Source organism: Leucopleurus acutus, assembly GCF_964270905.1.
Source record: "Leucopleurus acutus genome assembly, chromosome: 2".
Classification (NCBI taxonomy): Eukaryota; Metazoa; Chordata; class Mammalia; order Artiodactyla; family Delphinidae; genus Leucopleurus; species Leucopleurus acutus.
In genome coordinates, this window is record NC_139143.1 from 48,756,658 (window position 1) to 48,828,273 (window position 71,616).

Genomic DNA, 71,616 nt, shown 5'->3' on the forward strand with positions numbered 1-71,616 from the left:
CAGCCCACCAAGAGTACCTCATTAAAAGTGACTAATGACACTGCTATCGCTCGGGAAATTCCAAGGGATTTATCAACTCTGTGTTAGGAACTAGAAAGACCAAATATTAAAACAAAAGATGCTCCTAGTGCTCTTATCAACTAGGAAATTACAAGGGTTTTAGGAGATCTGTGCCAGGAATGGGGTGAGGGGCGGTGACAGAGACCGATATATATATATATATTTCTATTATCTCACAGCTGTAAAAGAGTTTCTTTGCAAACAGTATTTCACTGTTTAAGAAAATCTGTTTTAATCAAAAATTTTGGACTTATTAAGTTTGTAAGTAGTGTTTAAAATACTTCGGATGATTTGTTTTGTTAGATTTTTAGCAGTGGTGCATTGGTAGATGTAGCATTTGCCAGTGTCACTGTGTACATATTCCCATTATGGTCAATTTCACGCTACCTACATGATGTCACTGAAGCTGAGATTGAAATTTGAAATTAACAACTTTAATAAATTTTGTATTGATTTAAACACAAGTAACCATGTTTTCTTTTGTTTTCCTGAGCACAAAACGCTCCCTTAACATTAAAAAACAAACAAAATAAGCTCAAATGACTATGGCTGGGGGTAGGGGAGCCATCAGGGGTAAATGTGTGAATGGAAATCTCTTCTTTAAATTTGTTGTTATGAATCTCACCATCTTTTTTTTTTTTTTTTTTTTTTTGTGGTACGCGGGCCTCTCACTGTTGTGGCTTCTCCCGCTGCGGAGCACAGGCTCCGGACGTGCAGGCTCAGCGGCCATGGCTCACGGGCCCAGCCGCTCCGCGGCATGTGGGATCTGCCCGGACAGGGGCACGAACCTGTGTCCCCTGCATCGGCGGGCGGACTCTCAACCACTGCGCCACCAGGGAAGCCCGAATCTCACCATCTTTAAAACCAACATGCCAAATCTGATAAATTCATTCAGGTAAAGGGAATAGGAACAAGATGTAATATGGATAATTTAGTGTGATTTGACATTGGTTATACTTAAATCACTCAATAGGCAAATTTTAAGCCAGATTAAGAGAGGCAGGATCTAATTTAGTAAATCTGTGGAGATGTTTTAGGGCAGAACGCTCTTCCCACTTCAGAATTAAATCCCTAGCACATCTGCACAAAAATGTACACATGGTTTCCACCATCTTTCCGTGCCACTACCATGGTAGGCATGAATGTCCTGGCTGATGCTCTCAGGAGCATCAACAATGCCAAAAAGAGGCCCAAATGTCAAATCCTTACTAGGCATTGCTTCAAAGTCATTGCCTGGCTTCTAACTGATGTTGAAGCATGGTGACATTGGTAAATTCGAAGTCATTGATGATCACAGTGCTGGGAGAATTGTGAACCTCCTGGGCAGTTAAAGTGTGCAGTGATCAGCCCTAGATTAGGTGTGTAACTCAAAGATCTAGAAAAATGGCAGAATAATCTGCTCCTATCCTGTCAGTTTGGTTTCATCGTGCTGATGAACTTAGCTGACATCATGGACCAAGAGGAAGCAAGACAAAAACACACATAAGGGAAAATCCTTAGGATTCTTTTTCTAGGAATGTAACATATAGATACAGATAAATCACTTCAATGGGGGGAAGAATACACCATGGGAGGATTCTGATTTCCAGCTTCCTCCATGCCTCTATTCCAACTTAACCTTTCCACAGCGTAGAACAGCATTGCCTTGGCCACTCAGGTGAACAGACATGGTAATAGTGGTGCCAACTGAAAACAATGTTGCTAAAATTTACCTCTCTCCATGAAACGTGGATTTTACATCTAGGGACCTTGTTCTGGTTTGTATCTTACCCTCTTAGACTTCAGGAAACCTTTGCTCAGGAATAGCCACATCACTGTTAATAGTATCTTGGACCTTGTCTCCTGGGTGTCATTCAGATCTCATATCACTGAACTATTACTCATTCAAATTGGTCTGACTTGGCATTTTCACATCCGTAATGTAGCTCAAACTCATCTTGACTCCCAGCCAAGTGATGTTCTCAGTACTGTCCTCTATGGCAGAGGTTAAGGTTCGTGTTATGTTATATATCCATGATATAAAGTATGATTCATGCCTAAACTGGGACATAAGTATCTACCACTGAAGCCTTAAGAGAGAGGACGCAAGGTTAAGAGATTAAAATGATAATACAAAGAGATACTGCTGAACTTTCCCCTTTCTGTACTCCATTTGTTACTTTATGGAACTTTGTTGAAAGAGGCATACAAATTTTGTCAAATCCTTTCATTGGAAATATCTTACTTTTCATAAATCATAGAAACTTAAAGTCAGAAAAAATCTTAGATCTAACATAGCTCACTTTTCCATGGAGTTTGGGAATCTTATCCACAACATACCTAGTCCAACACAGATATTTCATCTAACTCTTGTCTAGATATGTCACGTGGTGGTCCATTCAACTGTTGGCCACTTCCTTTTATTTATTTATTTATTTATTTATTTTGCAGTACGTGTGCCTCTCACTGCCGTGACCTCTCCCGCTGCGGAGCACAGGATCCGGACGCGCAGGCCCAGCGGCCACGGCCCATGGACCCAGCCGCTCCGTGGCATGCGGGATCCTTCCGGACCAGGGCACGAACCCGCGTCCCCTGCATCGGCAGGCGGACTCTCAACCACTGCGCCACCAGGGAAACCCTGGCCACTTCCGATGACAAGAAATCTCCCTCTTGTGAGGCTAAGAGTAATTAGTATTTGCCATTGTGTACTGCCCTTTAGGGACATCCTCAGAGCATCTTCCGGAGAGGGACTTTGCCACCATAAATTCCATCTAAAAGATCTTGGAGTAGCTCCAGGACAATCCAAGCAGGTTTAAATAGACAAGATGGGATCAAATCTAAGATAACACGAGAATGTGATATGACTTTGAGGAGACATGAGTTGATAATAATGGCTATAGATAATATTTTACTGAGTATTACTGTACATCAGGGATCAAGGAACCATTTAAGTACTTTATATTTATTAGCCATTTATTTCTTACAACCATCTCATGAAGAATATTGTCCTCATTTTCCCTGTTGAAACTGAGGCACAGAGTAACTAGTCCAAAGTCATGCAACTAGTAAGTCAAAGAGCTAGGATTTGAATCCAGGTCATTTGGCTCTGGAGCCTGGATCCTTAACCACTATAGTAGACTATCTCAATAACTGTAACTAAGGATGCGTAAACCGGGCTTCCCTGGTGGCGCAGTGGTTGAGGGTCCGCCTGTCGATGCAGGGGACGCGGGTTCGTGTCCCGGTCCGGGAAGATCCCACATGCCGCGGAGTGGCTGGGCCCGTGAGCCATGGCCGCTGAGCCTGCGCGTCCGGAGCCTGTGCTCCGCAACGGGAGAGGCCACAACAGTGAGAGGCCCCTGTACCGCCAAAAAAAAAAAAAAAAAGAATGCCTAAACCATGTGCGAGGTGTTATTTACTCACTTAATCCTCACAACAACAATCTAACGAGGCATGTACTATTACAGAACAGCTAAGTAAATTGCCCAAGTTCTCACAGCTCGTGAGTACTGAAGTTGGAATTCAACTCCAGGTAGCCTGGCTCTAGATCTGATACTCTTCTCCACTATTCTACATCCTCTTGGTGGTATGCTCCATGTAGATGATGGTGGTGTCAGATACAGAACTTTGTTAAGTGCAGGGAAGACAAATGACAAGGTGGAAAAGAATAAGATAGGCACCAGCTGGTAAAAGCCTGGAGGGAAATTTTTTTTTTTTTTTTTTTTTTTTTTTTTTGGTGGCGCCGAGCAGCATGCAGGGATCTTAGTTCACCCACCAGGGATCGAACCTGTGCCCCCTGCAGTGGAAGCACAGAGTCTTAACCACTGGACCGCCAGGGAAGTCCGCCATGGAGGGAGGTTAGATGCTAACTGGTATCCGGGACACTCAGAGGACTCCCAACACCCAACCCCAATCATTCTTGCTAAGGACATAGAGAAGACAAATTATCTCTAAACAGATGGAGCCTAAAGAATCAGAAAGAATGGCCTCCCTGCAGCAGTACATTCAGGAAGCTGCCTCTGTGCAGAAAGGAAAGTTATCTTTCCAGTCTGGTAGAAGACAATCTCCAATCTTCACTGGATAATGGGGAAATGAAGCCTAATATAATTTGCCACTTTTTGGTTTCAGGAAGGGGGTGAGAAGTTTGCAGATACCTGAATATTTACTGTGAACATGTGGATTGGAGGTACTACTGGGGCAAGTAAAGAAAGGTCCATTTAAAATTCTACTCATTGGTGATGATCATTTTGAGATGTGTAGAAATATCAAATCACTATGTTGTACACCTGGAACTAACATGTGTTGTACGTCAATAATGCATCAAAAAAAAAAAAGAATCAAAAATAAAATAAAATTCTATCCATTGGATTACTTTTTAAAAAAAATTATTTATTTTATTATTTATTTATTTTTGGCTGTGTTAGGTCTTCGTTGTTGCACTCGGGCTTTCTCTAGCTGCAGCGAGTGAGGGCTACTCTTCGCCGATGTGCACGGGCTTCTCATTGCAGTGGCTCCTCTTGTTGTGGAGCATGGGCTCTAGGCGCACAGGCTTCAGTAGTTGTGGCGCGCGGGCTCAGTAGTTGTGGTGCACGGGCTTAGTTGTTCCGTGGCATGTGGGATCTTCCCGGACCAGGACTTGAATCCGTGTCCCCTGCACTGGCAGGTGGATTCTTAACCTCTGCGCCATCAGGGAAGTCCCTGATTCCCTTTCTGAACAGGTTTTTGTTGTGTGTGTGTGAGCTATGTAGAAGGTTTCATGGTTCGTGAAGGTATTAAAAAAAAAAAGCCTCAAAATAATGAATAGTGAGTTGTACTGAATATTAAGCAATGCAATTAGTTCATTTTTCAGAAATCCATATAATAGACATCTTAACTAAGAATGAAGTCCTTTGGATTCCACATTTATTTGTTCATTCAGAGGACATCACTCAGTCATCTAAAATAATATCTAAATCAGTGTTTAGAAAATCATATTTGCAGAGGAACTTTACAATTTTTTTAAAAAAGAAATGGATTCACTTTAAAAATAAGTAATTATTTAAAATATCCAATGCTTGTTAGTTGCAGTCATTCAGTAAATATTTATTGAACACCTACTGCTGAGTACTGTTTCAGGTTCTCAGTATACAGCAACAGCAGCAAAGCAAAACAACTTTCAGCCCTGCCCTCACAGAACTGACGTTTTAGTGGGGAAGGAGGAAATAACCACCACCACCAGCAACAAAATGACATTTTAGAGTGCTAAGCATTAAGAAGAAAAATGAAGGGGATTAGGAGTGGAATGTGCAATTTATATAGGATGACCAAGGAAGACATAAAATGCACATATTTCTTCAGGTTTAGGATTATGTAGTATTTCACCTGCACTGAGACGTATCTGATATATTTTTATATGCTACCAAAATAATGATGTTAAGAGGCAATAAAAAGAAAGTGTACTGGGTTTTAGAGTTCTAGGTAGCAACACTTTTTTTAAAAAATAAACTTATTTATTTATTTTTGGCTGCATTGGGTCTTCATTGCTGCGAGCAGCCTTTCTCTAGTTGTGGAAAGCGGGCGCTACTCTTCGTCGAGGTGCACGGGCATCTCATTACAGTGGCTTCTCTTCCTGTGGCATACCGGCTCTAGGCGCATGGGCTTCAGTAGCTGCGGGGCCCCGCCTCCAGAGCGCAGGCTCAGTATTTGTGGCTCACGGGCTTACTTGCTCTGCGGCATATGGGATTTTCCTGGACCAGGGCTCGAACCTCTGTTCCCTGCATTGGCAGGCGGATTCTTAACCACTGCGCCACCAGGGAAGCCCTACCGTTTAAGATTAAATCCATTGTGAGATACCCCTAGTTTCAATTCCACTTTAATAATGAATACTTGGAGTCTTTTTTTTTTCCTTCAAATTTAGTTTCTCAAGAAGTAGCAGGACTGACTTTTCCTGTAGTCCAGGAACACTTACAAGGCTACCTGTGCTCTTGAGAGTAGGCAATATGTCTCATTTTTATTTTTTATTCCCCAGAGTCCATGACAGTGTGGGGCACATACCTTTCAAAGCAAGTGTGGTGCTTGGAAGCCACTGAATGTGTGTCCAGTAAATACTAACTGCAAGTGTTGGTGCAAGGGAGAATGTTGAGCAACAGGGCCTGCTCAGGCACAGCACGTCCCAGAGATTCCAACTTCACAAGGGCAGATTTCTGAAGAAATCTCTTTATTTAGATCAAAATGCTTTCCGGTGCTCTCCCTCTGCGAGACAGCACGAATTTATGAAACGTGCTCCTGTCTGCTCTAAAGGCAGCGTCCGATGTTGACAGCTGCATTGGGCCGAGAGGCCAAGTTTGTCCTCTGCCAGTATTAGACCTGTCCCTAGAGGAGCCCCCCTAGGTGGAGAGACTCATGTCTGCCTCTTTGTCTCCCCCGTTTCTCCTAGCCCCTCGTTCCCAGTCCCGAGTTACCCAATCCAAAGCTCGCCTCCCGCCCGCCCACGCCCAGGTCGGAGGACTTCTGGCCACAGCATCCATCCAGAAGGAGAACACCTAGCGTAGACCTCCAGCTTGGCCTTCCTCCTCTACCGCCCCGCACACTCACTCCCGCCCCGCCCCTCCGGAAGCTCCCCGATTGGCTCCGGCGGGCGAGGGTGCCGCTGATTGGCCAGCGGGCCTTCACCGCGCAGTGACGCTGCTTTCTCCCGGCCCGGCCTGGCCCTGAGTGACCGCCCGCCGGGCAGCGCACGGGAACGAGTACTTCGCCTGCGGACTCAGGCAGCGCGAGTTGCAGCTCCCGGCTCAGACCGAGGCTCACTCGGCCGGGGAGAGGGTCGCAGGAGCAGTGGGCCGAGGGGTAGGGCTTGGGGTGCAGGGAGGGCCTCGGGTCTTGGGCTGGGGGTGCAGGGCTGGGAGGAGGGCGGGGGCGCCAGGCGGCTCCGGGGAGCCCAGGGACATGGCACTGCCCGACGATGAGGAGGGGACAACGGTGGCGAACGGGCACCCGCCCGCGAACGGATACCTCCCGGTCCCGGGGGACGCGCCCGCTGGAAAGGTGAGCGCGGAGACGCAGAACGGGCCCAAAGCCGGCTGCCTGGCCCTGAATGGGGTCTCTCGGGACAGCCCCAAGGCCGCCTCGGGAGCTCTGGGCAGGCCGAAGACTCCGCTGGCCCCGGAGGAGGAGACCCAGGCCCGGTTGTTGCCCAAGGACCCCGGCGAGCAGACGCCGGCGGTCGAGGGCACCCTGGTGCCCCGGACTGCGCTCTCCGCGCGGCGCTTTTTGGTGCTACTGATCTTCAGCCTGTATTCGATGGTGAACGCGTTTCAGTGGATCCAATACAGCATCATCAGCAACGTTTTCGAGGGCTTCTACAACGTCTCCTCGCTGCACATTGACTGGCTGTCCATGGTATACATGCTGGCCTACGTGCCCCTCATCTTCCCGGCCACCTGGCTGCTGGATACCAGAGGCCTGCGGCTCACCGCCCTGCTGGGTTCCGGCCTCAACTGCCTGGGCGCCTGGATCAAGTGCGGCAGCGTGCAGCAGCATCTCTTCTGGGTCACCATGTTGGGCCAGTGCCTGTGCTCTGTGGCCCAGGTGTTCATCCTCGGCTTGCCCTCCCACATCGCTTCAGTGTGGTTTGGGCCCAAGGAGGTGTCCACAGCTTGCGCCACCGCCGTGCTAGGTAATCAGGTAAGGACTAGGGTAATAGATGAAAATCGGATCCCGAAGGACCAGATAAAACGTCATAGGCCATGTGAGCTAGGTATATGGATGGACCCTTAGGAGGCATTCTATAAATGAAGGGGAGGAGGTGAGCAGTCATAAAATAGGAAGCAGCCTTGGATTAAAGAGGGGTTTTGATTTATTTGTGAAGACAGACCTTTCAAAACCAGTTTAAAATGACTACCTGGTCATCTTTGAGAATTACCTGTAAAGTAATTAACTGTACAGGCCCATATCTAGGCCAAACATCATAGAAAACTTGTCAGTGCAATAATGAATGAGTCTAAAGTAGGTATTATTTTTGTCATCAGTGTATTCTTTGCAAAAGGAAGGTGCTGTGTTCTGGGAAGTTTGTTCTTATTTTGAGTGGTCCATGTAAACAGCTTCTGTTTAATTTTATATATTAGCAGTCAGCAGAGTGCCTAGTACATAACAGACATTTGTAAATGATCGCTAAATAAATCTAGTGATAAAGACTTCACAACATTACTGAGTCCTATTACCAAATTTTAACGGTAAGAAAATGCAAGACAAATCATAGATCATAGAATCCATTGCAAAAGCGTGGCTTATTTTGCCAAGTCTCCATTAAACTGTTTCCTAGACTTGCCAACACCATAGGTTCAAATTCATTAGCGTTCCAGTAGCATTATTAGGTAGAATTTGTGTGTGTGTGTGTGTGTGTTTTAATTGCAGAATGGTCCTTTTACTGTAATTTAAATTTTGCATATGGAGTCCTATGATACTTTATGTAAATTATATCGAGTGTTCATTCAGCTCGAGGAGAATCAAGTTAAAAACCTGTATAACAAGGGACTTTCCTGCCGGTCCCATGGTTAAGACTTCCCCTTCCAATGCAGGGGGTGCAGGTTCGATCCCTGGTCAGGGAGCTAAGATCCCACATGCCTTGGGGCCAAAAAAAGCAAAACTTAAAACAGAAGCAATATTGTAACAAATTCAATAAAGACTTTTTAAAAGAAATTGCTTAAAAAAAAAAAGACCTGTATAACAAAAATGTTACCTCTCTCTATACATATATCATGTAGCTATGTAACAAAAGAATGTTACTCTTTTACTTCTGGTCTAACACTTGTTTCAAGATCACAGTAAGATCTATTTAAATTCCATGTAAAGACTAACTCTACATGTGGGCTTATTGCTTTATATTTATTTCCTTTAAAAGTACAGAAGAAGGAATAGCTTGAAATATAGTTGTATATCCAAAATAATTTGTGACTGATATTTTATTTTATTTATTTATTTTTTTTTTTGCGGTACGCGGCCCTCTCACTGCTGTGGCCTCTCCCTTTGCGGAGCACAGGCTTCGGACGCGCAGGCTCAGCGGCCATGGCTCACGGGCCCAGCTGCTCCGCGGCACGTGGGATCCTCCCGGACCGGGGCACGAACCCGTGTCCCCTGCATCGGCAGGCGGACGCTCAACCACTGCGCCACCAGGGAAGCCCTGTGACTGATATTTTAGTTGGTTGCTTCCGCATGTTTGGATAGGAACTGTTTCCTTCAACTATTTTTTCATTTACGAAATTATATGCAAGATTAATACTTCATTGAGCATGATGGAAATATTATCAACTCCATATCTATGGATTATCTATTTCATGGATAATAAATGGAAATGTTTTCTCATAGGCAGATTTCCCTCTAACACTTGGCACACCTCTGGGCCTTCCTCCCACATTCTCCCTAAGTGTTCGAATCCTTCCTTGACTCTAGTAGCTCTGCACTTGCTCACGACCCCCAAGTATGCATCTTTAGCCTAGATTATGGAGTGGTCATTCATAGTAATATTCAACATTATTGAGCATTCACTAAACCTGGCACCATGCTAAGTACTTTACACACATTGTTTCATTTAATTTCATTATGTAAGGTAGGAACTATTAGTCTCCTCATTTTGTATATACAGAAGCTGAGACTTGAAGGGATAAAATTATTTTCCAAAAGTCACACAGCTAATTAGCAGCAGAATTCACACTTAGGTCTGTCTGATTCCTGAATCCTATCTTTTAACTACCCATCTACTGTGCCAAGTCTCTAACCTGAGAGAACCTTCTAAAAAAAATTTTTTTTTAAATTTTTTAGCCATGCCGCACGGCTTGCAGGATGTTAGTTCCCCAGCCAGGGATTGAACCCAGGCCCCAGCAGTGAAAGCACCAACTCCTAACCACTGGACTGCCAGGGAATTCCTGAGAGAACCTTTTAAAACATAGATCAGATCATGTCATAGCTCTGCTTTGAACTCTCCAATGATTTCCCATAGTAATTAAAATAAAATCTAAATTCCTTACTGTGGATTACAAAACCTTACTAATATGTTTTTGCTTCCTTAAACAACACTAAGCTTGCATTTTTCATAAGGGCCTTTGCAAAAACATTCTCTCTGTCTGGAATGTTCTTCCTCCTAAGATCACATTGTTATCTTATTATCATTCAGCTCTCAGTTTAAATTCATTTTAAATATCATTCAGTGGCATTTCTTGAGGATCCCATTTAGAGTTGCCCAGTCACTGTCTTATTACATCATTGTACTTTAATCCTCTATGTAGTGCTTATCACTGTCTGATATATTTATGTTTATATATTAATTGTTAATTATGACTCTTCTCCGATCCCCACCATTAGGTTGTAAGTTTCATGAAATAGGCACATCGTCTGAATGTACAGCATTCATTAGAGTGCCTGGCACGTTGTAGATTCTCCATAAAAATTTATTCAATAAATTAATGAGCTTCAGACTTATGTAGATACTGGTCAGCTGGATATTTCCACTTGACTATCCCATATGACCCCACCGATCAAAATTTACCTTGTCTCCCAGCTCATTACTCTTCATTTCCACTGCCACCATCTTAGCCTTGGCTACCCGTAGCTCTCACCTAGAGCTTGCTAACTGATTTTCCTATCTGCAGTTCTTGCTCTCTTCCCTCTATTCTCCACATTCGTCCATTGTGGTCTTTCTAATGTGCACATCTGTCCTGGACACTCCCTTGCCCTCTGCAGTGTCTTCCATTGCCCTTAGGAAAAAATTCAAACTCTCTTAAGTGTCAAGTGAGACCTTCCAGTTCTGCCTCCTGCCAATTCCTCAGCATCACCTCTCTGCACAGCCTCCATTCCTCATATACAGACTTGCTCTGCTCTGAGGGGACTTGTACACTACTTACAGTTTCTCACAAGGCCATGCTCGCTCCTTCCTTTGTACATGATGTCCCCTTGACTGGGAACATATATATATTTTTTGAATTTTATTTTATTTTTTATACAGCAGGTTCTTATTAGTCATCAATTTTATACACATCAGTGTATACATGTCAATCCCAATCGCCCAATTCATCCCACCACCCCCACCTGCGCTTCCCCCCTTGGTGTCCATACGTTTGTTCTCTACATCTGTGTCTCAATTTCTGCCCTGCAAACTGGTTCATCTGTACCATTTTTCTAGGTTCCACATATATGTGTTAATATACGATATTTTTCTCTTTCTGACTTACTTGACTGGGAACATTTCTATTTCACTTCGCTAACTCTAATTTCTTATTCAGATCTTCGTGCCTTCAGAAATTTTTCCTGAACCCCACGTCTATACAGGGTGCTCCTCTAAAGTACTCTCTTAGCTAAGGTGACCATATGCTCCAACTGGCCTAGAATAGTCCAGGTGTACATCTGTTGTCCAGTACAACTGCTCATGGGGTCCCTTTCACTCTGACTAGTGTTCTTGCTTGAATGATCAATTACATGATCTTCCCAGTCACGGCACTCTACCTCTCATCACAGTACTGCTCTTACTACACTTGTAATTACCGGTTTAACTGTCTCTATCCAGCTTTTTATAGGGAGCAAATGCAATATTTGGTAAATGTTACTTCTCTGCCTCAGCCTCCTCTTTGAAACCTATCTTGGGCCCTTCTGTCTCACCTCCGTCCCCCAAAGAATCTGAAATCTCCCTCCACTGATCCTCCTTTAATACTTTGATTTTATTTCTCTTGTTGTGATGATCATAGTCGGCCTAATTTCTTTTTTCCTGAGGTAAAATTCACATAAAAAATTAATCATTTTAAAGTGTACAGCTCAGTGGCATTTAATACCTTCACGATGTTGTGCAGCCATCACCTATATCTGCTTCCCAAACATTTTCATCTACCCTCAAAGAAGACCCAGTTCCCACTAAGCAGTCACTCCTCATTCCCCGTTCTCTAGCCCCTGGCAACCACTAATTTGTTTTTTCGCTATGGATTTCCCTAGTCTAGATATTTCATATAAATAGAATCATACAGTATGTGACCTTTTGTGTCTGGCTTCTTTCATTTAGCAAGTTTTCAAAGGTCATCCATGTTACAGCATCTATCAGTATTTCATTCTTTCTAAATAATATTTCATTGAATGGATATACCACGTTTTGTTTATCCATTCATTCATTGATAGACAATTTGCTTTTTTCCACCTTTTGGCTATTGCAAATAGGGCTGCTACGGATATTCATGCACAATATTCAGTACCTGTTTTCAGTTTGGGGGCACATACCCAAGAGAGGAATTGCTAGGTCATACAGTAATTCTATGTTTAACTTTTTAAGGAACTGCCAAATTGTTTTCCATGGTGACTGCACTGTTTTCAGTCTTATTAGCAGTGTACAAGGGTTCCAATTTCTCCACATCATGACAACATTTGTTACTTTCTGTTTTTTTTTTTAAATTATAGCCATTCTAGCGAGTATGGTTTTGATTTGCATTTCCCCAATAACTAATGATGTTGAGCATTTTTTCATGTACTTGTTGAACATTTATACATCTTCTTTGGAGCAATGTCTATTCAGGTCTTTTGCCCAATTTTGAATTGGGATGTTTGTCTTTTTGTTGTAGAGTTGTAAGAGTTCTCTATATATTCTGGATGGTAGATCTTTATCAAATATATGATTTGCAAATATTTTCTCCCATTTTGTATGTTGTCTTTTCTCAGCATTTTTTTGTGTATATGTGTGTATTTTTGTTCTCCTTTTTTTTTTTTTTTTTTTTTTGGCGGTACGCGGGCCTCTCACCGCTGTGGCCTCTCCCGCTGCGGAGCACAGGCTCCGGATGCGCAGGCTCAGCGGCCATGGCTCACAGGCCCAGCCGCTCCGCGGGATGTGGGATCCTCCCGGACCGGGGCACGAACCTGTGTCCCCTGCATCGGCAGGCGGACTCTCAACCACTGCGCCACCAGGGAAGCCCTTATTCTCCTTTTTTATTGTAAGTAGCCAAAGGGTAAGGAGTGTGTCTTACACAATTTTATAGCAGCATCATTTGGATGGTTGGAGCTTAGTAAATGTTTATTAACTAGGGAAGACATTTGACAACAATTTTCCTTTAATGGTATGGTAAAAAGACATTAGAACATGGTGCTTTAGAGCTTACGAAAGGACCTTGCAATAGTGGTTGTCTTTATGTTGATTACTTTTTTTTCTCTTATAATAAGAAGAAAGAATTAACAGAACTGTTTATTTTACAGCTTGGAACTGCAGTTGGCTTTTTGCTGCCACCAGTTTTGGTGCCGAACACACAGAATAACACACAACTGCTGGCTTGTAATATCAGTACCATGTTTTATGGAACTTCAGCTGTCGCCACACTTTTATTTATTTTAACGGTAATTGGTAAGTGAATTATTTTCCCTAAAGCTTAAATAGATAAGTGCATGACAAACATATGAAAATAAAAATAACCAACCCTGAAAATTTGTACTGGTAGTATCTCAAGTGCTATTTGCTTGTTTCATTCTTGCTGTTCACTTTCTTGTTTAGGTAATGAATGCTACCGCCTAAGGATATGTTATGGTCCGCTACATCCGTTTTAATATTGTAAAGGGTTTGAAGACTAATTCATCTCATTTGTCTCCCTACTAACTTTTCTTTCCTGATAACTGTTGGTTTCAAACATATTACCTGCCTCCTCTTTGCCTATCCGTCTACGTGTCTGCATCTTACACTAACCTCGCCAGGAACAAGTTCTTGTCGTGCTTTGAAATGATGCGAATAGGCTACAACCTTCCTTTAAATGATAAATCCTTCCAGGGATCCCCAATTTAACAGTTAACTGGATCTGAAAATGTTGACCAGTGAATGATCCTGGGCAGCAGCAAGCTGTTCAGCAGAATTTCAAACTGTGGCAACTATCTGCTTGTTAGGCCACTCCAGCAAAGCACTGCTGCCACCACTCGTCCCCGAGTCCTCTCGTCCGGGCCTGTCTCTTGAAGCAGTCAGTCAAAATCAGCTGCAAGCAGCCATCATCAGTTTGGAAGAAGGTTTGGGAAGGTCTGCTTTTTAAAGTTTATTTTTAATGGGAAACAATTTTGATTTCAGGGAAAAGAATAGGTGAGGCTTATTTAAGTACTAGAGCTGCTAACATAACTATAATATTGCCTTCTGGGCACTCAGTATATCTTAAATTGATTTGAAGAAGAAAGGAACTTTAAAGTTGAAAGACCATCTTTCAACCATTAAAATTTATAATTAAATTTCATTATAGCTGGAGTTTTAAATTTTATATGTTAATTTTTACCATGGTTATAACAGTAATGAAAAATGCAATTTTTTTTTATGATCACCAGATATAAAATCCTCAGTTTTCAAAGAAAATGTATGTTAAAGACTATGGAGTGTTTTGATAGAGATGCCTTTATTTTTTAAAATTTTATTTATTTAATTATTTTATTTTATTTTTGGCTGATTTGTGTCTTCGTTGCTGCACGCGGGCTTTCTCTAGTTGTGGCGAGCGGGGGCTACTCTTCGTTGCGATACGCAGGCTTCTCATTGTGGTGTCTTCTCTTGTTGTGGAGCACAGGCTGTAGGCGTGCGGGCTTCAGTAGTTGTGGCACATGGGCTCACTAGTTGTGGCTCGTGGACTCTAGAGCACAGGCTCAGTAGTTGTGGTGCACGGGCTTAGTTGCTCGGTGGCATGTGGGATCTTCCCGGACCAGGGCTCGAACCGGTGTCCCCTGCATTGGCAGGCGGATTCTTAACCACTGCACCACCACAGATGCCTTTAGAGATGAACTGCTGGACCCAGGGATAGGAAACTCAGCCCACATATTTTTAATTTCCCTTAAGATAATGAACAAAATATTCTCATGGTAGCATTTAAAATATTCTGACATGTCCAATCTACCTATGATTGGTTTTTATGTTTCTGTTAGGGAGTGGCATATTTGCTGTGTGCTGACTACTGAAAAAGGATAAATTATCCCTTGTACTATTTTGGCAGTTTAACAAGGTTTTAAAAGAAATCTATATTTTTAAAAAACAAATTCCTATATCTACTTTTCTGGTAGCCGTATTTGATGTGCTAGATGAAGTATGAGATATAGTTTATATACATTTTGCATAAATGGATCTTCCATTAGCAATAGGGGTTATTAAAATATAAAATTCTCGGGCTTCGCTGGTGGCGCAGTGGTTGAGAGTCCGCCTGCTGATGCAGGGGACACGGGTTCGTGCCCTGGTCCGGAAAGATCCCACATGCCGTGGAGCAGCTGGGCCCGTGAGCCATGGCTGCTGAGCCTGCGCGTCCGGAGCCTGTGCTCCGCAGCTGGAGAGGCCACAACAGTGAGAGGCCCGTGTACCGCAAAAAAAAAAAAAAAAAAAAAAAAGAAATATATATATATATATATAATTCTCTTTCCTTTGATTGCTATGTATCTTTGCATAAATTCTGGTTTTCCTTTTTTTATCGTCTTCAATTGCTTGTCTCTTTGGAAGAAGTGAGAGTAATAGACTGTATATAAGATATCTATAGATACAAAATTATATATAAGACACATGTATTTAAACATATATATATATATATATATGAGATGCTACAAATATAAGATTTTTATTTGTCAAAGGAGTGGGACAAAAAACATAGGTATGACCATTGGCGTATTACCCTGTATTATTTAAGAAATTAAAAGAGAGCTATTCATGTACATAATTATTTACGTACTCATGGCTTATGAGTAGACAGTGGAAATGGAAATGGGGGGTGAATGGAATGGAAATAGAATAGGAAAAAAAAAGCTCATTGTCAAGTTTTGCTTGGTGACCTATAAACTTAATCTTATGATACTAAGCATAGTATAAGCAAGATAATATACAGTTGTGATATGAAAGTCTAGGTTGAAAATTGTGACGTTTAAATTAAAAATTTACCTGTTTTCCTTATACCTAAATATTTGCTATTAAGGAAAATATGGATTATTTTAAAAATCCTAACTTTCTTAAAGTTCCTTAATTACTAAGAGACAATGCTACTTCCTTCTAAATTCTACCCATACATATTTTGGAAGCCCAATCAAATCTTATAAAATAATTTAGTTTTGTGCTGATGCTTTTCAGCAATGTGACATATACCAAACTGGTATTCAGAAGTCTTCCTAAAATACTAACTTGAGGAGGGTTCATGTCATGTAATCCTATTACCCTCCCTAAGTGTAATTCATCTAACATTTCTAGGAATTAAGCCCAACCTTCCACTGAATTTCACACTAATACCCCATTCTTATTGGGAGAATACTATTACAGTCTCTAACATTTGATTGATATGTACCAAACATGTTTAAAAGCACAACTACATGCTATATTTCATTTAATCCTGAAAGCCCTATAAGGGCGGTACTGTTATTATCATTCCCATTTTATAAATGAGGAAACTGGGCACAGAATTTAAGTAAATTTAACTTACTCATGGTCACAGTTAGTATATAAATGCTAAAGATGAAATTTGAACCTGGGCAATCTAACTCCATTAATAAAATGTTACATATACAAATATATCATTTTAATTTTTACTTAGTCTGATTATTTGTTTCAATTCCTCTTGTATAAGTGGTAATGCTGTTGTATTTGAAAGCTGTTCTTCTTATGCAGAGCAGTAAACTATCTCACTTAAGTATGTCAGTTAAAATCCTTATCATCCTGATTCACTAAAATGAGTGGATGACAGAAACCAAAAGTAATGGCAGTCAAAATATTTAATATTAAGGTATTTAAATACATGAGTATAAAACATGCATGTATAATTTTACTTTTGATTCTTACATTCAGGATATTTATATATTGGCTCCTATTATAAATTGTTAATAGAAGTACGTTTTACTTAGTGTATAAGAATTTCAAGCCCTGAGAAAAGTCTCTGATTTTATTTTATTTTTAAATATTTATTTATTTATTTATGTTTGGCTGCACTACACAGCATGTGGAATCTTAGTTCCTTGACCAGGGATCCAACCTGTACCCCCTGCGGTGGAAGCCAAGTCCTAACCACTGGACTGCCAGGGAATTCCCTGAAAAGTCTCTGATTTTAAAAAATAAATATTCCTCAAAAAGACAATGTATTTTGTGTAGTACTCAATAATTACAAAATTCTTTTACACATATCATATAGTCCTCATACCAGCTTGTTGTTATTATCTCCATTTTATGAATGAGAAAGCAATAGCTGAGAAGCAGGAATTGATTTCTTTGAGTCATATAGTGAGATGAGGCAGAGCCAGGATTCAAACCTGTGTTTGTCTTATAATAAATTAATATGTGTAATGTCCGCTTGAATCACAAAAGCACAAATAATGAAATCAAAAGATAATATTATAACCTGATTTCAAAAAATAGAAGTGGTCCTAAACACAATAGATTTGTTATTTATTCACCATGGGAGAAAAAGTTTGAATGTGGTGCCCAAAATCCTTTGGCTACTTTCCATTCCTATTGCTAAGGGTGGAGAATAACTTTTACTAATTAATTATTTTATTAGTTAATTATTTTATTTGCACAACTTTTTGGTGGGGAGAAGAGAAGTTAGAAGTCTATTTTTCGGTTTCAAAGGAGAAAGAAAAAGCCATATTTCATCCTTTGAAAGGAGCAATGAGGCGTAAACAGGGTCATAGACCAATGGTTTTTTTGTTCCTCTTTTTTTTTTTTCTTTATAGACTTAAGCCTGACTTTACTATATTGTGTAGCTGGTAGATAAAATCTTGATTTTGTCCAAGAAAGCAGTTAACTTCCTGAAACTAAGACATAACACTTGTATTCAGAAAACAAGTCTAATGGAATTAAAGACTACCAGAACTTGTTTTTATTTTGCATTTGAGTTCAGATCTGAGCCATTTAGACTTATTTTATTTTAGTAAATAAAAATCTAAGTAAGAGACTTAGGACTCATTCAATACCCATGACTACGTTGTAAGCATAGTTTTTACATTCTGAAACTTTGTTTTACAACATGTGAGTTCTGTTTTACCAATATTAATAAAGAGAGATATCTCCTATCTTAACTAGGATGCAAAGAGACTTTCAGGAGAGGACAACAAGCGTCCTCAACAGTGCAAGGAGCAGATAGGGTGAAAGGAAGGGGAGGGATTGCAACCACTTAAAACGTTTTATGTCTACCATTCCTCCAATGTAAGGATATTAAAAAGTAAATATGAGTTATGTCTCCGCTTCAATTAGTTGTAAGACCTATAAAAATAGAAGTCTAGTTGTTTTATTTATATCATAATTAATCCATGTTTTGGTGAGCAAAGAGCTGTAATTTTTTATTTTTAGCAGCAAACAGGAGAATTAAGAGAATTACAATATTGTGTGCAAGTTTTAAGAATCATTTCTTTCTTTTGCAGTGATTTTCAAACCTGGCTGAGCGTTGAGTTTTGTGTAATACAGTTCTAAGGTTCTGTTCTGGAGGTTCTGATTCACTGAGCCTTCTCTAGAATCCCCAAATCTGTATTTTTAAAAAATTTCTACATGATTACAGTTGACAGTCAGGTCCATCAGATCTAGACCACTTTCAAACTACAAAGCAGGCTGCTTTGTTGGAAGAAAGAAATAGCCACTATTTAAAAAGAGAGAGAGAGAAAGAGAAGGAGGAAATTCTAATATTTTAGAAAATATTACTTTCTTCTGAATCCATTTACCTTCTTTTTGGCTTTTGAATTTACCCTACTTTATTGATTCTAAAGTGTACATTTTTTTCATGGCGTCTCTGAAATTGAGGTGCCTTTAGTAATCAATCAATGGCGTCTAAGATGAATAAGTTCTAGAGATATGCTGTATAACATTATGCCTATAGTTAACAATACTTACTGTACACTTAAAAGTTTGTTAAGAGGGTAGATTTCAAGTTAAATGTTCTTATCACAATAAAAAAATATCAATGGCATGTTAACACTGGTGTCAGTTGAGGTATGGTTATGTGAAAACCTTCTGTTGATGCCTGCCAAGATCATTAAGTGCCAGCCTCCGACCATTTTAGATTCAGTGAAATACAGCATTTTTCCTGTATGTATTTGAGTTTAAAATTTTGAGTCAGTACTAAAACTAGATTTTAATTTCTGATGTACCACTCTTAGCAGGTCAGCTCTTCTATCAGAAAGTCTTGACTCCTGGCTAGCCATACCCTACAGAAATCTCTGCCTAGCCATCTATGGCAGGAAATTAGTAGATCCTTCCCTGCCCAGCAAAAGGGCAGTCTCTAAATATCTGGCTGAGAAGGCTGTGCGATCTTTCTCTAACTACATAGTAACGGGCAGTGCTAGAACTTACAGTATCAGAAACTATGTATCACACTTTTATGTCTCCCAGCTCTACCCCTAGATTTTCCATATGCAGCTGAAGTGAGTCAGCAAGCAGGACCTAGCTCTGCTCCCATGAATCCACATGGACCTTTTCAGTTCTAGAGGGGTAATTGCATCAGATGATAAACTTTCTATCAAATTTCAGAAGAAAATAGGTACTAACTCAAGACAGTCCTCTAAAAGTTCAATAAGATACTGGCTTGCTCATATCTGATATTACCTCTAATTACGGATTGAACCAAATTTAGAAATAGAATTGTTGAATAATTAATATAATAAAAATTAATCTTGCTTAACTAAAAACAGAATAATCACTGGGCGAAGTTGTGACATAGTATGGATGGTCTTACAGTTCAGTTCCGTGAATTGGCCAAATCTCTGAGTTTTAGTCCATCTCAGAGGGTTGAGATGATAATATCAAACTATTCTTCACTTAGAAATTAGTGAAAATGAAAAGCCTCACTATAAAAGACTTTTACTACCTCTTTAAACTTAAACTGAATTTAGTCTGCTCACTAAAGAAGACTTGTATATTTAATTATCTTTTCATGTATGTTTCCAGCATTCAAAGAAAAACCTCAGTATCCACCAAGCCAGGCTCAAGCAGCTCTCCAAGACAGTCCCCCTGGAGAGTATTCCTATGGGAAATCAATAAGGAACCTATTTAAAAATATTCCTTTTGTCCTTCTATTGATCACTTATGGTAAGTGGTTTTATTTTTGTTGATGTCTGTGTAAACCTTTGAGCATTACAGATTATTTTCTTATAATCTAGTGGTTTGAGCTAGATTATTATTATTATATAATATTATATATTATTAATATACAACAATATATTAATTATAATAATATATCATTAATATATATTATATTATTTTCTTATAATCTAGTGGTTTGAGCTTTAATTAATGAGATAATGAGATAGGTTTATTAACTCTATAATAATAGCATAGTCATAAACTTAAATTTTTAACCAAAAGCAAAAACTTCAGAATGGATTTCCTTACATGTTTTTAGAACAAAAAAAATTGGTGGATATTAGAGAAGCACTCGGTTTTTTTTGTTTTTTTTTTGCGGTACGCGGGCCTCTCACTGTTGTGGCCTCTCCTGCTGCAAAGCACAGGCTCCGGACGCGCAGGCTCATCGGCCATGGCTCACAGGACCAGCCGCTCCGCGGCATATGGGATCTTCCCGGACCGGGGCACGAGCCCGTGTCCCCTGCATCGGCAGGTGGACTCCCAACCACTGCGCCACCAGGGAAGCCCGAAGCACTCGTTTTTTTAAAAATTTTATTTAATTAAAAAAGGTTTTTTTATACAGCAGTTCTTATTAGTCATCCATTTTATACATATTACTGTATATATGTCAATCCCAATCTCTCAATTCATCACACCACCACCCTCCCCCGCCACTTCCCCCCTTGGTGTACATACGTTTGTTCTCTACATCTGTGTCTCTATTTCTCCCCTGAAACCAGTTCATCTGTACCATTTTTCTAGGTTCCACATATATGCGTTAATATACGATATTTGTTTTCCTCTTTCTGACTTACTTCACTCTGTATGACAGTGTCTAGATCCATCCACGTCTCTACAAATGACCCAATTGCATTCCTTTTAATGGCTGAGTAATATTCCATTGTATATGTGTACTACATCTTCTTTATCCATTCGTCTGTCTATGGGCATTTAGGTTGCTTCCATGACCTGGCTATTGTAAATAGTGCTGCAGTGAACATTGGGGTGCATGTGTCTTTTTGAATTCTGCTTTTCTCTGGGTATATGGCCGGTACTGGAATTGCTGGATCATATGGTAATTCTGTTTTTAGTCTTTTAAGGAACCTCTGTACTGTTCTCCATAGTGGCTGTATCAATTTACATTCCCACCAGCAATGCAAGAGGGTTCCCTTTTCTCCACACCCTCTCCAGCATTTGTTTGTAGATTTTCTGATGATGCCCATTCTAACCAGTGTGAGGTAATAGCTTATTGTAGTTTTGATATGCATTTCTCTAATAATTAGTGAAGTTGAGCAGCTTTTCATGTACTTCTTGGCCATCTGTATGTCTTCTTTGGAGAAATGTCTATTTCAGTCTTCTGCCCATTTTTTGATTGGGTTTTTTTTTTTTTTTAATATTGAGCTGCATGAGCTGTTTATATATTTTGGAAATTAATCCTTTCTCCATTGATTCATTTGCAAATATTTCCTCCCATTCTGAGAGTTGTCTTTTTGTCTTTTTTATAGTTTCGTTTTTGCTGTGCAAAAGCTTTTAAGTTTCATTAGGTTCCATTTGTTTATTTTTATTTCCATTACTCTAGGAGGTGGATCAAAAAAGCTCTTGCTGTGATTTATGTCAAAGAGTTTTCTTCCTGTGTTTTCCTCTAAGAGTTTTATAGTGTCCAGCCTTACATTTAGATCTCTAATCCATATTGAATTTATTTTTGTGTATGGTGTTAGGGAGTGTTCTATTTCATTCTTTTACATGTAGCTGTCCAGTTCTCCCAGCACCACTTATTGAAGAGACTGTCTTTTCTCCATTTTATATCCTTGCCTCCTTTGTCATGGATTAGTTGACCATAGGTGCGTGGGTTTACCTCTGGGCTTTCTATCCTGTTCCATTGATCTGTGTTTCTGTTTTTGTGCCAGTACCATATTGTCTTGATTACTGTAGCTTTGTAGTATAGTCTGAAGTTGGGGAGTCTGATTCCTCCATCTCTGTTTTTTCCCTCAAGACTGCTTTGGCTATTTGGGGTCGTTTGTGTCTCTATACACATTTTAAAATTTCTGTTCTAGTTCTGTAAAAAATATCACTGGTAATTTGATAAGGACTGCATTGAATCTGTAGATTACTTTGGATAGTATAGTCATTTTCACAATATTGATTCTTCCAATCCAAGAACGTGGTATATCTCTCCATCTGTTTGTGTCATCTTTGACTTCTTTCATCAGTGTCTTATAGTTTTCTGAATATAGCTCTTTTACCTTCTTAGGTACGTTTATTTCTAGGTATTTTATACTTTTTGTTGCAGTGGTGAATGTGATTGTTCTCTTAATTTCTTTTTCTGATCTTTCGTTGTTAGTGTGTAGGACTGCAAGAGATTTCTGTGCATCAATTTTGTATCCTGAAACTTTATCAAATTCATTGATTAGCTCTAGTAGTTTTCTGGTGGCATCTTTAGGATTCTCTATGTATAGTATCATGTCATCTGCAAACAGTGACAGTTTTACTTCTTCTTTTCCAATTTGTATTCCTTTTATTTCTTTTTCTTCTCTGATTGCCGTGGCTAGGACTTCCAAAACTATGTTGAATAATCGTGGCGAGAGTGGACATCCTTGTCTTCTTCCTGATCTTAGAGGAAATGCTTTCAGTTTTACACTATTGAAAATGATGTTTGCTGTGGGTTTGTCCTATATGGCGTTTATTATGTTGAGGTAGGTTCCCTCTATGCCCACTTTCTGGAGAGTTTTTATCATAAATGGGTGTTGAATTTTGTCAAAAGCTTTTTCTGCATCTATTGAGATGATCATATGGTTTTTATTCTTCAATTTGTTAATATAGTGTATCACATTGATTGCTTTGCATATAGTGAAGAATCCTTGCATCCCTGGGATAAATCCCACTTGATCATGGTGTATGAGCCTTTTAATGTGTTGTTGGATCCTGTTTGCTAGTATTTTGTTGAGGATTTTTGCATGTATATTCATCAGTGATATTGGTCTGTAATTTTCTTTTTTTGTAGTATCATTGTCTGATTTTGGTATCAGGGTGATGGTGGCCTCATAGAATGAGTTTGGGAGTGTTCCTTTCTCTGCAATTTTTTGGAAGAGTTTGAGAAGGATAAGTGTTAGCTCTTCTCTATATGTTTGATAGAATTCACCTGTGAAGCCATCTGGTCCTGGACTTTTCTTTGTTGGAAGATTTTTAATCACAGTTTCAATTTTTTGTTTTGTTGTTTTGTTTTGTTTTGTTTTTGCGGTACGTGGGCTTCTCACCGTCGTGGCCTCTCCTGTTGCGGGGCACAGGCTCCGGACACGCCGGCTCAGCGGCCATGGCTCACGGGCCTAGCCACTCCGTGACATGTGGGATCTTCCCGGACCAGGGCATGAACCCGTGTCCCCTGCATCGGCAGGTGGACTCTCAACCACTGCACCACTAGGGAAGCCCCACAGTTTCAATTTTATTACCTGTGATTGGTCTGTTCATATTTTATATTTCTTCCTGGTTCAGTCTTGGAAGGTTATACCTTTCTAAGAATTTGTCCATTTCTTCCAGGTTGTCCATTTTATTGGCATAGAGTTGCTTGTAGTAGTCTCTTAGGCTGCTTTGTATTTCTGCAGTGTCCGTTGTAACTTCTCCTTTTTCATGTCTAATTTTATTGATTGAGTCCTCTCTCTCTTTTTCTTGATGAGTCTGGCTAAAAGTTTATCAATTTTGTTTATCTTCTCAATGAACCATATTTTAATTTTATTGATCTTTGCTATTGTTTTCTTTGTTTCTATTTCATTTATTTCTGCTCTGATCTTTATGATTTCTTTCCTTCTACTAACTTTGGGTTTTGTTTGTTCTTCTTTCTCTAGTTCCTTTAGGTGTAAGGTTAAATTGTTTATTTGAGATTTTTCTTGCTTCTTGAGGTAGGCTTATATTGCTATAAACTTCCCTCTTAGAACTGCTCTTGCTGCATCCCATAGGTTTTGAGTCATTGTGTTTTTATTGTCATTTGTTTGTAGGTATTTTTTTATTTCCTCTTTGATTTCTTCAGTGATCTCTTGGTTATTAAGTAGTGTATTAGTTAGCCTCCATGTGTTTGTATTTTTTATGTTTTTTCCCCTGTAATTGGTTTCTAATCTCATAGCATTGTGGTTGGAAAAGATGCTTGATATGATTTCTATTTTCTTAAATTTACTGAGGCTTGATTTGTGACCCAAGATGTGATCTATCCTGGAGAATGTTCTGTGTGCACTTGAGAAGGAAGTGTAATTTGCAGTTTTTGGATGGAATGTCCTATAAATATCAATTAAATCTATCTGGTCTATTGTGTAATTTAAAGCTTGTGTTTCCTTATTAATTTTCTGTCTGGATGATGTGTCCATTGGTGTAAGTGATTAAAGCCCCACACTTTTATTCTGTTACTCTCGATTTCCTCTTTTATAGCTGTTAGCATTTGCCTTATGTATTGAGGTGCTCCTCTTTGGGTGCATATATATTTATAATTGTAATGTCTTCTTGGATTGGTCCCTTGATCATCATGTAGTGTCCTTCCTTGTCTTTTTTTTTTTTTTTTTTTTTTAGCGGTACGTGGGCCTGTCACTGTGGTGGCCTCTCCCATTGCGGAGCCAGGCTCCGGACGCACAGGCTCAGCGGCCATGGCTCATGGGCCCAGCCGCTGTGCGGCATGTGGGATCTTCCCGGACCGGGGCACGAACCTGTGTCCCCTGCATCGGCAGGCAGACTCTCAACCACTGCGCCACCAGGGAAGCCCCTTCCTTGTCTCTTGTAACATTCTTTATTTTAAAGTCTATTTTATCTGATATGAGTATTGCTACTCCAGCTTTCTTTTGATTTCCATTTGCTTGGAATATCTTTTTCCATTCCCTCACTTTCGGTCTGTATGTGTCCCTCAGTCTGAAGTGGGTCTCTTGTAGATAGCATATATATGGGTCTTATTTTTGTATCCATTCAGTGAGCCTGTGCCTTTTGGTTGGAGCACTTAATCCATTCACGTTTAAGGTAATTATCGATATGTTTGTCCCTATTACCATTTTCTTAATTGTTTTGTGTTTGTTTTTGTAGGTCCTTTTTGTCTTCTATGTTTTCCACTTAAAGAAGTTCCTTTAGCATTTGTTGTAGAGCTGGTTTGGTGGTGCTGAATTCTCTGAGCCTTTCCTTGTCTGTAAAGCTTTTGATTCCTCCGTCGAATCTGAATGAGATCCTTGCCGGGTAGAGTAATCTTGGTTGTAGGTTCTTTCCTTTCATCACTTTAAATATATCGTGCCACTCCGTTCTGGCTTGTAGAGTTTCTACTGAGAAATCAATTGTTAACCTTATGGGGGTTCTCTTGTATATTATTTGTCATTTTTCCCTTGTTGCTTTTAATAATTTTTCTTTGTCTTTAATTTTTGTCAGTTTGATTACTACGTGTCTCAGCGTGTTTTTCTTTGGGTTTATCCTGCCTGGGACTCTCTGTGCTTCCTGAACTTGGGTGGCTATTTCCTTTCCCATGTTAGGGAAGTTTTCAACTATAATCTCTTCAGATATTTTCTCAGGTCCTTTCTTTCTCTCTTCTCCTTCTGGGACCCCTATAATGAGAATGTTGGTGCGTTTAATGTTGTCTCACAGGTCTCTTAGGCTGTCTTCATTTGTTTTCATTTTTTTTTCTTTATTCTGTTCCACGGCAGTGAATTCCACCATTCTGTCTTCCAGTTCACTTATCTGTTCTTCTGCCTCAATTATTCTGCTATTGATTCCTTCTAGTGTATTTTTCATTTCAATTATTGTATTGTCATCTCTGTTTGTTCTTTAATTCTTCTAGGTGTTTGTTCTTTAACTCTTCTAGGTCCTTGTTAAACATTTCTTGCATCTTCTTGATCTCCATTCTTTTTCCGAGGTCCTGGATCATCTTCACTACCATTATTCTGAATTCTTTTTCTGGAAGGTTGCCTACCTTCAGTTCATTTAATTGTTTTTCTGGGGTTTTATCTTGTTCCTTCATCTGGTACAAAGTACTCTGCCTTTTCATTTTGTCTATCTTTCTGTGAATGTGGTTTTTGTTCCAGAGGCTGCAGGATTGTAGTTCTTGTTTCTGCTGTCTGCCAGCACTGTCTTCTTTTGTGAGTTCTCCCAGGGTGCTTTAGGTCCTTTATAAATTATAGTTGTGACCACCATAAGCATATGGAAAGTGTCATCAATAATTCCTTTCTTTGACCCCGTGCAAACTGTCATCTATTTTGACTACTCTATCAACGTCTCATCCTTCTAAGTCTTTCAGCATAGCAGACAGATATTCCTCCTAACACTGTAGCTTTGACTGCAGGCACCAACACATTGTGTTCCCTTCAGAGTTTTCTGACACAGTATTCTTTTGTCCTTATATTAACACTGTTTATTAACCAATACCCCCTATTTCTGTCTTACTTGCCTTCAGAAGTCACTCACTGCTATTCTTTTCTTTATATTTTTGGGGGGCAGTGCACACAAGAGTACATAATTGTTTTATAAGTTGTAACAAGTTATGCTGTGACCTAAACTCTTACGCTTTTACTGGGATTACTTCCCCCCACCCCTTTTCTTAGTGGAAATTATTAAACACAAAAGTAGAACATTTAATTTAATGAATTCCTAAGTACCCATCATCACCCAGCTTCAACAATTACCAACAGTTCACCAATCTTGCTTTTATTTCCTCTGCATTTTTCCTGGAATATTTTACCTTTTTAATTTTTTTTTTTTTTTTTTTTTTGGCTTTGGCCACGCTGCAGCTTGTGGTATCTTAGTTCCCTAACCAGGGATCGAACCTGGGCCCTTGGCAGTGAAAGCGCAGAGTCCTAACCACTGGACAGCCAGGGAATTCCCTGGAATATTTTAAAGCAAATACCAGATGTTATATCATCTCATAATTAAATACTTCAGTTCCTTTTCTTAATTTTGGTTACCTCCACTGCTTAGCTTAAACCTAAAATTCATAACTAGGAAGTAGAGAAAATATAGCGGCTCACTGTTATCTAGTAGAGCAAATTCATTTCTTTAGCCTATCATTTAAGGTGGCTTCTTTCCTTCTTTTATACCTCATTGTTTCCCAATACAAAATTCTCTTTTAGCCAAATTTATAACCAACCCTGTGTCACATACACAGACACACAAACATGCCTTCACATGCACATACACTGTTAATTCTCATCTCTGTAATACATTTTGTGCCATTATTTCTTTTACCTGAAATGTGTCCTTTTTTTCCTTAAGCAGTCCTATAAGAGCTAGCTTAACGTTTACCTCACTTATTGTTCATTGTATTATTCATTCATTTATTCATTTATCCTACCAATAAGTATCAAGTATCTACTAAATATATAACAGTGCCCTAGATGCTGTGTGGATTAGAAAGAAGCATGATACATGATTTCCACCCTGAAATAATTATAATTCAATTGAGGAGATTATGTAAACCTCTGAAAAGTAAACAATAGTGTAAAAGTTATTTATCAGAAAGATAACGACATAAGAGAAGTTGTATGGCAAGTGCATGCTAAAGGCCTTCAGAATACATAATTGGGACAAGATACAAGAAAGGAAGGGGTGTGGGTGGCAGGGAGGGCATGACAGCAAAGATGGTAGTTGAGGCTGGCCTTGAAGGACAGGTTAGATTTGGATAGACAAGGGGGAAGAGGGTAATGGCATGAGCAAGGGCCTTAGGTGGCACCGTCTCTGACTATTCTGATTTCTGTGGAGCTTTTATGTGTTTTATAGCACATTATTTAGCACCTGGTTATGCATAACTAATTAGGTAAAAATTTGTTTAGTTGTTTGAAATTTGTAAAGGACTTCCATATATATTATTTCAGCTAAATTTTTGAGATAGAAAGATTATTATACTTGTTTTAAAAATAAAGACTCTGAGTTCTCATTTCTTTTTCTTTTTTAAAAACATATATTTAAATATTTATTTATTTGGCTGTGCCAGGTCTTTTTTTTTTTTGGCTGCATTGGGTCTTCATTGCTCAGTGCAGGCTTCTCATTGCGGTGGCTTCTCTTGTTGCGGAGCATGGGCTCTAGGCGTGCAGGCTTCAGTAGTTGCAGCATGCAGGCTCAGCTGTTGTGGCGCACAAGCTTAGTTGCTCCATTGCATGTGGGATCTTCCCAGACCAGGGACTGAACCCATGTTCCCTGCATTGGCAGGCGGACTCTTAACCACTGTGACGCCAAGGAAGTCCCTGTGCCAGGTTTTAGTTGTGGCACGTGGGATCTTTGTTGCCGCTTACGGGATTTTCATTGCAGCATGAGGGATCTTTAGTTGTGGCATGCGGGAATCTTTTAGTTGCGGCATGTGGGCTCTTAGTTGTGGCATGCGGGATCTGGTTCCCTGACCAAGGATCGAACCAGGGCCCCCTACATTGGGAGCATGGAGTCTTAACCACCGGACCACCAGGGAAGTCCCCTGAGTTCTCATTTCTTAATTCTAAATTTTATTTGTATAGGATTTAAAAGGTACAAAGGACATACAATGAAAAGTCAGTCTTCTCCCATCTCTATCCCCAGGTCATCCACTCCCTGGAAGGAATCACTGTTACCACCTGCAACTTATTTGTTATCATCTGCAATTTATTTGTGAGGCTAGTATAACCTTGATATCAAAATCAGACAGGGACAGTGTAAGAGAAAAATTGTAGGCCAGTTTTACCTATGAACCTAGATGTAAAAATCCAAAATAAAATATTAGAAAACCTAACCCAGCTATTTATAAAAATGATAGTGCATCCTGACGAAGTTTGGTTTATCTCAAGAGTGAGAAATGATTTAGTACTAGAAATGTATGCATATAATTGACCACAGTAAGAGATCAAAGAGGAAAATTTACCCAATGGCTGAGGAAAAAGCATTTGATAGAATACAATACCCATTGGTTAAAGACTCTTAGCCAATTGTGAGAAAAATGAACTTTCTGAACCTGATAAAGTTTATCTACAAAAACCCTATAGCAAACATCATTCCAAAGGCAGAACCTTAGGAACATTACCCTTAAAAATCAATAAGAAGGGCTTCCCTGGTGGCGCAGTGGTTGAGAGTCCGCCTGCTGATGCAGGGGACACGGGTTCATGCCCCGGTCCGGGAAGATCCCACATGCCGTGGAGCGGCTGGGCCCGTGAGCCATGGCCGCTGAGCTTGCGCGTCCGGAGCCTGTGCTCCGTAACGGGAGAGGTCACAACAGTGAGAGGCCCGCGTACCGCAAAAAAAAAAAAAAAAAAAAAAACCAGTAAGAAGTATCCCTTAAAACAAGAATGCCTATTGTCACCACTTCTATTCAACATCCAACTGAAAGTCCTGGCTGGCGCACTAATACAGGAAAAATGAAAAGTATATGAATTGGAAAGAAAAAAGATGCTATTATTCGCAGATAATATGATTATGTATACCAGAGGTCAGCAAACTGTCTTAGGAGCCAAATCTGGCCATTGCCGGTTTTTATAAAGTTGTGTTCGCTTACATATTGTCTATGGCTGCTTTTGAACTACAAGAGCAGCAGAGTAGCCACATCAGAGACCATATAGCCTGCAAAGCTAAAATATTTACTGTCTGGTCTTCTACAGAAAATGTTTTTGCTAACCCCATGGTCTACAAAATAATTCAAGAGAACCTACAGACTGTATTAGAACTAATAAGGATGGGTTCAGAAAGATTATGAGATACCTAACAATGTGAAAATATCAATTGCATTCTTATAAAAAGATACATTTTATAATAGCAACCAAAAGTATAAGATGTGTAGGAATAAATCTACCAAAAAGAACTTAATGTAAATCAGCTATACTTAAATGTTAAAAAATAACTTTATAAAACATTGAAAGACATAAGTGAAGACCTCAGTTAAGTGGAGGGATATACCATGTTTTTGGAAGACTCAAGATTGTAATAATGTCAGTTAACCTTACAGGACCACTGTATTAACAAATGTCAATTATGGATTTGGACTGATGGAAAGGCCAGACACAGACACAGTCTTCAGAAACTGAACAGAGTTTACTTGTTGAAGGAATTAGAAAGAGGGAGTTGGGAAACCCTGTGGAGAGTTCAATAATATTCCCCAGGACAGTTGGAGAAGTTTCTTGACTTATTCGTCACCGAAGGGGTGCATAGTTAGGGATCATAATGTCTGAATTAGTGAGAGTCATATCACACCTTTTGGAATTGTACCTGTCCCCCTCCATGCCTAGTATTATATACAAAAGATTGGAGCAGACTTGTACATGGGATAGTCTGGATAGGCACTACACTCCTAGGACAGGTTTTCAGGATATTTTAGTGTCCAAAACTCAGGAACCAAATAAACCAAGAAACTTTTTTTTTTTTTTTTTTTTTTTTTGAGTTAGGGCTATTTGGAGAAAGCATGATCCCTCACTGTTCCCATCTGTAGCTACTTGCTATCTGAAACTCAGACAAATACCATACTCTAGATTCAGCTAACAGTATTCTTTGCTATTATAATTCTTTCTCCAGATTCTGGCTATCCTCACTGAGGTCTGGAATAGATTTGAGATCACCGTAGGGTACAGTGCAGTAGAGTACACTCAAGCCTCAGCACAGGCCTCCTTTATTTTCCTTGGCCTCCTCAGGCTAACCTCGCTGGGTCCCTGTGCATTCCTGAGCTCAGTGGGAAGAGAGTAACAAAGGCTAGTTACCCAGGGGTTTTTGATAACATCTTTAGACCTAGGCCTCATCTTGCAATCTCCAACTTAAACAGGGTTTGTAATAAAACTTGGCTAATTCTGAAATTACTGTGAGATAAGTAAGGGCCAAGAACAACAATGGTAATTTTGATAAAGAACAAGGTAAGGAACTAATTCTCAGATATCAAGATTTATAGAGCAGTGGTAATCAAGATGTCATGTATTAGTAAGGGATAGGCAATTAGATCACTGGAACAGAATAGAGAGCCCAGGGACCTAGCCCTGTGTATCACTTGGCATAGGCTAGGTTGTATTATAGCAATGAAACCCCACCAAAAAAAATCTTAGTGGCCAAACACATCAAAAGTTTATTTCTTGCCAATGCTACCTGTTCACTGTGAGTAGGCAGCAAATTACTCAGGGATCCAGGCACATGTCTCCATGATTACTCAGGTAGGAAATGAGAAGTATCACTTTTACTCACCTTTAAAGTCATATGGCCATGCCACTAAGTGCCTGTATAGAGAAAAACTAGAATATTTGCAGACAGCTGTGATGACTAGAACATTATGCATATATGAAAACTTGATATTTGTAGAAGAGAATCTACATAGTAAATTGTCCTGGGACAATCAATTAGCCATAGAGGAAAAATAAGATGAAATTAGAAAATGAATTGTGGATTAAAGATCAAAGGGTAAAAATCAGAGCTTTAATTTTTTTTTTTTTTGGCCACGCAGCACAGCATGCAGGATCTTAGTTCCCTGACCAGGGCAGGGATTGAACCTGTGCCTCCTGCAGTGGAAGCGTGGAGTCTTAACCACTGGACCTCCAGGGAAGTCCCCAGAACTTTAATGTTTTAGAAGCAAGAAAGGGAAGGGAAGGGAACCATCTTTAGTATTCTTAAAAGAATTTCCTAATGCAAAAAACATAAACCCTAAATAAAAAGATTGATAAATATATACATTAAACTAATGATATTTTCTAAAAGGACATGACATAGGCTATGAGAAAATGTCTGCAATGCATATAACCAACAAAGGCTTTGTACTCACAATATAAAAGTGACCCCTATTAATCACTAAGAAAAGAGCAAACAGTCTGAGGAAATCAGAAGGCATTTATATGTTTGTGTGTGTGTATATTGCTCATGTATGATGCTCAACCTTACTAGTAATTGAGGAAATCCGAATCAAAACCAAAGTAAGATATAATATCCCACACATTCAAATTGGCAAAAAAAAAATTTTTTTTAATCTGATGCAAACAAATTTGGCAAGGATATAGAGTAAAGGAACTCTGTTGGTAGTACAGTAAGTCCCCTACATATGAACCTTCAAGTTGTGAACTTTCAAAGATACAAACGTGCATTCCATCAATGTCAGGTGTGAGTGAAGTTGCAGCTTATCCCCCGTCTCCTATTGCTGACGATCCTTCAGCTCTACCATCTCCCACCTCCTCTCCCTCCTCCAGTCAGTAACTCTTCTTCCCTGTCACTTGATGCCAGCCCCTGTATGTCAGCTGTTGTACTGTACTACTGTACTTTTCAAGGTACTGTACTGTAAGATTAAAAATGTTTTCTTTATTTTTTGTTTGTTTTTTATGTATTATTTGTGTGAAAAGTATTATAAACCCATTACAGTATATAGCTGATTGTGTTACTTGGGTACCTAGGCTAACTTTGTTGGACTCACGAACAAATTGGACTTACAAACCCACTCTCGGAACGGAACTCGTTCATATGTAGGGGACTTACTATATAAACTGGCACACCCATTTGGAAGAGTAGTTTGGCTGTATCTAGAAAGTAGAAGTTTTACTCCTAGGTACATACTTAGAGAAACCCTTATACGTAAGAACAAAAACATAGTATTTATTGCAACATTGTTTTAAATAGCAAAAAACTGGAAAAAGCCTTAACATGTCTATTGACTTAGGACAAGAGATAATTAAATGGAAGTATATTCACACAATGTACTATTATACACCAGAGAAAACTGATGAGCTAGAACTAAAAGTATCAACATGGTTAAATCTCAAAACCAGGATATTGAGTGATATGAGCAAATTGCAGATGGATACTAATACCATGTTATTTATATAAAATTTAAATACATGCAGAATAATTCTAACTGTTGTGTATTGATACACATATGTTATAATATCTATGATGATAAACACCAAGATGAGGATGGGGATTACCTCTGAGGAAGAATAGGATTAAGGAAGGTCTAAAAAAATGAATCTACAGCAAAGATGGCAAAATGTTAATGTTTAGCAAGAGGGTGATGAGTAAGGGTATTTGTTAAATTAATCTCTGTACTATTTTGTATGCTTGAAATATTTAATAATAGAAAAACAATAAACTTAAATTTCATCTAGGTTAAAAGACTTAGACCTAAAGTTATACAACATATGTGAAGAAACTCCATGATTCAAACCTAGTCATATGATTCCTGATAACCAGCTGTTTTTATTTTTCCTTTTTAAGTATTCTTTAATTAACATTGTCTTACTAATTGCCTTATAAGTCTTCGATGCAGGGGTGAGATCTCTGAATCTCTGAAAGAGGGATTCTGTCTTAATGCTTTAACATTCATTAGCTTGTGTAGGCACTCAGGAAGCAATCCGTTGCTAGATTGCTGTATACAATGTTATGCATGGGACTGTGATTTCTGGTCCATATTGTCTGAATCTAAATAATAGTAAATGATGTAATGACAGAATTTTAAAATCACAATCTCTAGTAAGTTTAGGTGTTACGTTGATCAGTCCACATCCTGAAAGGGGATAGCAAGAGGTCTTAATTTTTTCTGTCAACTGTCTAAGAAGACATTATATTTTCACAGCTGTCACAGAGTGTTCCATATTACTTTATGAACTAGTACATGGTACATTGATAGTTTTCTCTTTATTTATTGTAGGTATCATGACTGGAGCATTTTATTCAGTCTCAACATTATTAAATCAAATTATACTGACATACTATAAGGTAAGCTTCTGCCTATATTGTGTTGCATGCCTGGCCAAGAATTTTTCTTTAGCAATATAATTCCTGTTAGCATGATCATAAGGCTAAAGATTTATGACCTTGTTGCTGTAAAAGATTTATATTTGTTTTCACTGAGAATACATTTAATCCAGTTTATAAAACAACATGGAAAGCAGAAGTCATTATTGCTTTGACAATACCTCAGTCTTTTTAAAAATTTTTTTTAAAGAGATAGTGTGACTGGTTATATGAAAAAAGACAAAGAACAAACTTTAAAAGAAACCAACACAAATATAAAGATGTAAACATCAAGCTCTGATCTCTCTTTGCTTTTGAAAGGAGAATGCAGTTGTAGTATGTAAAAGCTATCAGCTTAACTTCCTTTTCAGACATCTGTGAATTACTTAAGAATTCTAACAAAAATTACTGTACTTTCTAACCATGGAAGATCAAGAAAAATTCCCTTTTTGATTTCTCCCATATATCAGGGTTTTTTTTTCTGTTTTAATGTAGAATGTCCTTTAACATGTGCTTTACCTTCCTCTACCCCATTCACCTTAACACATGTACTGAATTCTTCATGTTATATTGTATGCTTAATTTTATCTGCTATTTCCATTGACTTTGAGAAGGTATTGGAATGTGAAGGATCTGTTTGAATTAGAAGTATCTGATCAACTTCTTTTGAAAAACATTTTAAGGGAGAAGAAGTGAATGCTGGAAGGATTGGGCTAACGCTAGTGTTAGCTGGAATGGTGGGCTCTATTCTTTGTGGTTTATGGCTGGATTATACCAAAACATACAAGTAAGTGAAAGTAGGCAAATGTATGGTGTATAACCTAAGGTATTTTGGTTTTGAAGGAACCTTTACTTTTTATTTTAAGAAATTTACAAACTGTTATTATTACTAAAAGACTTGGATTCTAGACACTCTTAGGTTCCCTTAACTTCTGAATACAGTAGTCTCTGTATTATCTTATCGGTCTTGTTTATTTCAACTTTGAGAACTTGGATACCTTATGAACTCTCCTCCCCTCTAATAATACTCACATATACCTCTTCAGAATGGATCATTTCTATTCTAAAAAGGGCCCTTTCTGAGAAACAGTTGACTTCTGACGGAGACTTTATATTGCTCTTTTCTCATGTTATGAACTTAAAAACAAACAAATAAAAAGTTGTTCTTTCCTATCAAAAGGCTTTTTGGTAAAAATTGTTTGGCTAAAATGCCCCCGAACTGTAGTTCCACTTAACTATTATACTGTAATACATAATATGAAGATGCTATATTAATTGTACATCTATATGGAACCAGAAAAATGCTAATACAAAAGAAAAAGTAATACCAACTAGGAGACTGAGAAAGGGGTTTCAGAGGCAGCATCTTTTGCACTGGGCCTTAAAAGAATAGCTATATTTCAAAAAAAAGAAGAAGAAGAATAGCTACATTTCTTAACAGACAGAAACTTCCCATCTATTTGGGAGAAATGAATGAATGGAACTATGAATGAATGAAGTAATGGAACTATGTCCTCTGCGCCTTTCAAGGCCTAAGATATATTTGATACCATTATCTAAACCCTTTCAACGTACTGCTGATCTTGAAATTCTCCAAGATAGTTCTCGTGTAATTTAAGACAGCACTTACTGTGGCTTCATTATTACGTAATGGTAGCTTAGAGTAAAACCCACTAAATTTGTAGATGAAGGGAGCATATGTAAAGGATTTATATTTATTAATAGTCTTTGGTCCATTTTATAATTAAGAAACTGGATTGGCATAGAAATGTTCTTTGTTGCCCTGGCTTTCTTCTCAGGATAACTGCCATTCATTCACCAAGTTCCTGGTTTTTTTTTGTTTTGGTTTGGTTATTTTTGCGGTACGCGGGCCCCTCACTGTTGTGGCCTCTCCCGCTGCGGAGCACAGGCCCCGGACTTGCAGACCCAGCGGCCACGGCCCACGGGCCCAGCCGCTCCGCAGCACGCGGGATCCTCCCGGACCGGGGCACAAACCCGCGTCCCCTGCATCGGCAGGCGGACTCTCAACCACTGCGCCACCAGGGAAGCCCAATGGGAAGTAATATTTGATCCCTGTCCTTAGGATCAGGTGTTCCTGATAAGGTGTTCACATATGTAAAGTTAAATAATAATATAACAGACTAAAATAGATGTCAAGTGCCAATTATGTAGATAGAAAATGATTAGGGAGTTTGGAAGAAAGGAGAATCTTGTAAGCTGCAGTGGTTAGGAAAAGCATTTTGGAAGAGGCGGAATTTGATCTGTATCTTGAAATACGGATAGGGAACTATCCCATTTGGTGGCACAAAAATGATTTTATCCTTATGAGTTTTCCTTCTTGTCTGAGCATTGGATATGATGTGAGTTTTGTTGTCTGTTGCTGTTGAAACTTAAATTTAATCTTTCAAGTCCATGCCTTGGTGGAAACATTTTCCATAGATAAGAAGGGGTTAATCTTGAAATCTGAAGAATTTATTACTGTATGGACAGAGCATAGCTAGACATGATTTTTATATGCCTAAGAAAATCGGACAAAATACTAACAATTTTGTTGTTTTTGTTTTAGACATACTACTTTGACAGTTTACATTTTGTCTTTTGTTGGAATGGTTATATTTACTTTCACACTAAACCTTGGACACATTATCATCGTGTTTGTCACTGGAGGGTTGCTTGGGTAAGCATCACATGTATTTAGGAGGAATGATAGCATGCTGTTATAATTCTGAAGTACCACTACGGTGGTTTTTAACTTTTTTAAGTTCATCCAAAAGTTCTTTAATATTTTATTTTATTTTTTTTTATTTTTATTTGTTTAACGTCTTTATTGGAGTATAATTGCTCAAAAGTTCTTTAATATTTTAAACTTTAAAAATCTGTCTTGTGCACGTCAATGTGTAGTTCTTTACAACTATAAAAAATTAGCTTAAAATTTTTTTTTTGCTATACTGTAGGTGAAAAATGGATAAGCCTTACTTAATCCAAGTAACTTTACTTGGCTAGAAGACAACTGACTTAGAAAACTAGGGGTAAATTTTTCTCAGGAAAAAAAATGAGAAACTGTTTTGCTTCCTAGTTCATGGTTTTGCTTCTCAGTTCTCATGTCCTTGGGTTAATTGGTGAATCATAATAGTGCCTTCCTTTCACATACCAACCTCAAAACATTCACTTACTTGATAATTAGAATAGGTCTGAGAAGTTAAGCAATTGCATCAATATGTGATATTGTCCTTTTAATGATTCTTTCTGTGATTTTGGATTTATTTTCTTAGTTTCTTCATGACTGGTTACCTCCCCTTGGGTTTTGAATTTGCTGTTGAAATCACTTACCCTGAGTCTGAAGGTACTTCATCTGGTCTTCTTAATGCTGCTGCACAGGTAAACCTCTGATTTCTCTTAAATCTGAGACCATTAGTTTACCAAATAGTCTAGTGGATAATGAGTTTGACCATAGTTTTTGTTTTAAAAATTCCACCTTTCAATGCATGTTTCTAGAAGCCAAATCATATGAATAAAATAGTTAAGAAAAGTTCTGGGGAAAACATTATATTTGTTTTAAAGAAGCAAACAATAAAAATATTTCTCTTACTTTACTTTAGATATTTGGAATTTTATTCACATTGGCGCAAGGAAAGCTCACATCAGACTACAGTCCTACGGGAGGGAACATCTTCCTCTGTGTTTGGATGTTTGTAGGCATCATTTTAACAGGTAAATTAGGGAATTTGCCTAAGTACTCGTGTCATGTTGTCTTTATATTTAATTTTCATTTATATTGCTTCTCAAGGCTTGACAGAACTCAAGAAAAAAATGAGATAAAAAGCAGGATATTATTGTTTCCCTTCAAGGATATGAATCTATGAATTCATTTTTTGGGTTTCAAATTCAATGCAATTACTATGCATAGAAAACAAAACCATTGTAACAAGTGTCAGTAAAGGCCTGGAATGGACAGACCTGGCCTCAAGTTGTGATTCTGCTGCTCACTAGCTGTGTGACTTTGAAAAGTTACTCAACCTCTCACATCCTCCCTTTCTCATTTATATAATAGGGTATTAAAAGCCTGCTTTATGATGGTTATACAATTTTTTGAATATAATTTTAAAAACACTGAATTGTATACATTAAAGGGGTAAATGTTATGATATGTGAATTGTATCTCAAAAAAATGTATATAGATGTAATATAAATGTGGTAAAAATAGCAAAAAGAAAGGGGGAAATGCAACTATACTATTGCAAGATTTCTACGTCTTTCTTGAAGTAATTCTATATAAAGTCTAAGAAGATTGTGATAAATTAAAGATGCACAGTGTACTCCCTAGAGCAACGAATAAAAAATAAACAATAACTAAAAAAGGCTGCCTTAGGGGGTTGCTGTGAAGATTAACTGAGATGGTTGATGAAAAGCTCCTAGTATAGTGTCTGGCACCTAGGACATGCCTGATCATGTATCACATAGGCTGCCTTTTTTTTTTTTTTTTTTGCTGTATGAGGGCCTCTCACTGCTGTGGCCTCTCCCATTGCGGAGTACAGGCTCCGCGCAGGCTCAGCGGCCATGCCTCACGGGCATAGCCGCTCCGCGGCATGTGGGATCCTCCCAGACGGGGGCACGAACCCGTGTCCCCTGCGTCGGCAGGCGGACTCTCAACCACAGCGCCACCAGGGAAGCCCTGCTTTTTTTTCCTTAAGATTTTTTTTTTTTTTGGCTGCGTCGGGTCTTAGTTGTGCGGCATGTGGGATCCTCCGCTGTGGCATGCAGGCTCTTTGTTGCAGCACACTGGCTTCTCTCTAGTTGTGGCCCGTGGCTTGTGTGCTCAGTAGTTGCGGCACATGGACCTAGTTGCCCTGTGGCATGTGGGATCTTAGTTCCCTGACCAGGGATCAAACTCATGTCCCCTGCATTGGAAGGCAGATTCTCAACCACTGGACTTCCAGGGAAGTCCCCTTAAGATTTTTTTGATGTGGAGCATTTTTAAAGTCTTTATTGAATTTTTGCTTCTGTTTTATGTTTTGTTTTTTTGGCTGCGAGGCATGTGGGATCTTAGCTCCCCAACCAGGGATCGAACCCACACCCCTTGCATTGGAAGGTGAAGTCTTAACCACTGGACCGCCAGGGAAGTCCCAGGCTGTTATTATAATGTGGTAACCATGGGACGAAGTCAAATGGTGGTGGTGGAAATAGCATGTGGAATTATCTGCCAGTTCTTATTAGGTTTAGTCAGAATAGACATGGGCGGGAAAGAGAATAGCGCCCGATCTCCAGAAAAAGAGCATGTAAAAGAACTTTTATCCATAGTTTGTCCAGGCACACGGGTGTAAGGATGAATTTCGAAGCGAGATTTATAGGGAATTCCCTGGCAGTCCAGTGGTTAGGACTCTGAGCTTTCACTGCCGGGGCCCGGGTTCAATCTCTGGTTAGGGAGCACAGATCCCACAAGCTGTGGGGCGTGGCCAAAAAAAAAAAAAGCAAGATTTATATCCAGTAGTGCTTCCAGGCCCATGTTGGTCTCAATTGTTATTTCACTTTGTTAATTTCTTTCAGAGTCCCCTTGTCAACATGAGAGACAGAAGCCATGGAGACTTGAAAAGGGATTATTTTTTTGATCCGCTATAACTTGATTCAAGGATAGAATCTAGCAGAAAGATATGAATCAAGGCTTCTTTTTATATTCGTTGAATACCTGATCATTCTTTTTGAAACCCCCAATATGATAAGTGCTTACCAGTGATAAGCACTTATTTTGGAAATACACAACCACCTAAGGTCACTATCATTCATTCATTACACTCAAAGGAACTAAATGTACCATTTCCTCAAAGAAAAACATCCTACCACGGAAGTGTTTTCTTCTTATTCTCTTCAGTTAGTAAAACAAAGCGTACAAAACTGAATGTTCTGTAGCTGAATGTATGTAATTTAATATATTAACTGTCTTAACTACTGATCTGTCATAAATAATTCCATATTTGTTCTTAATTTCCAGGGAAGTAACACCTAGCTATCAAATAGAGTGTTTCTGTTGCACCAAAAAAGGGAACAGTTTTGTGTTCTCTTTTCACATTATCTTATAGTAAGATTCATAAATGTTCATTCAAACAGATGAAGTACAGAAAATTAAGAAGTGAAAAAAAGATCTTTAAAATTAGTTTTACATTGATACTTTTGCCACCTAAAAATGCTAATTAATGTCTCTCATATGTTGAATGTTTTACTGGAGAGAGATGATGGATTTATATCCAGTAGTTATTTGTTTAGACAGAGGAAAGAAGGCTGGGAAATTCCTGAGGTGTGGTGAAGGTGGTACCTTTTCTTTTTACATTTTTTTGAGAATTGTTGGCAGGTCTTGTTTTGACAGGGGAATTACCATTTAAATGCAGTGCATTCTGCTTTTCCAGTATTGACAGCTCTCTGTAAAGTCTATTATATAGGCTCCTTAGCCCATTTATGTCCATTAAAAAAAGTGTTTCTAAACACTTCACAGTGTTTCTAAATTCTATGATTAATATTAATGGTAAAGAAATCCACAGTTTCCCCCTAAGTAGCCTCTTTGATTTGGTGGATTATACAACAGTGTCGAGCGGATCAGCCGATATCGATCATTGCTGCAATTTAAAGCATGCCGTTTTAATATCAAGCTGCTTGTGAATATGAGCTTGTTATACAACATCACTTTAAAATCATTTAAATGCATTCAGAAAGGCCATTTTACATATGTCAGTTCAGCGTAAATATCTGAATTTCTAAAATATTGGTATCAGTAATGGAACAGAATTCTAAGGGGCAGTGTGGATTTCTAAAGAAGCATTAGTCTAATTTTTAAGACTGATTTTACTTTCACCTTTCAGACTTTGCTTTATGACTGATTAGATTAGTTAAGTACCCACAAACTTTTATCTTTTCTTGTTTTACACTCTCTTTGTGCAGTCTGTGGCCTTAACTACCACATTAATCTGTACCTCCAGACCCTGATCGCTTTTACATTTCAGACCAATATGTCTAATCATCTATTTATCTCTGAACCTGGATGTCCCATGGGATTTTATACTCAACCTATGCAGAACTGAACTCACCACCTTCCCAATCACACCAATTCGTCTTGTATTTTCAGTTTCAATAGCTAGGACCTCCATCCATTCAATTGCCCAAGCAAGTCACCCACTTCCCCCTCCCTAATCCCCATTTTTCATATCCTATCAAACCACTGAGTCTTTTTTTAAAAAATATTATTTACTTATTTATTTTTTGGCTGCATTGGGTCTTATTTGAGGCACGCGGGGCTTTTGCTGAGGCATGCGGGCTCTTCGTTGCGGCGCTGGGCTTCTCTCTAGTTGTGGCGTCCGGGTTTTCTCTTCTCTAGTTGTGGCGCACAGGCTCCAGAGCATGTGGGTTCTGTAGTTTGCGGCACGCGGGCTCTCTCATTGAGGCGCACGAGCTTAGTAGTTCTGGCATGCGGGCTTAGTTGCCCCACAGCATGTGGGATCTTAGTTCCCCGACCAGGGATCGAACCAGTGTCCCCTGCATTGGAAGGCGGTTCTTTACCACTGGGCCACCAGGGAAGTCCCTCAAACCACTGAGTCTTATTGGTTTGATTCTAAAATATCTCTGAAACCTGTCCCTATATCACCATTTCTCACACATGCAGGCTTTCCCACCTCTCGGCAGGATGAAAGCCTCTTGACTTGCCTTCCTGCCTCTAGCCTTGTTGCTGATGACATCCCCCGCACAGCTGCCAGACTGAGTTCCCTAACGCACAGACCTGATCATGTCCTCCCCTACTCAGACGCAATGTCATCCTGCCAACCCAGCCTCCCATCTTGCCACCTGCCTCTTGTACTTGATGTTCCAATGATCCCAAACTACCTCTAGTGCCAAGAATAGGCTGTACTCTTCCTGTCCTGTTCTCTTGGCATGTACTGGTTTCCGCCTGCCTAGAATACCTTCCCCTCTCCTCTTATCTGCTTGACAAGTTCCAACTCATTTTTCAAGTTTCAGTTCAAACATATCTCCTCTGGTAAGCCTTTCCTGATTTCCTTCTGACATAGGCATTTTTTTCCCCACACTTCCGCTACACTGTGCATGCCTGCATTATTGGAGTTGTTATACAGTGTTATAGTTGTTTGCATGTCAGTGTTTCCCTAGACTGGAGTGTCCTTTAGGGAAAGAATGGTGCTTTTCATCTTTGTGTCTTGGTTCTTAGCATCCTGTATTTGTTCACTAATGAATGACTTGCTAATTAAGTTAATGGCTTAGAGAGATACTGTTATTTTTTCAGGCTACAAGAATGTTATGGAATATTATGGTACTGTAGAGTGCTAAATTTGACAGCATCAAAAAAGATTTTGTACTGCTTAGAAAAAAGTATATTTATACATACTCTACGGTAACTCCATTGATGCTTCTCTGTTTGCAGCATTAATCAAGTCCGATCTGAAAAGACACAATATAAATACAGGAATTACAAATGGCGATATTAAAGCTGTAAGTAGTGAATATTTTTATGATTATACTATTGGGAAATGTGTGCCTAGAGTGAGTATAAACCCGTCTGCCCCATCAGCTGTTGTTTTATTCCTGTGGATCTGTCATAATGGCATATGCCAGATACATACTGTAAATTTTTTATCCTCTTATTCTTTCTACAGGTACCAGTTGATAGCCCCACAGATGAAGAATCAAAAACTGTTCTGATGTCCAAGCAATCAGAATCAGCAATTTGAGGTGAAAGGAAAAGTTAATATCATGTGATAATTGAGTAATAATGCTTAGTTTATAGGTTGTGGGGAATGGACACTTACTTGAAAATTATTGTATGACTCCTGTATGCAGTTACTGTTCTTATTTGTTAATTTAAGCAATATTTTGCTTAAAATACTTTTGTTTACCTCATTTTAACACTACCATTTATCTAATGAGTGTCCCATCTTATATTATTGACCTAAAAGTAAGCTTCTTGACATTTGGTTTTTAAAAGTAAATGTTCTTTTTGTAGAAAATGGAAGCTTAGAAGGCTTTCTAAAATGATAATATGGAGGTCCAATCCCTTCAGGTCACATAGGAGTACATGCAATTTGTTTATATAAAACTATCCAGTGGAACCCAGTGTACAACGTATTCCTAATTATCTCCCTTTCCATTGTTCAGACCAGCTGTCCAAGCCCCCTCAGTGTGAATACAGTCTACGAATATGACACTTCTAACCCACCAAATGACACTATTGGGATGAGCCTTCCAGATGACCTCTTAAGATTTTTCCCATTTCTTACATTCTTGTTAGAAAATACTTTGTAACAGGTACTGTCAGTGACCATAAAAACTTTTCTGTGTGCAGACGGAACCCATAACTTTGGTCTTAGGCATATGTTCTCATTAAGCGAAGTAGCTCAGACACAGACTCATTACCTTGAGTTCTTCTTTGTGCTGCCTTCCCATTCATCGTAAGAATGCTAACACTATATTTTTCCACTCCAACTTGATATAGAGTAGTTTTGTATCCACTACCTTTTTTTACGCTTTTTTTCTTCAATATATAACTTTCTAGTAAGAAAATTTCATCCTATGTGTTACTGGCTTTTTCATGATTTTTTGTATCACACCTTATACTTTTGCCTTGAAGATTCCTGAGATAAGGAAATCTGTAATAACTTCAGGTAGCCTAGGTATTCCCATTTAGTGGAGACCTCTTGAAATGCTGTCTGTTCTAATTCAGAAAATCATTCTTTATGGAAGCTTTATCATTCTTTGAGGAATCCTGTGCCCAGGTCTGTGCTCCCTCAGTGTGTTGGGGGAGTGGATTCTTTTCTTCACCACAGAATGTGCATAGGCTCCAAACTGTTGGAACATCTGCTCTTTTACATGCTCAGGGTAAGGAGAATAGGACCAAATGCATTTCCACAGTGCCTACCACTGCGTTTTGTTTACAGTGAGAATCTCAATGCTGTTCATGTCCTGGCTCTCTAAGCTGATAGGGAATATCTTTAGAGTAATGGCATTTAAACAGCCATATTATGTCCACAGAAACACAAAAAGCCAATCAGGTATTCCCTTGAATATCCTTGAAGTGAATTAGCAATTCTGATTTGGGTGTACTATATGCATCGCTTTATACTGAAATTATAACATTCTCTGTAACCAAACGACAGTAAATTATGTGGAATCTTACCTTGGAGAACGTGTTACCAGAAGAACTTAGCTGGGAATCAGGAACTTCAGGTCTATGTCCTGGATCTGTTTCTAGTTTCCCTGTAAATCAGGCAGCACTTTCCTCATCCGTATAATGAATGTGTAAAATTTGATCTCAGAGATCTTTTTTGAATTTTAAATGCACTCATGGGGGGATAGACCAAATCATTGTACCACAGGAACTTAAATCTAGCTGTAGAAAAATTCCCTGGACAGTTGAATAAACAACTGTGGTTGTTACCTTGTAGATACAGGGAACTTAAAATCTGTTTTTAGAACTCCCCTGGTGGCACAGTGTTTAAGAATCCGCCTGCCAAGGCAGGGGACATGGGTTCAAGCCCTGGTCCGGGAAGATCCCACATCCTGTGGAGCGTCTAAGCCCGTGCACCACAAATACTGAGCCTGTGCTCTAGAGCCCGCGAGCTGCAACTACTGAGCCCACGAGCCACAACTACTGAAACCCATGCACCTAGAGCCTGTGTCTGCAACAAGAGAAGCCACCACAATGAGAAGCCTGTGCACCACAACGAACAGTAGCCCCTGCTCACCACAACTAGAGAAAGCCCTCACGCAGCAACGAGACCTAACACAGCCAAAAATAAATTAATTTAAAAAATATGCATGACAAAATTTTTAAAAAATAAAATCAAATCTGTTTTTAGCCTTTTTGTTCAGTTGGTGATAGCTCAGGCACAGTATGCTGAATCATTAACTTCCTTAGATATTTACGTCACAGATTTTATGGCCAAAAATATATTTTAAGGTACCTCCTCTAAATAATTGTTTTTACTTTTAAACAGTCAATGTTATTTCAAATAATCATATACTTGTCAAGTTCCTGAGGTTTGAACAAATTACAGATAAAAGTTGGAATATTTTATTTCTAAAAAGCATATATACATATATGTCGTATGTATTTTTCCTTGTTGATTAGAAAAAGAATGAAATATGATGTGACAAAACACAAAATGAATTGATAATTTTTCTGTATTTTGAATTAAATTTGTCTGTAATACATCAAACAAGAATGTCATGTAATTCTATGTCGTATCTTTGGAATATGGAGTTGGTAACTATCACTTGTGTAAATTTTAATCAAGTGATTTTAGAAAGAAACTGGATGCTTTCAAAAGCTCTTGTATTTATAAATGTTGCAAATATAGCTTTTGCCTTTTGTGAATGTTGGAGAAATGTCTTTAAAAATGTGTTTTAAAAACATGTGTAAACATAGAGTATTGCCAGAAGAATGCCTGTCAGTCTTAAGTCATTTTTCATGTTCTGATTTTTGCTTTTTGTACTATTTAGCTGTATTCTTGTTCTTCAGTTATTTCAGAATTGAGATAAATTTATTTTTTTAAGGCTAATTTTGTGTGGCTTTTTTCTTTTTAAGTTATGATGTTTTAGTACACATGGGGAATGGAAAGGGATTATAACATTTCAGAATGGGCCAAGGGAGAGAGGTGGTTTGTGGAATACAGTAAGTCCCCTACATATGAACGAGTTCTCTTCCCAGAGCTCATCCCTAAGTCCAATTTGTTTGTAAGTCCAACAAAGTTATTTTCACTTTTGTTTCTATTGTTATTGCTTGGCGCTTCTTAGCAGTAGTACCAGCTACATCCCTGCTGCTTTCATGCTTGCTTCCAGACATCCTAGGCTTGAAGTAAATACGCTATACTACTGTACTCTATATAGTACTGTACAGTAAGGTGCACAAAAGCACGTGATTGGACATGCAAATGCACGTTCGCATCTTTGAAAGTTCGCAACTTGAAGGTTTGTATGTAGGGGACTTAACTGTACAAGGTAACAAAGCCCACCAGGGTCAGGGTCCAGATCAGGTTCAGGGCTGAACCAGCAAAGTAGCCAGGGCTCAATCTCTTCCCCTTACTTTGGTGCCTGCCTCTCATTGGCCAGATGGGTGGCCCGCCATGAGCCATCATGGACACTACATCTAAGCTCCAGACTGTTCTCTGCCTTTTTCTCCTGGTAGCATGTGCCTGTATGGGACCTTATATCCTAGAGTATGTGTCACTGTTCCTCAAGGCCTTGCTGATTAATGTAATAATATCAATCTACAAGTTTATTCGTTGAAAATAGGGTAGGATAAATGTTCATTCTTCATAAGATTAAGTGAGATAATACATGAAAAGTGTTTAGAATTAAGCTTGACATAGTCCACACTCAAAAGTTGGGTATTGGGACCTCCCTGGCAGTCTAGTGGTTAAGACTCCACACTTCCAATGCAGGGGGTGCAGTTTCGATCCCTGGTCGGGGAATAAGATCCCACATACCACGCAGTGCAGCCAAAAGATTTTTCTTTTTTAAAAAGGGGCATTATTCTAATACATTAATGACTGGTAACTAGCAACGACTACCACTTACATGTATTTAAATTTGAAGAGAGACGTTCAAGTGACAGAAGAATACCAATGAGGAAAATCTGAAGTCCTGTGGAGGGTCAACAGAGAAGATATTTGGGGAGAAGGGAAGTGATGGCCTGCACCATTCAAATCAAACCGGGCAGGGTGCTGCCCACTCCAAATCCTCCCGAAGCTAGTCTTGTGTACTAATAAATGGGTTAGTGTCTATTAAGGAAACTGTAATAGAGACTGGAGGCCAGATGAAAGATTGGTCTAGGGCAGTGACTCCCAAAGGTTTTGATCTCAACATTCTTTTACACTTAAAAATCAATATGTATCATATTAGAAACTAAAACAAAACTACTTTATTCATTTAAAAATAACTTCATTATATCTTAACATGAATTACATCTTTATGAAAATAACTATTTCCCAAAATAAAGATGGTGAGAAGAGTGACTCTTTTAAATGTTTAAAGAATGCAAAACTCTTTAATGTCTGGCTTTATAGAAGACAGCTGGATTCTTAGATCCTGTGTTCAATCTGTAAAGATACGCTATTTTGACATGTTTGAAGGAAAGCTTTGCAGGTATCTGGAGCTGGAAAGGGAAACGTACTAGTCTTTTCAGGTACTTGTGGATATTCTTTAATACTATACCAAAATTCGAACTGGTAGTGTCTTAAAAGTTAGTTGCTATGTGGAATCTGAAACTTTGTTACATTAAAACCTAATGGTCTGTCTTCTTGTTTAAAGAGATCTATAACCATGCATGATTTTGTAATATTATTCATTGACATTTGGAAAATAGGATTTCACTGAATTATGCAGCTCTTCCAAATACTGATATATTTCATTATATGATGCCAGACAAATCACCTCTGATCTCGTCAGAAAGTCTTTCACGTATTGGGAAGCAGTCAAGCTCATACAAGTCTTCTGAATCTTGTTTTGGCAGAGGCAGGATTTCCAAAACACTAATTTTAGTTTGAAAACTTGATTCTTATCATTGGCAAAAAAATTCTGTCAGTTGTCTCTTGAAGTGACTCGCTTCATTGTCTCTTGAGAAAATATCTACTAAATGCCCAAGTCTAGGTAACCATAATTTATGTCAATCGTTCTTTCAAGTGAAAATGATTTTCTGTGAAAATAAGGCTCTAGTTCAGCTTGCAACTCAAATAACTGTACAAGTGCTTTTCTGCGAAACAACCTTCATACTCTGGTGTGTGGCAGGGTGTGTTATGCATACTTTCCATATCATCACAAAATATTAAAAAGTCATATACCCAAGGATCGGGATTCAGTAGCTCTTACTCCTTCACTGAGGATATTCTTAGGCGAAACTGACTTTTTTTAAACTGCAAATGCGTGGTGGTGAAGGATCCAATGACCACCAGTAGTACAGTTTGGTGCCACAGCCCTATTTGGGCTAAGATGCCAGCAGTTTTACCAGTTACCGCTTTTTGCAAATGTCACCCAGTAAAAAATGCAAGTAACTTCTTTGTATTATTATTATTACAAGAATTTTGACATGGATTCCCTGTAAAGGGTCTTGGGGACTCCCAAGTTTCTGCCAACCGCACTTTGAGAACCACTGTTCTAGAAAAGAGATTGGCTTTCAATCAACGATTGACAGTGTGAGAAAAAAGGAAGAGTGGAGAGTAAGAGGGGGTCAAGGATCAAAGGTGTCTAATAAGGAGACAGAAGAAAGGAGAATCATTGGAGACAGAAGAGTCTGTGAGAAAGAAAGGCAGAACTGGGTAGTTTTATTAGTTACCCTATAATAAACAGAGACTTCAAAATCTAAGCCCTTTCTTAGATCCTATTGAAAAGCGCTAAAATTACATTTAGATTTTCAGTGGAAAAAAAGGCTTCCTTTCAGAAAAAAAATACCATTCTCATTTTCCACAGCAGGCAAAGATATATAGGTAAGTAGCACATTTCTTTTTTTTTCTTTTTTAACATATTTTTTTTATTTTAACCATGTGCATTTTATTGCATGTATTTATACCTTATTAAAGCTTAAAAATATTATCCAAAATAAAAATCTGGATTTCTTACTGTTTTTGTAAAATCCCTTATATTGACTTCACCACTTTGTGGCACACCCCCTGGGAGGGTCACCTTGCCTCAGTGGTCAAAAATATAAATAAGCAGGGCTTCCCTGGTGGTGCAGTGGTTGAGAGTCCGCCTGCCGATGCAGGGGACACGGGTTCGTGCCCCTGTCCGGGAAGATCCCATGTGCCGCGGAGCGGCTGGGCCCGTGAGCTATGGGCCGCTGAGCCTGCATGTCCGGAGCCTGTGCTCCGCAGCGGGAGAGGCCACAACAGTGAGAGGACCGCGTACCGCAAAAACAAAACAAACAAACAAAAGCATATATATATATATATATATATATATATATATATATATATATATATATATATATATATATATAAGCAATGAAGACTGTTCCCACCTGATTCAACAAGAATATTGTCTGGGTCACAAAGTCCATTACTCGATGAAAAGATATCCCTTCTCTCTATTCTCATTTTTCTGTCTGCACAGAAATGGCCTTGAGGAGGATAGCCCACAGAGGCTACAGAAATCCACAAAACCTTCGGATTATTTTCTCTTGTAATGTCCTCTGCTATACAAGCTTCACAATTCAGGAGATCTGAGAATTTCTGTACATGCTCATCCTTCACAGCCACAATGACTGGAACATTGTCATTGTGGATGCCCCTTTAAATGAGGCACATTCCAGCCAGCTTGTAATAGTGTCCTCCTCCCACCATTAATCCAATGTTTTCTGTAACAATTATCATTCCCCCTATAATCTTACAACCAGTGATGCTATGCTACAGAATTCTGCACATAAGGGCACATGGCTCTACTGAAGGACCCGGGAGAATATTTTCCTCACTAATGCTGAGCTCAAGGCAATATCCCCTGTGAACAAGACAACAATTTTATGTTACTCTCAGAAGCAACGAAGGTTGTCACAACAATTGCTCCTTCCCCAGGCTGACCTCTGAACCAAGAAAATATGGCACTCGGGCCACAAATTAGGACCAGAAAGCTCTGTAGTCTTCCCTTGGAAGCCTTGGGCAATAATGCAAACAAGGCCAAAATGGAGAGAGGTGTATCTGCTATCATACTGTGCCCTTGAGGCACACAAAGCATGGGATTCCCAACAAAAGCTGATCACTCCTTCATGTTAGCAGAACCCAACTGTTTTCAAATCATCCCATACAGTGAATGGAACCTCAAGATTTAATGTGGCTTAAACAGTGAGACCTTTATAATTGCACAAACCAGAGCAATGGGAGGGAAGCTACTCCTGGATTGGTGACTTGATGGCTAGAAAATCCTATCATAGGAGTTAATGCGAGGCCAGCAATATCCCTGAATAAGGTCGTCCATTTTTGCAAGTCACAAGCAGAGTCCTTTGGGCCAAAAATGGGTCAGGTCAGTGACTTAACTCATCAAAAACATGAGAAAGGAGTGAGTGCTCAGGATTCTCACAGTCCCTCCTGTGAATGGGAAAAACCAAGGTTTCTTTTCCTGAACACACTGTGGTGGGTCAATGCTGTGCACTGTGAGTACCTGCCAGGTGGGAGAGGTGAAATGGCTTGGCCACAGAAACTGGCAGTGACAGAAATCTGGCAAGGGGCCTGGGCAGGTTAAAAAGTACAGTGCAGCTCCCACATGCCTGGGATGTCTGCAGATGTTTGGATGTATGAGGTTCAATTCAGATGGTACCACAAGGAGGGATCTCAAGTGTTGACATACTGAAAAAGGAAATTGTACATCCCTGCACATGTAAGATGTTTTTTTCCTTCTGAAATCTGCGGTGCCAGAGTCAAAACCTTGGGCTAATGGCCTTATTATATTCATTGCAGTAACAAGGCCTTGATCCAGTGTAAACAGTCTAGTGGTTGAAGAGACTGGAACTGTAGGTAAAGAATTCAGCATATTCCCCAAATTGTAAGGCCTTTTCTCAGTGTGAACTCTCCGATGTGTGATGAGGTTAGAGCTTTGGCTAAAGGATTTCCCACATTCACTGCACTCATAAGGCCTTTCTCCAGTGTGAACTCTCTCATGTCTAATGAGATGGGAGCTTTTGCTAAATGATTTCCCACATTTGCTGCACGTGTAACATCTTCCTCTAGTGAGGACTCTCTGGTGCTGAACAAGTGTGTTTGCCACTGAAAGTTTCTGGGCAGACTCCCCATTTATAATGATTTTTTTCCCCTTGGAAAGGGAGCCTTACGCTCAGTTCCACTATTTTTGTTTGTTTGTTTTTTTGCGGTACGCGGGCCTCTCCCTGTTGTGGCCTCTCCCACTGCGGAGCACAGGCTCCGGACGTGCAGGCTCACGGGCCCAGCCGCTCCGCGGCACGTGGGATCTTCCCAGACCGGGGCACGAACCCGTGTTCCCTGCATCAGCAGGCGGACTCTCAACCACTGCGCCACCAGGGAAGCCCCAGTTCCACTATTCGACTTCTCTCCCAGGTGCATGTGGCCTGTTGGTGAAGAAATCCTGAGTTGCCCAGAAGTCCTTCCTGACATCCCCAAAGGTAAAGGGCTTCCTTGATACATAGAATTTGCAGCTGTTCACAAACAATGCTCTCCTCACATCACTTCTCAATGGCTTGTCTACAGTGTGCTGCTTTTGGTGATGGAGGTTTGCTCTGAAATAGAATGGTTTCTCACATGCCCCACGCGAGTAGTTTCTGCCCACAGCGTGCTGCCTGGTACTCAGCCAAGTGAAAAATGTCACTCAAGATCGGGCCACACATCTCATAGAGGTTGGCCCTCTGGGGAGACTGACCCGCCTTAACAATTCTGATCTGTGAGCTTCCTTGATCAGAGACACTCTGCTCAGATAGTGCCTCGCATCCTCTTCTGCACGCCAACAACCCAGGGGAGTTGTAAGTGCCAAGTCCTCCAGCATTACATCATGGTACCGGCATCTCTGAGCCTCGTCAAGGAGACCCCATTCCTCCAAGGAAAAGTTCACGGCCACATCTGCAAAAGTCACACTGCGGGTCCCTCAGCGCCGCCGCCGTCATCGGACTCTGTGGGCGGAGCGGGGCCGGTAGCGGCGGGAGAGGAGGCGGGACGCGGACACGGCGGTCCCTTTCCCGGGCCTGGCGCGGGGCACCCTGAGCGGCGTCGCCGAACCTCAGGCCCGCCTCGATGCCGCAGGGACAGCCCCTCCTCTCGCACCTCTTCGGGTCCCATCACCTCCGTCCCTACCCAGCGTTGCGGAGCTGAAACAGGCCAAGGCCAATTAAAAACTAATATTTTTTAGAATTAAACATTTTTATTTATTTATTCTTTGCATTTTTTTTTTGTTTGTTTTTTTTTTTTAACCGGTATACGGGCCTCTCACTGTTGTGGCCTCTCCCGTCGCGGAGCAGAGGCTCCGGACGCGCAGGCTCAGCAGCCATGGCTCATGGGCCCAGCCACTTCACGGCATGTGGGATCTTCCTGGACTGGGGCGCGAACCCGTGTCCCCTAGCATCGGCAGGCGGACTCTCAACCACTGCGCCACCAGGGAAGCCCCATTTTTATTTATTTATTTATTTTGGGCTGCGGCGGGTCTTAGTTGCGGCATGCAGGATCTTTTGTTGCGGTGCACGGGCCTCTCTCTAGTTGTGGCTCAGTAGTTGCGGCATGCGGGCTTAATTGCCCTGTGGCATGTGGGATCTTAGTTCCCCGACCAGGGATCAAACCCGCATCCCCTGCATTGGAAGGCAGATTCTTAATATCTCACAGGAGATAAAATACCTTTGGGTTCCTAAAGAGAGATAAGGTGTCAAAGTGCACTGACCATCAAGGAAGAATACCTTATCTTAAATCTGTACTAAGATCTATAGATGTCCTGTGAGCAGGTTTGAATTGGAGGAAGGAGGACATGGGTCTGGAGGTCCTAGAGCCTTGAGAAAAGAGGAGAATGGGATTCAGGAGAGAGGAAAAAACGACTCATAAGGTAACGTATATGAGCTTCATTTCCTATTTAGACAAATGACAGATCAGGCTTCTGCCCAGGTCTGTTCCATGTATTCATTTGCACTTTTCCCTTCATTCCTATTATTTTAAGCCCATGGTGAAATGGTCACTCTAAAGAGAAATGTCAGAAACCAGTAGACCCTTGATTTCTGGTTGCAGCCTCCAGGTTTCGGTTGACACATGCTGCTTGAGTACACCTTTCTCAGGGAAACATCTGATTCCTCCAGGAATTGAAGTGACCCCAAACCCCCTGAGATGAATGGATAGAATAAATTTTCATAACGCTTCAGAATGCAAAAGAGTGAAGCTGAAATAAGAGTAACAGTGGGCACTTCCCTGGTGGCACAGTGGTTAAGAATCCGCCTGCCAATTCAGAGGACACGGGTTTGAGCCCTGGTCCAGGAAGATCCCACATGCCACAGAGCAACTAAGCCTGTCCACCACAACTACTTGTGCTCTAGAGCCCAAGAGCCACAACTACTGAGCCCGAGTGCCACAACTACTGAAGCCCGTGCGCCTAGAGCCTGTGCTCCGCAGCAAGAGAAGCCACCGCAATGAGAAGCCGTGCACCGCAATGAAGAGAGTAGCCCCTGCTCACCACAACTAGAGAAAGCCTGCAGGCAGCAGTGAAGACCCAACGCAGCCAAAAATAAATAAATAAAAAGAGTGACAGTGATTTCTTTTTCAGTGAAAAGCCTAATCCTTCAAAACATATTTTGACCGAAAACCAAGAGAGATAAGCTCCAGATCATCAGCTAGGGCGCGATTTATGGGTGGACAGAGCTTCCTGTTACACAATCAGCAGCTCAGTATTAGAGAAGGGGTCCCTGGAGACATTACCCATAGGCATAGACTCATTGCCTCCAAACCTATGCAGTGCTCGGTACTATTATTATTATTTTTTTCAGTACTATTATTCATGACAGTTTTCTTGTATAGTTAGGCTGTATTACTCATGTGTGTTATTTTATTGCCTCTGCTGCATTGTGAGCCCTTTGAAAGCATCCCTCATGGTACGGTGGGTAAAAACATGCACAGCCTTTGGGAGCCTAGTCTGAGGTATGAAACCCAACTGCCTATGGTCTTGGGGAAGTAATTGAAACCCTCTGAATTTCTGTTTCTTCCTTTATGAAATGGGATAATATTTCCTTGCTTGCAGGTTTGTGGTGAGGATTAAATTTATGTAGAAGCCACACGGTAGCTTCTGAAAAACTCAGATCCATTATTATTCTAATTGAGAAATGGTGCATATAGGGACTTGCTACAGATAACACTTGAGAAGCAGTTGACTGATTTGGGAGAACTTCAGTTTAAGTGTGTTTGAACTCGATGTTATTCACAGCAGCTGCCATAAAATCATTAACATCCAAAGGATTTAGATACTTCTGTGTGCATGTGGGTGCAGCCCCGGGCATTGTGACCAGCACATGGAACAAATGAATTCTGAAGAGACAGAGATCTGAGCAAACAGGATGGGAGTCAAGGTACTTTGGCACCAAAGAACAAAACTGAGACGCTCTTGTGAGCAGGAAAAAAAGGTTTTTATGTTTATTGCACAACCCACAACAAAGGAGATTAAATCACAAGCTAGGAAGGAAGCTACTCACAAGTCCACTGCCCTGCCACAACTCTCCATTTCTCCTTGTTCTCTTTTTGTCACACGAATGTGTAATCTTCCGTAGATATAAAGCAATTTGTATACTCAACATAATATCATAAGCATTTCCCATGTTGCTACATGGCCTTTGTAACCAATATTTTATTTGATTTTTTCCAGTTTTATTGAGATATAATTGACATATAACACTGTATTAGTTTAAGGTGTGCAACATAATGATTTGATTTATATATATAGTGAAATGATCACCACAGTAAGTTTAGTTAATATCCATCACCTCACACGGTTACAATTTTTTTTTTCTTGTAAGAGCTACTCTTTTAGCAATTCTCAAATGACCATTATTTTATTTATTTATTTAAACATTTATTTATTTATTTGTCTGTGCCTGTCTTAGTTGCAGCATGCAGGATCTTTTAGTTGCGGCATGGGGGATCTAGGTCACTGACCAGGGATCAAACTCCGGCCCTCTGCATTGGGAGTGTGGAGTCTTAACCGCTGGACCACCAGGGAAGTCCCTGAAACAACCATTATTTTAAATCACTGAACAATATTCCAATAAGGCTGATACACCATAATTTACTTAACGGTTCCCTACTCGTGGCCATTCATTTGTTCATTTAGTCAACTTTTATTGAACATTTACAATTGTGTCAGGGTTTATGACAGGAGCTAGAAATACAAAGCGGTGTCCCGTTCTCATAACGCTCAAAGGCAGGAAAATAAATCGTCAGGATCCACAGCACTTGATCAGAGACTGTCCACGTGCAAATAATAACGGACCCGCAAGGAGGCGGCGTCCCTCCTGAGGGACGCAGACACTCAGGCAGACTCAGCTCTCACCCTGGGAACCACACAAGGCTTTTCTTTTCTCTGGAACAGAAGAGGATTGTGATGCTTGCGAGGCCCCAATCTCATTGTTTTATGCCCCCAACGCCTCTCTGCGCACCCCAGCACTCACTCACCCTCACTTTCTAGTTTGTCAAAACCCACTCAGCTCCCTCCATCTCAAGGAGACAGGAAGCCATGAAGTGTAATCCTGGATTGTATTTGCATTTTAAATTGGATAAACCTCAGACAGTCTCAATTGTCTGGGAAGACAGACTATGCGAGCCTTTGTACCTCCCTGTGTCCCTGAAGTCACTCTGCGTTAGGCTGGTACCTCTTTGACCTCTGAGTCAATCTGGGTTTTCTTTAGCACTGAAAGCCTGCCTGCTAGACCCATAGCGGGCTCAGGGCCCGGAGAGCCGGTTCCGCCCCAAACTGGGGTGAGCACGCCCTCTACTGGGTGGTCTCACAAACCGTTTCAGGCAATGCAGAAATCTCGCTGTTTGGGGAGTGGGGGATAGGATGTGTGGGTTCATTTCAACCATATGCAGGCCAGCAGGAGTCACTTAACCCAAACACACACACACACACACACACACACACACACACACACACATCACATCACATCACGGGGCAACAACAATCTCTCATACTTCTAGTGACGCTTCCAAGCCAAATAATGGGATGGTTGGTAAACGTGCTGACTTCTCTTAATTGTCCTGCACAATTTCTTTAAGATTGGGAAGACCACAGTGTTTTCTCATTGGAGGCTGCTCCAGTGGCCCTCGGGGTACCTCTGGCCACACTGCTCCAGACCCAGCCCGCTAGCCCAATGGTGGGCTTCCTTCCACTGACACCCCTCAGCTTGGCCGTGGGCTTTCTCCCTTCTCCACACCTGCTGACCAAATATCAAGAAGTAGCGGGCCTGTGCTGAATGAAACACAACAGCTTTATGTTGGGCAAAAGGATCTGCACACACTGTTAGTCTCCAAGCCAGGTTACCAGGGAATCTGTGGAAACACATTCTCCAAGTTGGGATAAACGGTGGTCATCTGCACCTGGAAGAGGGAAGGCATCCTTCAGTAGGTGACTTTCCTCAGCGTTTCTCCCTGTCATGTGCTTCTCAGCGGGCTCTCAAACGCTTTTCACCTGCCAGCACACCTAGAAAAGGATACTCTTTGTACAACACACTGGGGCAGATGGTTGAGACTGCTCTGACTGGAGGCCCCCTGGGGGGAACCCCAGCCCCTGGGCCCTGCCTCCCTCACCAGGGCTCAGGGCTCCCTATCCTGGCAGACCTTACCCGGGGGCCCGGCAACCTGGGCCTGCCTCAGAATCCCCTGGAAGGCTTGTTAAATCACAGCGTGCTGCGCCCCACCGCAGAGGTTGTGATTCTGCCCGTCTGTGGTGGGGCCCAAGAATTGGTGTTCCTAACAAGTTCCAGGTTATGTAGATGCTGGTTCCAGGACTGGGGACCACTCTTTGAGAACTCCCACCCTACAGTAGCTGCCTCTGGCCTCGCGTCCCTGGGTGGGCTGAGCGCATGTCACCTCTTCAGGGGGGCCTCCCCTGTCTCAGCACTCCCTCCCCACGCATGCGCTCCCTGGCTGTCCCAGAAATGCTTCCTCCAGCCTCACTGGAAACAGGCCCGGCTGTTTCTTTCATGATCCGGATGGGAGGCTTTTTTCTTTCCCCTGGTGAAGAGGAACAAGGTAGAGACTGGGTTTCTTAGCCACCTGGACAGTTCCAAGGCGGGCGGGTGCATCTGTGGCTGCGGAGGGAAGGCACGCAGATGGCGCAGGGGGCCCATCTCCAGCCTGCCCGGGACACAAGCCACCACCAGGCACCTGCTTCTGTGCAGAAACAAGCCGAGCACCCACGGGAGACACGGGAAGGGCCAGGCTGGTCCCTGGAGAGCGTCGGCTGGCGCTCTTCCCAATCAGACGTTTATCTTCCTCCCCTCCCCTTGCTTTTGGACCAATTCAGAGAACAGGGTGGATTTGAGATGCGAGCGAAGGACTCTGCTTCAAGGAAAGGAGGGTTGGAAAAACCAGCTTCCAGGAAAGCTGCTTTCTCCCTGGTGAAGACAGCACTAACACACACCCTGTTCCTGCAGCCACTAAGGGAGGGAGGCACGAAACACCCTTACCGGGACTTCCCTGGTGGTCAAGTGGGTAAGACTCCGCGCTCCCAATGCAGGGGGCCCGGGTTCGATCCCTGGTCGGGGAACTAGATCCGCATGCATACCGCAACCAAGAAGTCTGCATGCCACAACTAAAGATCCCGAATGCCACAAGGAAGACCTGGTGCAGCCACATATAAACAAATTTAAAAAAAGAAAAGAATCACCCTTACCTGGTTTGGAGAATAGATAGCAAAGGAGAGAAGAGGCTCTGCCCCAGAAACTGCGTGCAAAATCCACCACTCGCAACAGGGCAACCTCCTAGGCTTGATGCTACAGCCTCTTTCAGAGGGACTAGAGGAGGGAAAGCGATGCTTGTGGTCTTGATTTTTAATGTCTAGGAGTCACATAGTGATCTGGGATGGCCACACTGGCTCAGACCCACACAAGACAACCACTTCCCTGAATTACATATTCACTTCTAGAACTCTCAAGTATAGGTTTGCCTAACCCTTCCTCTGCCTGTTTATGTTTTCCCTCTATTATTTATAAGGATAATGAATTGTATGATTAGACTTCCATTTTTTTCTTCTTCTTTAAATTCTCCCTTAAAATTCAAGATCTTCTCTGGGTTTCTGTCTCACAGGTTAATTATGGGATTTGTTTGTTTATTCATTAAACAAACATTAAACAGTACGTTGGGCCAGTGGATGGGTTGCAGAGCCAAGCAAGACCTGATGCCAGTTTTCATAGTCTGGTATGGAGAATTTTAATGGTGAGAAAGTGCTAAGGAGGGGATCTGTGCCGCGTGCTGAAGCACATTAGCAAGGATGAACTCTGTGGGTGGAGGTGCCCGTGTGGTGGGCAGGGAGTTGGGGAGGGAAGGCTTCGGGGTAGAGCTGCTGTTTGAGCTGAGTCTTCCAGGAGCATCCCCTAGCCCCCTGTGAGACCTCCCCTAGTTTTCTATCTTTTCCAGTCAGGAGCTTCTGCCCTAATGCATTTAAAACCCTATCTCCCTAGTTCTGTTTTTATTCTCGAGTTTCCTTCTACACTATTTCAACTGACTTTTCCAAAAGGAACACGTGGCTGGTATATGTAGTGTGTTCCTGTCACTTCATCACCTCCCAGGGACTAAGCGAGTACTTTAAAATTGGGAAAGATTCTCCCGAATTTGAACGGTTTGCAGGAACTCTGTCTGGGCAGGGCACCAGATCCCATGCAAAATCCTTTCCAAAACTCAAATTCAGTTTGTACAACAATAACCAGGGATGCTTGTGATGAAAAACCAAACCAAACCAAAAAAAAAAAACCTTACAGATTGTTCCAGCCCACTCCCAGAAATTAATTCCTCAGACCAAGGGTGCGGCTGTGGAATTTTTCACAAGCATAGCACTGGTTCCGGAAGCAATTGGCCACCTTTGCCTCTGAAGGTTCTTACCACCTATTTGGAGGACTACTTGGGCTGCTGATGAGTAGGGAGATTCCTCCAGAAAACAATGCTTTGCGGGGGTTGGGAGGATCCAACCAAGTCCCTGGCATAAGAAGGAGCCAGATAACCACTTGGGGCATCGTCCACAGCTGGGAAAAGTGCTTATTGGAGGCCTCGCTGCAGGAGGGTCCACAGCAACATCACTGATCCATTAGCAAGCAACGCTGATCAGGCTCCTGGCTGAAGGGCTAAGGTCCTTCTTTAGGAGGAGGCAATAACATACTCCATCTGCTGAGAGCATTACAATTCCCAGAGGGCTTCACTGCATGATCTCATGTGACCATTACAATCACCACGTGTGGGAGGCAGGTTTTGATTCCTATAACCATGGCAGCGCTAAAAGATGGCTGGAAGAGGCTTCAGCATGGCCCTGGCTCCCCGTTCCCCAACCCACCCCCCACAAACCTGTAAGCTAAGCAAAATGTACATGTGCTTGTCGACAATTTCCCACACCTCCTTCCTTAGGGCCCATAAGTGCCTCCTATAAAGAACTCTGGAGCCTCCCTGATTACAACCATTTTGCAGAAGAGTAAACTCAGACTCAGCCTTGCGAAAAGTTGCAGGGCTAGAAAAGAATGGAGCTGGGACTAGGAAAGATTTGCAAGGCAGGCCTTTCCCTTGCTCCATGCTGCCTCCTTGGGAAAAGAAGGGTCAGAAAACCCAAGCTGGGAGATGTTGGCAGCTGCCCCCGCCTCAGGCGGGCACCAGCCCACCCCGGTGACCCAGAGGGACGCACGTCTCTAAGGAGAAGTCAGCGCTGATCGTCAGGCTTGGGGGCATCAGGGGCTGGCTTTCTTAGCCCTGGGACGAATCTGCTGCTGGCACTCCTGCCTTCCAACACCCACGGGACAGCTGCCTGGATTGCTCCCCTGCATCGGTCCCGTGCAGACTCTCTAGGAAGGTCTCCCACACCCGACCTGTCTGGGGCAGCCACTGCTGGCACCCTCCAGGCAGTCCCCTTTCTATGCCCACTCCATCCTCTGGGCCTCGAAGTCAGGCATATGGTGGTGGACGCTCTGAGCTGCCAATTATGTCAGTGATTGTAAGCCACGCTGGTGATTCCCTTGGGGATCCTGGGAATCTTCTGGCAAAGTCCAACAAGCCACACCCACCTGCTCCTGAGTCAGACACCCTGAGGGGGCAGGAGGTTCATATATGTTAGGCTCTTTGATGACATCCATATGTTGAATAAAGCTTAAAGTATAAATCCATTCATGCTTTTCCTGTGTTTTTTCATGTGTTTATTTTAGTGATGGTTATGTAGTTTGGAGTCTGCAGCAGAAAATGTATCTTAAAAAGCTACCTTGGTTTCAAGTGACCTGTAGCATGAGGTGGCTGTGGCCCACCTGATGGACCCAGGAGAACAGTGGGGCATCTGGGCATCACGTCACCATCCCAGGCTCAGCTCGGCTTGGCTGGGCACCCGCACCTGGGGCTCATGGTGGCCAGGCTGCTCCGTGCTGCACCAGGGTCCTCATCTGTCCCTCCTCTGGAAGAGCTGAGCTATTGCTTTTCCTCATTCTCCACCCTCCCCAACTTTGGTTCTGCTCTGCAGCCCCCGCTGGGAGCCCTGAGGGTGGAGACGGGCACCCTCCGCATGTAGCTTTGCCCTGGTGAGAAGGCTTTCCCTCTGACCTGGGAACACAGGCCAGTGTTCCTGGTTTCTGAGTTGGTTGGAGCATCTTCCCTTGTCAGAGCTGCTGTTGAGCCACCAAAGAGGGCCCTGGGAGCCGAGGGCAGGGCAGCTAAGCAAGGATGCTCTCTTGCTGTTGGAGCCCACAGGTTTCTGGGTGTGAGAACTGCCTGGCATGATAGCCAGCCCAGAAGGGTTCTGCGGTGGGGAAGTGGGCAGCAGGGAGAGATGGACAGAGAATACAAAGGCTTTGGTGTTCGATCTTACTACCTGGGGGCTTACTAGCTGTGTGACTTTGGGCAGGTTACTAACCTCTCTGAGCTGAGTCTTGCTGGGAATTTGGTGTGAGTGGGTTAAATGAGACGCTGATCACGGGTTCCCCACACAGCACAGGATGCCCTACAGACACTGGTTCTCGTGCCCTTCCCCATCCCTCAGAGTCTCCAGAGCACAGTCAGGACAAGCCAGATGTGTCAGGACCCAATGAACAGCCTACTCAGCAAGCTGGGCACCTCCCCCCAGAACACCACAGCTGCCAGCTCCTGCCATAAAAATGCAAAATCAGAGCCAGTCCCCCAAGCACTAAGCCTCCTGCCCTGCTGAGTCTGAGGTGGGTGGGTGGGGTCAAGGGAAGCAGCGAGAGGCCTTTGTCTCTGGACATTTCCTCCTGGTTGAGCTCAGGTGGCAAACCCCATCTCTGCAGTGCTGGTCACAGAGGCTGGAGGGGGCTGCGCCCTGAGGGATCATCTCTTGTTCTCTTCCCCCCAGGCTCCTGGCAGAGACCCAGGGAGGGCCAAACCAGGGGAGCCCTGGGATCTTGGGGGCCTAATTCACAGGATCAGGCTGAAGTTGTGTGCTCTCCCAGGGAAGAAGGGGCTCTGCTTCTCCTGGCACCCCCTGAACTTGACAGCGACTTTTGGACCCTGACCCCTAATGGGGTCATCAGTCTGAACATAAAGGCCTCTTCCAGCCAGCTGTGCCCACTCCCCATGAAAGCCCCAGGTGAGTTTGCCCTTCTAGAAACAGACTTTGGGTTTGTCTCTGGGCTGGACTCTCTAAGTCTTAAAAAGTGTCTGTGAGGCAGCCTTGGGTGAATCCCCTGAGGAGCCTGTGGATTCCCCAGTGCTTTCCAGAACTTGCTTCCTAATCTGTGTATTAGCAATGCTGCCTCCTCAACCCCAAGTTTGTCCTGCGCTGGAAGCTGGGTTGTTGTTCACGCCGCGGCCACTGGGTGGCAGAGTGAAGCACTGTACTGTCCGCGCCCTCCACCTGGGGCTCCACCACTACAGCAGGGATTCTCAGACTTGTGTGCACCAGAATCACCCAAGGGCTTGTTCAGTTGCTTTTGTCCTGCCTCTTACTAGCTGTGTGACTTTGGCAGGTTACTAATCTTTCTGAGCCGATTTTCTGATTCAGCAGGTCTGAGGTGGGGCTGAGAATTTGCATTTCTACCAAGTTCCCAGGTGATATGGCGGCTGCTGGTCAGGGGACAATGTCAGGGGCTAAGAACCCCTTCCAGGCCCCTGGGAGCCCAGTGCCTTTGATCCCCGTGGGATCAAACTCTCTGATTTCACAGGAGGTGGGTGGAGGTGGCCACGGCTGTCCTTCCTGTAAGGCTCCTGTGCCGGCATTTCTCGCCCTATCCCCCTCCCAACATCCTTTGTCATTGTCCCTAGAGCATGTCTCCACTGAAGCCCTCAGTGGGCAAACAATCAACCTTTCTGCAACCACAGAACCCCAACAGAGGGTAGGCGCCATTGGAGAGAGAACAGGAATTGGAGGAAAGTAACTGGAGAAGGTCAGAGAGAAAAGAGAGAGAAGACGAGCCCTGCACATGCGCAGTGGTCCCAGTGCTGCCCCAGACGGGATAACCACTACCTGTGCTAGGGCTTGAGATGGGAGACAATCCTATTGGCTCCCTCCAGCCCTTCTTTTTTTTTTTTTAAATTAATCAATTAATTTATTTTTGGCTGTGTTGGGTCTTTGTTGCTGCGCACATGATTTCTCTAGCTGTTGAGAGCAGGGGCTACTTTTTGTTGCCGTGAGCCGTTTTCTCACTGACATGGCTTCTCTTGTTGTGGAGCACGGGCTCTAGGAGCACTGGCTCAGTAGTTGTGGCTCACGGCCTCTAGAGTGCAGGCTCAGTAGTTGTGGCGCACGGGCTTATTTGCTCCGTGGCATGTGGGATCTTCCCGGACCAGGGCTCGAACCCGTGTCCCCTGCATTGGCAGGCGGATTCTTAACCACCGTGCAACCAGGGAAGCCCTCCAGCCCTTCTTCGCAGCACCTTTCCCAGGCTCCCTGTGGCATGACTGGGTTCTGGCCAGTGGAATGCCCGTGGAAGTGACGCCATTCCCACATGGCCCACAAAAGCTCCCAAGATAGTCTTTCTCTCTCTCTCTTAGCTTGTGTGCCATGTGGTTGTCAAAGCCCTGGGCTGCCTTGGGGGCCACACCCTGAAGAGGATGGAGCCTCTAACATCCTTAATGACTACATGGGGCAGAGCACCCCCTTCCCCACTACCATTAGACTTTATGAGAGAAGAATGAACTCCCACGGAATTAAGCTGCTGAGATCTCAGGCTCTACCTGCAACAGGATGTAGCATTCCCCAACCAATGTGTCGGACATGGGAAGGGAGAAAGACAGCAGATGCCACCACATACAACCTACAACCTTGCTGGTCGCTCCATCAGTCTGATCGGAACAAGCACATTTAACATCTCCTGCTCTAGGATAGTAACAGTCACCACCTAGTGAGTGTGCTTATGGGCCAGACACTGCTTTCCCTTCATGAATTCATTTGTTCCTTGTAACAATGCGAAAGGCAGTGCTATGATAACACCCATTCTGCAGATGCACATCTGAGGTGGGTGGTTGGGATGCTAAGTATGTGCCCAAGGTCATGTAGTGATAACCTCTGGTAGGAGGGCAGAGGCAAGATCTGAATCCAGACTGCCTGTCTGTAGCCCACACACTCCAAACTACACCAAGCCCGCCAAAGACTCAAGCCCCGGTCCTCGGCTGTGAGGGGCTTAAGCTGAGTTGGGAAGACATGGTGTGTACTTGGGAGTATGGATTTGGGCTCATGGAAAAGAATTTTTCTGGCCCTAAGGTTGCTTGCTAACTGCAGATATGATGATCCCACAGTTGTAGGAGAAAGTAGGGAGTAAAGGAAATGGGATTAATACAACAGGGACAGACCCCTGATAACCTTAGGAGTTTGATGAAATAATGTGTAAGTTTGGGAACTCTGTATGAATCAACACATTCCCAAAATTTCCTTCCCACTCTCTGCACCATCCTACACCCTCCTCTTTAGCTTTGTGATTTCAGGTCTGTCCCAAGAGTTGAACACAGAAGAGGGTCTGTCTCATTCCAGCCCCTAGAATGGTGCTAGGCATACAGTAGGTGCTCAATAAGTATTTGTGGAATGAATTGATAAGGAGAAACAGCTGGCTGGAACTTGGCAGCAAGAGCCTGTCCACTTGGAGCCTCAAATTATTGAATGCTATGGGCAGTGGAACACTCAAGTGGCCATCTGGTCCATGCCTTGCTTCCACTGAGGACTGCCTGCCAATCATCCCCTCTCTCCTTTCCTTAAAGACTTAATATATGGCAGCAGGGCTGATTGAGACCTTGAGAGACCACGTAGCCCTGTGGATCTTAAACTTGGATCCATACAGGATTTTCGTTTATGGGATACTGATGCCTGGACCTGCTCTTGGAAAGATTCTGATTTAGTTGGTCTGGGCTGTCGCCAGGTATCAGAAGTTTTAGTAGCTCCCTGGGTACTTTTAATGTGCAGCTGAGGTTTAGAACTAGGGATCTAATACAATCCCTTCATTTTATAGACCGAGCGTCAGAGAGGGGAAGGCGGGGGGTGCCCAGGATTACTCAGCCAGTTCGTGGCAGGGATGAGCCCCAAATCCAGTGAGCTCTCTTCTCTACTTCAAAGTCCTCCCCATCATCTCTTCTGAAAATGCATTTTTCGATCTCCCGGTTTTTGTGGCTGAAAGTTCTTCCCAAGGTGAGGAACTTTAAGCCTTTCCTTGATCTGCCCAGAGTGGATTTAGCTTTAATACAGAGTTTCAGTGCAGCCCCCAATGCAGCTTCACCTAGGTCCTCCTTCCTGCTCTGTGAGGTTCTCCCTTTATGACCACTTGCAGGTTCTTCCGTTTCTGGGGGAGGTCTCCCTGTATGCCTCTCCGGGAGGGTCTGCTCCACTAGCCTCTGCTGCTCAGCTCCTTTCTGGCCTTCTTTCCTCCACCTCACCTGCCTTTAACCCACTCATTCTTCTCCAGGTCAAAGTCCTCCCCAGAGCATTCCCCCCCACCCCCAGTCCCAAGCTGTCACCAGCAAGACCTGGCAGAGGGTGAGTTTTGCCTCCTTCTTTTGCATTTCTCCTCCTTGGTGACTCCCCTCCAGCTCTGCAAAGGGAGAGCTGGCCCCAGAAAACCAACTCTGTCTCCCTCCCAACTGGCAAACAGCTAACTTGAGTCATGGTCCTGGAACACACATAATAGCTCTCATTTGTTAAAAAAACAAAACAAACAAACAAAAAACCCCCCACCAGCAGCCAAAAACACACTGACAGAGGCTTTGCTGAAAGGTGATACGAAGTAGATAAACTGTTCCTTAATCAGCAGCTCAGTAAATACTCCCTTCCTAGGGGAGCCTGTCTGAGACTATTTTGAGCAGCCTGGAGAGTTTTTAACCCTCATTAGCCCCAACTCAAAATGGACCCACTGGAATTTTTACAGGTAGCTATTAAGCACAAGTAGAACTTTCAGTGCATTATTGCAAACACTGTTACTAATTCTCCCAAGCCCTCCCGAGCAGAGGAGGCTGCTTGGTTCCTGTCTTCCGGGGGTGGAATCACTGCTCTCTCATTCCTGACAATTTCTCCACCTCCCAGCCAGGCCCCTGGGCTCTCCAGGTCACCCTCTGCTGAGTTGTAGAACTTGGCGGATGGTTTCTCTTTCGAGCATGTTACAGCCAACAGTATCCTGTGGGTAAGGAGCTCACACACAACACTGAGACGCCCGATGATGTATGGGAAGGCTGAGCACAGTGCCTCTGAACCCAGCAGGGGCTCCCCACACAGCTAATTTATCATCTGCCAGTGGCTTCCTCCTGCAGTGTCTTATTTAATCCTACCACAACTCCTGCAAGGTGGGTATCATTGGACCAGTTTTCAGAAGAGGAAATGGGCTCAGGTTTCATGGCTCAGCCAAGTCTGCACATCGTTCTTTGCATGGACTGTGCTTGGAAACACTTCTGGATCATGTTGGTGATTATTTTCCTGAAGACAAGGGACTTAGAGACACCACAGGAATATCTCCAAAGGCAGAGAATCATGGCCAAGTGGAGAGGAAGGAAGAGAAGGGAGGGTAAAAAAATCACCTAGTCCAGAGGGGACATTGTACACCAGACATGGCCTGTAGACATGTTTTAATTGGCCTGCACACTCTTTTATGATGTAATTTGTTGCCAGTATTTGAAAAACCAGAACATTTCCCCAAAAGATCCAGACTTCTGAGTTTGTCTTGAAAAACTGTAACCACTTGGCCAACGATTGGTGGAAGCAGACTAGGGCCTCCCTCCTCTTTAGAGAGGGCAGTGGTCTCCAGCGTGCCAGGGTCCCCACTCTGCCAGCTTCACCTGTTTCTGTTACCTGCATGACCTCTGTTGACAATTGAGTTTATGGCCCCTGACTTATTTCCTCCTACCCCCTTCCTATAAGAAAAGCAGGACCCTGCGAAGTGACAAGATCAAAGTCAAAGGCAAATGGGGTGACCTAAGAAAACCACTCCCCTTCCCTATGCTGCAATTTCCTCATCTATAAGATGGAAATATTGATAGCGCTTGTCTTGGCTCGGGCTGATGTAACAAAATACCACAGATTGGATAGCTTAAACAACAGACATTTATTTGCTTACAGATGTGGAGGCTGGAAAGTCCATGATCAAGGTGCTGGTAAATTTGGTTTCTGGTGAGAGCTCTCTTCCTGGCTTGTAGACGGCCACCTTCTTGCTATGTCCTCATGTGGTCTTTCCTCACTGCATGTGCTCGGGGAAAGGGCAAGCTATCTGGTGTCTCTTCTTATAAGGACACTAACCCTATTGGGTCAGGGCCCTACCCTATGACCTCATTTAACCTGAATTCTTTCCTTAGGGTCCCCATCTCCAAATATAGCCACACTGTGGGGTTAGGGCTTCAACATACAAATCGGGACAGGGGGACACAATTCAGTCCACAATGGCGCCCATTTCCTAGGGTTGCTGTGTGAGGCTGGACTGAGTCCATGCAAGAAGAGCACTCAGTGTCTGGCACGTCATATGTTCTCAGTAAATGTTAGCAGTAACGTGTGATGATAACATTCAGAGTGTGGACTTCCTCTTTAGCTTTTCGTAGCTCTTCCTCTACCGAAAGAGATGTTTGTCATGGGTATCCGCCTGCTCCCCAAACAGCTGTTGTTTTTGATAAGGTCGAGGAAAATGTTAAAATTAAAAAAGGAACACATGTTGGCACATTTCTAATGCTGACTCTTTCCTCAAATTGGACATTCAGGGAGCATCCAGGGAGACTGTCAACAAGAGGCCCCTTGGTCCTCTCCTCAGGGAAGGTTGAACACCTCCCTACGTAACTTGGGCTCACATTCCCTATTCAGTATCCCCCGGAAGACAGTCAGCCTCTGAATGTTCTTAGCTCGTGGTCTGGATACACGAATGCCTTGTTTTCCCTCCTGTGTTAAGTCCTCGTTCCATCTTATCTGTCTTTCCCTTTCATCTTCAGGTATGTAAGAGTCCCTGGAAGGCACTGGGCCTGCGCCCATGCCCTGAAGATCAAGGTGTACTAGTCATCTTTGTTTGCCCCCCAGCCCACTTTCTGCTCTGCTCTCTGTGCAGGAGGCCACCCTCGGTGGACTGGGCTCCTGTCTCCTGCCCTCACCTGCTCAGGCCTCAGGCAGGTAACAGCTTCTGGGTTCCACACCATCCCTGGTGGTCCCCTTCATCCCGCCTATGCCTCTGTCAACAAGGCCTTCAAAAAATATCTTTCACTTAAACCTTTTTTGAGAGTCCCACGTGTTTTGTGCTTGACTCCTGACTCATATAGGAGGAAACTGATCTGTACATAGATTTTTTTTTTTTTTTTTGCGGTACGCGGGCCTGTCACTGTTGTGGCCTCTCCCGTTGTGGAGCACAGGCTCCGGACGTGCAGGCTCAGTGGCCATGGCTCACGGGCCCAGCCGCTCCGCGGCATGTGGGATCTTCCCGGACCGGGGCACGAACCTTTGTCCCCTGCATCGGCAGGCGGACTCTCAACCACTGTGCCGCCAGGGAAGCCCTGTACATAGATTTTAACAGGACAGTAGAGAGATCTGAACCCAGAAAAACTGCTCAGTGGCTGGGGTGATGGGTCACGCACTCATCCTGCTCAGGGATGACTGTCCTACTCCAATTTCCATGAATATTCCAAATACACATTCTGTTGCAGTCACCAAATACCTAGAGATGGCTACCTGCCTCAGCCAGGATGTTGCAGGCAGAGGTAAGATTGGTAGATGGCGTGCCCTTCATATCACATGGGTTCCTGGACCTTCAGAAACTCTCAACTGTAGTTCCTGTATGGACCCCAATCATGTGTCTCCATAGCAACTGCCTTAGGTCTCATTCATCAGACGGGGCAGGCCTGGGTCACTGTGTTCCCATTTTCCTTTGGGAAACAGATGCTATCTTGTTAACTTGCTTCATTTTAGTCTTCCTAAAGTGCCAGAGAGCCAAAAGGGGAGCTTCCTCACGTAACCCCAGCTGTCCCAAGGCATCCGAGCAACGGCTCCTCTCTGCGTGAATCTCAGGAAGCCCATAAAGGCCAAATACAAGTTTTTGCGAGATGGTTGCTATCAGAGACTGAATTTTTGTGTCCCTCCAAAATTCATATGTTAAATCCTAATCCCCAATGCAGTGGTATTAGGAGATGGGACCTTTGGGCAGTGAGGATGGAGTCTTCATGAATGGGATTAGTGTCCTTGTAAAAGAGGCCCTGGAGAGCTCCCTTGTCCCTTCCACCAAGTGAGGACACAGTGAGAAGCTGGCTGTGTATGAACCAGGAAGTGGGTCCTCACCAGAGCCTTGAATATGCCAGCACCTTGATCTTGGACTTCCCAGCCTCTGGAACTGTGAGAAATTAATGTTCGCTGTTTATGTCATGCAGTCTATGGTCTTTTTGTGAAGGGGCGAGCACAGAGCCTCTGACTGCAGTGTCCGGAAAAGACACCAGGTTTCTCCTGTGACGGCTGCCACTGTAAATTTACAGCAGATGATCCTCTTCCTCTCTGGGCAAAAAGTAGCTGTAATCCAAGAAAGTCTTAAATTTCTGCTCCCTCTAGCCAAATGTCCTCAAAGCACCTTAGCACTCTAAACCTGGCAGGGAGGACCATTGTCCAGGGCCCGTTGCTGCCAGTGGGTCATTCCAGTGTGGTTCTTTCCCGGGCGGCTCCCCTGGTCTTAGTAATTTTGTTTCTAATTCTCCTCTGTGCTCCCCCTTCTCTGGCCTCCCCTCTCCAGGGGATAGGTTAGAAAAATTAATGAACCTGAAATTCAAGGGACTTCCCTAGGAGGCAAATTTTGAAGCATCAGGACAATAAAACTTTTTGATCATAAAGACGCCTGGGACTTATCTGTGACGAGCATTTACATCCATGTTCTTCTTACTATTTTTTTAAAAAAAAAAGAGTTGGATTAAGAGAATCTAGTTATTTATTTATTTATTTATTTATTTATTTATTTATTTTGGCTGCATCGGGTCTTAGTTGTGCATGCGGGGTCTTTTGTCGTGGCACGCGAGCTTCTCTCTAGTTGTGGCATGCGGGTTTTCTCTCTCTAGTTGTGGCATGTGGGCTCCAGGGCGCGGGCTCCAGAGCATGTGGGCTCTGTAGTTTGCGGCACCCAGGTTCTCGAGTTGTGGTGCGTGGGGGCTCAGTTGCCCAGCAGCATGTGGGATCTTCATTCCCCGACCAGGGCTCGAACCTGCGTTCCCTGCATTGGAAGTCGGATTCTTTACCACTGGACCACCAGGGAAGTCCTTAATTTCTAGTTCTGACACTCACTAATTGTATCACTTTATGCAAGTTACCTAACCTATTAAACCTCAGTTACTTCCTTTGTAAAATGAAAATAATAATACCTGCCTCACAGGGCTAGTAAAATAGACAGTTATTATGTTTTCAGGGATTATTCAGTCTGCCCCCCTGTTTTAACCTTTTACTTTGAAATAATTTCAAACTCACAGAACAGTGGCAAGAATAAGAATAGTGCAAAAAATATCCACATACTCTTTATCCAGATTTATCAACCGTTAACATTTGACCTTATTTCTTTTATCATTTTCTCTCTCTGTACACACACACACACACACACACACACACACACACACACACACACACGCACACAGTGGGGTGTTTTTCTGAACAACTTGAGAGTAAGTTACACATATAATGGCCCTTTGCCCTGTATACTTCAATGTATATTTTCTAAGAAAAGGAATCAGGATATTCTCTCACATCACGGTAGTACAGTTATTAACTTCTGTAAAGTTAACATAGACACAATACTTTTACCTAATTGAACACCTATATTCCAATTTTGTCAATTGACCCAATAATATCACTTACACCATTTTTTCCCCTATAGGTCAAGATCTAGTTTATAATCAGATATCACATTTAGTCATCATGTTTTTTCTTCTTTTTGTTGGCCATGCAGCATGTGGGATGTTAATTCCCCGACCAGGGATCGAACCCGTGCCCCTTGCAGTGGAAGCATGGAGACTTAACCACTGGACCACCAGGGAAGTCCCAATCATCATGGTTTTTTAGTCTTCCTTAATCTGGAACATTTCCACAGATTTTCTTTGTCTTTTATTACATTGACAGTTTTAAACGTATAGGTTTTTTTTTTTTTTTGCCGTACGCGGGCCTCTCACGTTGTGAGGCCCCTCCCGTTGCGGAGCACAGGCTCCAGACGCGCAGGCTCAGCGGCCATGGCTCACGGGCCTAGCCGTTCTGCGGCATGTGGGAGGAGGGCTCCTCCCTGACCGGGTCACGAACCCGTGTCCCCTGCATCGGCAGGCAGACTCTCAACCACTGTGCCACCAGGGAAGCCCCAGAATGATGATTTTCTAACTGTAGTACTCCTTTCACATTTATATTCTTCTCTAAGCAAGTCTTCCCTTCTTCCCCACTTACTTATCTATTTATAATCAATATAGACTCATGGATTCCTATTTTTCCAGTGCTTTGTATTTCATTATTGTAGTTAATTATTTTGTGCTCAGATTGTCCCAAATTTGACTAATGGGAGCCCCTTCAAGCCAGCTTCCAAGGTGTAAGGTCCAATATAAATGTACCTGCCACCAGGTGGCTATATGGCTTCGTTGAGGAATGCTGCTATATTGAGGGCTCAGCATCAGTCTTTCCTGTTGGCCAGTTGGGCTCCTCAGCAACAGCAGTCGCTTTGGGCCAGATCTCGTTTAGATTTGGAAACGAGGCAGGGTCTGTGATTTTTCACTATGGTGCCTAAAGTTGGCCTTCTGCTCACAGCTCTCTGTTCTGTCTGATGATACAAATCGTGCAACACTCGAATTGGCTGCTCATCTATCTCACCTCTGGTAGGGTGGCCATGGGTATCAGTTTGACTGGGATGGTTCTGGTGTATACCTATGCTCCCCATGTAATTACTACTAGGACCCTTTTAACTCTTAAAAGTGGCTCAATTTAGACAACAAATTCTATGGATACCCTCCCCCTAGGAACACCATGACTTATTATCCAAACACCAGGAGTCCCTGCAGATATAGTCACCCTGATCTTCCCTCCTTGCTGTCCATTGTGGTAAGTATTCCACCTTGTCCTTTATGATTAAGTGCTTTGCAATTCTGTGATCTTCCCTCCTCCTTGCTGTCCATTGTGGTAAGTATTCCCACCTTGTCCTTTATGATTAAGTGCTTTGCAATTCTGTGATTTTTATCATCTCCACGGAAAGTATGGAGCTCAGTTCCACAGCAGCTTTCTCCCTCCCATCGACCCTGGACTACAAGGATAGCCACTACCAGGTGCTCCAAAAACCTCCTTGCTAGTACGCTCTTTATTGCTTTAGTGAAGGGAGCGTCCTCTGGGCTGGCCCAGGGAACTAGTCAGGTGGTGGGTTCTTGAGCCACGTATAATAAATGCTTCTAATATTCCTTCCTTCCTGAGTCTTCTGGCCCATTCCTCGACACTACACAAGGAAGTCTGGCTTCTCCACTTTGCTTACTATAGGCCATCGATGAGACCAGGCCCCAAAGAGCCATCCCAGCAAACTATCGGGACAAACTCCGAGCATCCTTGCGGAAACATTAAATCTCGAGCTCTGTGTGAGTATCCCCAAGTCAGTGGATCCTCCCAACTGAGCTTTCTGTTGAACCCCCAAATATAACATCTTCCAGATCCACTCCCACACATATTTCTACAGTTCCTGCCAGTACATGTTAGCCAAGTCCCGCAAGATCTTTGGCAGGTACGCTTTTTCTCCCTGGAAGAGGACTTTTTCCTGCCAGTGTGGGCTGTGCTGCAACTTGACTCTGGGTTTTGGCAGAGGCAGTAGTGGCGGGGCTGGGTCTCGAGAAGAAGCAGCAGCC

General features: G+C 42.2%; 1 protein-coding gene and 1 pseudogene across 2 annotated transcripts; both read left to right on the top strand.

Annotated features, from left to right (window-relative positions):
* Window positions 1–1,168: 1,168 nt before the first annotated feature.
* On the top strand, window positions 1,169–1,574 carry LOC309978250 (small ribosomal subunit protein uS8-like; annotated as a pseudogene). Its single transcript has one exon. The product of its transcript is annotated as a small ribosomal subunit protein uS8-like (transcript).
* A 5,386-nt stretch (window positions 1,575–6,960) lies between these two features.
* On the top strand, window positions 6,961–44,271 carry FLVCR1 (FLVCR choline and heme transporter 1; the record flags this gene model as incomplete). Its single annotated transcript, XM_082832653.1, has 11 exons — window positions 6,961–7,698; window positions 13,231–13,375; window positions 19,886–20,026; window positions 33,621–33,688; window positions 34,390–34,493; window positions 36,273–36,383; window positions 36,979–37,084; window positions 37,306–37,417; window positions 42,120–42,187; window positions 42,352–42,427; window positions 42,851–44,271. The coding sequence occupies 10 exons, from the start codon at window positions 6,961–6,963 to the stop codon at window positions 42,424–42,426; spliced, it is 1,668 nt and encodes a 555-aa protein (XP_082688779.1). The 3' UTR covers window position 42,427; window positions 42,851–44,271.
* Between the last annotated feature and the right edge of the window lie 27,345 nt (window positions 44,272–71,616).